This window comes from Lactuca serriola, chromosome 2 (genome assembly GCF_051521515.1).
Source record: "Lactuca serriola cultivar US96UC23 chromosome 2, Lser_US96UC23_V15, whole genome shotgun sequence".
Classification (NCBI taxonomy): Eukaryota; Viridiplantae; Streptophyta; class Magnoliopsida; order Asterales; family Asteraceae; genus Lactuca; species Lactuca serriola.
In genome coordinates, this window is record NC_136409.1 from 69,160,809 (window position 1) to 69,232,897 (window position 72,089).

At 36.2% G+C, this 72,089-nt stretch overlaps 4 protein-coding genes across 4 annotated transcripts; 2 read left to right on the forward strand and 2 right to left on the reverse strand.

Moving 5' to 3' along the window:
• The first annotated feature begins 10,800 nt into the window (after positions 1-10,800).
• On the forward strand, positions 10,801-14,632 carry LOC145086350 (putative disease resistance protein RGA3). Its single transcript, XM_079024100.1, has one exon. It carries the CDS (start codon positions 10,846-10,848, stop codon positions 14,467-14,469), a length of 3,624 nt encoding a protein of 1,207 aa, XP_078880226.1. The 5' UTR covers positions 10,801-10,845; the 3' UTR covers positions 14,470-14,632.
• Positions 14,633-15,177: 545 nt separating this feature from the next.
• LOC145086354 (gamma-tubulin complex component 2-like) lies at positions 15,178-17,442 on the reverse strand. The gene is made up of 6 exons (XM_079024103.1): positions 17,302-17,442; positions 17,077-17,184; positions 16,696-16,758; positions 16,346-16,420; positions 15,587-15,792; positions 15,178-15,465 (listed from the first exon to the last, which is right to left on the reverse strand). Exons 2-6 carry the CDS (start codon positions 17,119-17,121, stop codon positions 15,333-15,335), a joined length of 522 nt encoding a protein of 173 aa, XP_078880229.1. The 5' UTR covers positions 17,122-17,184; positions 17,302-17,442; the 3' UTR covers positions 15,178-15,332.
• A 10,179-nt stretch (positions 17,443-27,621) lies between these two features.
• On the forward strand, positions 27,622-31,662 carry LOC145086351 (putative disease resistance protein RGA3). Its single transcript, XM_079024101.1, has one exon. It carries the CDS (start codon positions 27,811-27,813, stop codon positions 31,024-31,026), a length of 3,216 nt encoding a protein of 1,071 aa, XP_078880227.1. The 5' UTR covers positions 27,622-27,810; the 3' UTR covers positions 31,027-31,662.
• An 803-nt stretch (positions 31,663-32,465) lies between these two features.
• LOC145086353 (Spc97 / Spc98 family of spindle pole body (SBP) component) lies at positions 32,466-39,167 on the reverse strand. Its single transcript, XM_079024102.1, has 21 exons — positions 38,960-39,167; positions 38,763-38,791; positions 38,610-38,655; positions 38,312-38,446; positions 38,060-38,191; positions 37,783-37,866; positions 37,567-37,665; positions 37,392-37,483; positions 37,167-37,239; positions 36,929-37,081; positions 36,541-36,660; positions 36,372-36,425; positions 36,199-36,282; positions 35,562-35,636; positions 35,315-35,464; positions 34,662-34,787; positions 34,457-34,564; positions 34,016-34,078; positions 33,675-33,749; positions 32,919-33,124; positions 32,466-32,804 (listed from the first exon to the last, which is right to left on the reverse strand). Exons 1-21 carry the CDS (start codon positions 39,038-39,040, stop codon positions 32,672-32,674), a joined length of 2,118 nt encoding a protein of 705 aa, XP_078880228.1. The 5' UTR covers positions 39,041-39,167; the 3' UTR covers positions 32,466-32,671.
• Between the last annotated feature and the right edge of the window lie 32,922 nt (positions 39,168-72,089).

The following is a 72,089-nucleotide window of genomic DNA, read 5'->3' on the forward strand; positions in this document are numbered from 1 at the left end:
CAACAAGCCTCGTTCCTCCTCCGGCATTTGCTGTTGTTCACAACTTATCCATGTTGCGCCTGCAACCTTATGTAGCAGGCGGTGAGGTTGTGATCCAAAATTATTTATTTCATTCATATGGCGTGCATCATCCTTTGTTTAATTTGGTGTTAGATAGAGATTTTTGGAGCGACTTGTTTGGGCATACACACGACGGATGGTTGGAGGCAGCGGTAAAATAATTTTTAATTTATTATTTTAAATTTTTTTGTTTTTTAGTTAATAACAAAAGTATCACAATTTTGTGCAGCATATCACCATTTGGTATAGACTACTGATAGAGAGACGTTTTGATAGCGCCCGATATAGAATAATGCCTCCAAATTTTTTTGTTTGCCATGTTCTGGAGGAAGGGTATGATTGGAGGGCGTTTATGGTTGGTATTGCTACATACCCCAACTTCATGGTTGCTTGGTGGGATGTCGATACGGTAAACTGAATTTTATTTTTTGAAAATTTTTTCATTATTGTCGTTATGTTTTTGTATTATGATATGTAAACATAAAAAAAATTATCCTTATACAGGTCCTAATGCTGATTCATTCATCCCCTAATCACTGGTTATTTGGGGAACTACGATCGGCATCAATGGAAGTCCATATTTATGACAGTCTCGGTAGAGCTGCTTATGAAAAATTCAACTATGATGGAACCTTTACCAAATTTGAAGCTCGGGTGGCAGATTATTTAGACAATATTTACTATTGGGCCCGGAGGAACATCCCAAGGATTCCATTGAATATGCAATTCATTTTCAAAACAAATGTTCTCCAACAAAGTAGTCATTTGGGATATTGCGGTGTTTTTGTTTGTATGTTTATGGAACAATTAGTTTCAGGGCAACTAATACGTGAACTTATTGACCCAAGGAACGCAGCTTTAGAGTTTCGCCAACGGATGACAAAAGTTTATTGGGGGTCGAGTCTTGGTCCTATGTAGTTGGATTATATATTTGTATATGTAATTGAATGTTGGATTTAATGACCTAGTAATAACTTCAGTACTTACAGCATAACAACGACACCACCATTTGTTTTAACGTTACAAGTACACTGCTCTAAACATAAAAACAAATACAACAATTTATTGACGTAACAACTTCAAAACTATCAAAACAATATTAAAAAGCTTACAACTTGTAAACAATAATTGCCAAAAACAACACCGAACTACAAACTAATGCTATCTTTAACTTCTTATTTTCTGATTGAAAGTGCTTATTATAGTTAGCTACCTTAGCTATTACCATAGATGATTGGTCCTTCTCTTCATCAACCCAACTGATAAACCCGCATTTTGGTCCCTGTAAATTTAAACATTGACAATAAGAATTGTTGTCATATAATCATGAGGGTGTAAATATGAATGAAGTTAAGAACATGATACCATATATGGGCAAGCGTAAAATAATCTTCATGAGTTTGTAGTTGTACCTGAAATCCTAATGATACGTTCACCTCCGCAATTACAGTATGCCATTCGGCTTATTTATTCTATCAAATATGAATTACTTTCACAAATAAATTTCATGGTGTGACTTTACACCCATTTATAGAAGAAATTTTATTACAGACACATATGTTTGACTATGAAATGAACTGGCTTGACTAGGAATTCAAAAGGTTGAACTATGAACTGCATACAAGTACATTTTATTGTCTTGTTAGCCAGTGATGTTTGACTATGAAATGAACTGGTTTGACTATGAATTTAAAAAGTTGAACTATGAACTGCAGACAAGTACATTGTCTTGTCTTGTCTTGTCGGTCAGTGATGTTTGACTATGAAATGAACTGGTTTGACTATGAATTTAAAAAGTTGAACTATGAAGTATGAACTGTAGAGAAATACCAAGTTGTATATAATTATAGTTGTATTCGTGTGATGATTGTAAAACACTTTCATTGCTTGTGAAAACGAGTACTTACACCGAAAGAAGCTTTTCTCATCTACCAATATTCTTGCATAATCTACAAAGAACAAATCCTAATATCTTCACAGCCATCAATAAAACGGATACCAACCACTTTCAATACTGTTTTGTGGCTTTAGGTTGCGTGGTATAACATATTTGTTTTATTGAGTTAATTAATATTTCTTGGTAATGTATCTCGTTTACTTTTTACTTATCACTAATATATGTTTGTTTTTTTATGCAGATTCGTACCTTCCTTAGGTGCATGATACCGTTAATATATGTGGGTTATTTACCCCTTCTTGGGAACTATCTGACAACAATGTACTTCGTAGTGGCTTTGGATGGAAACCATGAACCCCTACTCTTAGCAATTGGTTTAGGAACCTTAGAGTGTGAAGAATCATGGAGATGGTTCATGACGAAGTTAAAAGAATGTTTAGGTGAGGATACAAAGGTTCGTTTCATAAGCAACATATGTGATAAAATAGACTTTGATGTTTAGAGTGTCTACCCATATTCGTATCATGGATATTGTCCTAAAGATATAGCTCAAAAAATACATGATTCTGTCGGACATAATGATACAGAAGTCGAAACATTGTTTTGGAAGTCATGTAATGCATATAGTGTTCATGATTTTTACTTGTGTCTAGAAAGGTTGCAAAGTACATGTAGGAAACCACCTTTCTGCACCTTGCTTAGGAGTCCTATTTTCTGGCTTGACGAAATAGCAATTTCAAAATGGACACGAGCATTTTTCCCAAAAGTACGTTACAATGTTACATCCATTGATGTCCCTGAAATGTTGCAAATTATACCCACGTCCACACGTGAGTTTCCTATAACAACGATAATTGAGTTACTCAATACGTCAATACAATCAAAGTATGCTGAATGGGCTGAAGTGATGGGTAAGGGAGATTGTTATACTTAGTTTTTTCTTGTATTATTATTTTAAAATTAACAAATTTTGCAGGGAGGTTGTCTGGTGGGGTGACCCCTTATCTTGAGAATAAGGTTCAAAAATATGTCAACAAGTCTTATAATTGGGTGGCAAGACGTTTGTATGGGGATACATTTGAAGTCAATGACAATTTTGCCACCAGCAAAGTACAATTTGAACGTAGGGTATGTAGTTGTGGGAAATGGAAAAAAAGCAGTATACCATGTGGCTACACTATAGCATCTCTAAAAACCCGTACGTCTGAAGCCATTCACGAAATGGTTGATTATAAGTTCACTGCTTTCGTGTATCGAGTTGCATTTGTATCTGAGTCGGTGAATTCTATACCATCACATGTGCACTGGGAAATACCAAATGAAAGGGTGGTCATGTTACCTCCCAAAAAGAAGTAGTTATTCATGTACCCTGTTTGCATTTTATATCATATTATGTATTATTTATTTATGTATGACGTTGCATTTTATGTCATGTTATGTACTAGTTATGGGTTAATGTTTTAATGAATTGATTATGGGCATGTTATCTTAATTCATTTTTAATTGCGATTGAGGAAACAATATACATTAAAAGTAAGGGAGAATTCTTAACTACTCGCAAAACACACATACAATAACAAGCAACTTAACTAACGAAAAACAAATAACTTAACCGACATGCATATTAAAAGTGAGGGACATTCTTTAAAAGATTCCATGCATCTCCGTGGGTAAACTCTCTACCATCAGATTCGAAACAGTATAGTTCTAAAGCCACATGTATGAGAATGTCTTCATCCATATTCGCATGTTCATTATCCAGCTCGTTATAAATACGTTGAAAATGCTTGACCTTTATTTTCAAATCCAGAAACTTCACTTTGACATCTCTTCTTCTTTGATATTGAGTACGCCCCATTTGATGGTGAAACAAGTGACAGACACGAGACCAAAATGATCCAACGCGAACTACTGGCGGACCCGGTGGAAAATTGTCCTCTACAGTTACAATCCAAGCTTGAACCAAATCGACCTCCTCTTCGTTGCTCCATCTATGTGGTAAAGGTGAGTGCATATTTGCAAGGGGAAAAGTAATGTGATACAATTAAAATGGATATAAACAACTATTTATAGCAACTCCTTATTTTCCCGGTGCAATGGCATGTCAACTCAAGTAGCAGTGTATTGTGTTGTCATTCGATGCGATGACTTTTCAACTCGAACAATGATTTGTTGTGTTCTCAGTTAGTACACTGCGCTCTTCAGTTAAGTTGGACTATGAATTGCAGACAAATTAGAAGATTAGACTGCGATATTATGTATAAACTACTATAAATTGACATTAAGTTAAAAAAAAACAGCTTACTAAACGATGTTACAGTTATTCATATGTTATTTTTGAAATTTTACTCTCTTTGTTTCACTAAAAATGAGTTCTATACCATGGAGCAATAAGGAGTTCTTGGTTCTTACACGTGCATATATTCATGTGTACGAGACCAGCAAGTGGAACAATCCTATGTTTTGGACTCGTTTAACCAATATCTTCAATGCTGAAAACTGAATGACTACAACAAACGATCGTGACGAACTAGACATCTTATCAAGATGGTATGAAATGAAAACTAAAGTTCTATTATTCAACGATATTTATACCAAAATTGACGACACCCGTTTAAATGCTACTGAGGAGGTCATCTTGGAAGCTGCTAAGGAGGAATACAAGTCATTAAGTGATGGGTTGGAATTCCAGTTTGAAGCCCCTTGGAATATTTTGAAATATATCTCGTTTATTTAATATCTATTTCAATTTATTAGGTGTGTACTAGGCTATTTTCATGTATTACGTATGTATTGGATGCACCTCCTATGTTTATTTTTAATTAATAAATGCTCATTGCATTAGTTTTCATGATACATTACAATACATTACTAACAACAATTCCATGAACCATTACAAACATTACTAAAAACAATGAATTAAATTTAAACTATTAAACTAACAACCATTACATGAAACATTAAAGTTATAACATTACTACAAACAAAGCATTAAAATAAAAAACAAGTCCATGGGTTATTTTAACGGAAAATAGAGCGGTCTCCATGAAATACTGATTATTTTTAACAACCTTCCAAACTTCCTCATATTCGAAGTCTCTGCCTTCACGCTCACAGATGTAAAAATCTATAACAACTTCCAAGAACTCTTCTTTGTCTCGACAACGAAGTTTGGTACATTTCACATAATTACATGCTCGATTGAACCATGTGACTTCTTCCTTTACATCTATCCATTTACTAACAACATCTTATTGTTGTCGTTGTTGTCCTTCTCCCATCTCATGGTTGAACAAAGTTGTTGTGCGGATCCATTCATCACCTACTAGGAAATGGGGGGAGCAAGTAACGGTACACCCTCCTTAACATTTAGCCAGCTTCGTGTTAGAACCAACACCTCGTTTCTCTTCCATGGTCGTTCAGAATTAGAACCAGGTACTTTATTCAAAGAAGTTTCTGCATTCGATGACATTTCTAAATATGGGAGTTGGTTTCGTTTAGGTGATATGGGTGTTTGGTTTGTAGATCTTAAACATCTATTTATATTAATAAATACATGACTATGAATTACAACTTTGACTATGAAATGGTTGCATTTGGACTGTGATTTGCAGGTTACTACAGTGACTTATCATGTCAAACAGTCATTTATGTCTTGTCACTTCAGAGTTTGACTACAATTTGCAGGTTACTACAATGACTTGTCATTAATGTGTAGTCATTTCAAAGTTTGACTATGAATTACAACTCTGACTACGAAATGGTTGCATTTGGACTAGTATGTATAAATAGCACTTATAGCACCAGTTTATTATAATCTCGACTTTATTATGAGTTCCTCACAAAAATTCGAAGTTTGCTCATGCAACGAAGTAGATTGTTACTACTGTGATTCAGTCGACCCTTTTTTTACACCCTCTTCCACTGGCCCATATATGTCAGATGAAAATTTTGAAGAATTGAAGAAGGCTGAAGAACAACAAGAACAGGACAAAGAGTCATCCCGACTTCTCACTCAACGTGGTAATGATATTGCATCGGAATGAAAACAAGCTCAAGAATGGATAGACCTCAATAAAAACAAAATCAAAGAGCATGAAGAATGGATAAAAATATACTAAGAAGGCAATCAAAATGACTGAAAAATGGCTTGCTGAGAAGGACGAGTAGTTGATACACCTTAGGGTGCAAATGGATCGTTTGGAAGATAAAATGAGAATTAGGGATGATTATATAACAATCGAGAAAGAGAAGTACCCATTGCAGTTCCCTGAGTTTAAAAATTAGTTACAAAAATGTTGTAACATTATCATGATACACCTTAGGGTGAAAAAGGATCGTTTGTTGTTTTTTTTTTAATAACATCTTGTAATTGTTATATGCAAACTAAATATTATAATATAAAAGCTTCATTAATTGTTATAATCTGCAAACTAAACTAAAATATGAAAGAATAACAATGTCTGATAAGATTTAATACAAAATTTACAATACATAATAAGTTAACAAGTCTTCATTTCAAAGTTGTTTTATATCAAAATTTGCGTCATAGGTTTGTGAGCAACTCGCTGAACCACCAATATTAAATGTCATTTCTGCAGTAGAAATTTTCGTGCGATGTGCTCCACTATCGGACGCCCTTCCAGTACAATTGTTTCTCGTGTTTCCTAGTTGACCACATATAGAACACTCTTTTCTAATTGGACCATCGCCTTGGGATGGAATGCGGTCTGTGTTTCTTGGCCTGCCTGGCTGGCGTTTATCCATTATAGGTGGCTTAACAATCATCAAATCATCGGGGATATCCCATTCGGATGGCTTTGGCAAAGGGTTTATTGATTCCTCATATGTTTTCCTTAGTGTTTCGGTAAAGTAAGCATTTAATGCATACCTGGAGCAGTCTTGGTAATTTTTCACTGTTAAACATCTTATGACATGACCACGAGGTATCCCATCAAGTTGCCAATACCTACATGTACATGTCATTTGTTGGAAATCAACAATCACATTTTGTGCCCCCTTTTTGACCTCGCATTTCGTATTTGAGATCATGCGAACATCCCACTTACTAAAAGTTTTTTTAATTTCTTTTACAATATCATCAGCCCAAGGGGTGAGTGTTGTTGCTTCCGCTTAAAAAACAGACAAAATGAAGAAGTTAAGATCAATAACATTTAATAAAACATTAATATTAAAAATTAACTTAATACCTACAAAGTTACGTCTTTGAAACCACCATTGTTGCATTGTTGCACGAAAAAATCGATCAACATAAGTATCGGCACCTTACGTGCGTGTCTAGATAATGCATTTATAGACTCCGCACTGTTGGACGACATAAGATTGTATCGGTTCCCTCTAAAATGTGCCCTAGACCAATTTTCTGAATTTATACTTTTTAAGTACTCACATACTGGTTCTTTTGTCTTTTTCATAACTTCCATGGCAGCGTCAAAAGCATCAACTGTGTACGCCCTACAAGCCTCCCAAAAAATTCATTTAACTATGTTACTCTTCTCGAATCTAGATACTATGTTGAAATACAAATGGACACCACATATTCCATGATGAGCGTGAGGAAAAATGTTGGCAATGGATGTTGCTATAGATGGAGACCTATCAGATATAATTGTAAGCTCTTGCATATTGCCTATGCAATCACGTAGTTTTTGAAAAAAACCATGCCCAAGAATCTGTACACTCATTTTTGCATATACCATATGCAACTGGTAATATTTGGTTTTGTCTGTCCTTAGTAACTGCAAGTAACATGATACCTTTGAACTCGCCCTTTAGGTCGGCTCCATCTACTACAAGGGTCAGTTTACAAAAATTGACAAAAGCACGTACCTACAATACATTATATATCTATTCAAATACACCAAAATAAAAATGTAAAAAATAGTAAAATATTAAAATACTAATCGAACAACCAAGTCTGACGTACAAAAATCCAAAGCGATCATCACCATCTGTTTTAATATGTGTCACCGTACCCGGATTATGTTTGACCAAATTGTGAAAATAAGCTGAAAGTTTGGTAAAAGAATCCTCTTTCGTATCCCTTAACAACAACAATGCATATTGCTTCGCACGCCATGCCTGATGGTATGAGATATTGATATTCCATTAAGTATTCATATCATTAATAATATCTTTTCCCCGATAAACTCTACTATAATCTTCAGCCAAAACATCAGCAAGATATTCACGCAAAACATATTTGTTTGTTTATCGATGATTAGGTTGCAAAATTGTTGAAGAATATGTGTGTGCATTAACAAATTTATTCACTTGGAAAAGTCCATCAGAATTTTTGATTGCTTTTGCTCTTAGTAACCAAGAACAATTATTCGAAACACACACAGCCTCATACCTTGATTTAGTGGATCTACTTTCCTCATCTGAAAACCTTCTTGAAGACATTTTTTACCAATAGCCCGCGTTAAAAGTTCTTTGTTCGTAAATATACTCTCACATTCAATCTTTTGAAGATTGATGTATACCATCTGTGTTAGGATATCTTCATTAATACCAACTGGGCATGCTGGTAGAGGGGGCATACCGTAAAAAAGGTTATCAGGAAACTTAGCTTTAACTTCATCACCTAACTCATCTCCATCAGAATTGCTTTCTAAGTCGGTTATATCTAAACCTACATCAACAACATCAACATAATCCCCGTAAACATGCTTTTTTTTTCATCTTTTTGACGCATAATTTTTTTTCTTTTTACTTTTATCTACTACACGCCGATTCATAACTTTAGCTTCTTGTTTGGGAACATCAACACAACAACCACCCACGTCATTAAGATATGTACCAACATCATCATCACCAACATACTTGTAATTCTCAGGATCCACATTGTGAATAGGTGAATAACTAACATTAACATTTTTAGCAACACTTTGAAATTGAGGTACACTAGGAGTATTGAAAGTACCTATCGGATCGTTGCTCCCTTTATAGCTGCATAAATTACCAATCGGCTGGTTTCCACTCTGACCAGTCTCATTAACCTCATCTCCTTCATCAACCACCACAAACACTTTCACAGCCCTTCCTCCACTACATTTGATTACATTTATCAACATTCTAACATTCATGTCTTCAACTATAGCTATATAATAATTCAATTCAGGATGATGGAAACGAAGACTAATTCTATATTTGGCTAACAAACCAATTTTGTTTCTCACAAAAGATACAAAATCACTATAACTAATATACTCAGAAAATATCAAAGCGAATTCAGAAATACCTCCATGTGGACATACGTATTCCAGATTTGTTTCAATAACTTGCCATCTCCCACCGGTTACAAGACAAACCAAATATTCAATCATTTTTTTAGAGAGATTTTGAAGAAATTTCCTAAAGAAATAACAAGTAAACTGATATTTTTCTACAAAAGTTTATATATAATAAGCTTATTTTGTAGTCAAACCCATTGATTTCATAGTCAAAATTAAAAAAATTATATATATATATATATATATATATATATATATATATATATATATTCGCAGATGAAAGAGAGAGGAAATCGCAAATGGACACAATCCATCTGCGATTTTAGCATGCTAAACCCATATATATATATATATATATATATATATATATATATATATATATATATATATATATAGAGAGAGAGAGAGAGAGAGAGAGAGAGTTAAGATCAAATAAGAAGAAATTTTTTGATAGGAAGGTAAGAAGTTTTTTTCTACATATTTTGTTCGCGAACAAACAAAATGAATCATTAGATGATTCATTTGTAAGATGATTCACAAGAAAAAATTCTCAAAAAAATATCTCGATGATTAATTTATACAATGATTTTGTTGTTATTCACTAAAATTATCATAAAAATAAATTTTTTTCTTAATTTACTTAAAAATGAATCATGAAGATGTTTTTTTGGGAATTTTTTCTTGTGAATCATCTTACAAATGAATCATCTATTGATTCATTTACTTTGTTCGTCAAAAAAATATGTAGAAAAAAAACTTCTTGCCTTCCTACCAAAAAAAATTTCTTACCGGATCTATATATATATATATATATATATATATATATATATATATATATATACAAAGAAAAATTTAAAAAATACCCCACTTGTACATTCGCAGATGGACCATTCCCATCTGCGATTTTTGTGGCCAAATTTGCAATTTCAATTTTTTTTGTTATTTTCCACAAAATAATTAGTATATTTGGCTATTTTTTTCATTTTCTTTTATTTTAATGTTTAATATTTAATTTGTTTAATAATAACATTGTATGTTTAATAATAACATTGTAGTGACAATCTTTAGAATTTGTTTATTTTTTTTAAGGGTAAAATTTTGAATTTATAATTTCGTTTTAATATTTATAATCATCTATAATTTTCAATTAATTACAAAATAAATGTAATTTGTAGTTGATATGGTCCAAAACTCCTAAATTAACAAAAAGATAGCATTAAGATCGTCTATATTAATGTCATTAAAAAATTATTTTTTTAATTTGATAAAAAAAAAAAGTAACATCCAAACAATTTAAAAGGAAAAAAGACAAAAAATAAAAAATAAGAATAAGAATAAATAAAAATAAAAAATAAAAACATGATTTTAATTCATTTAATATTATATAATAATAACAAAAAAATATATATTAAAAAAAAACTTTACATTTGGGAATCACGGTACATAAAAAAATCCCCAATTACAAATATTATATTGATTTCTTTTAAGATAAAATTAATATTGAATATGTTGAAGCATCTTTTCTGTTTTCCATGTTGCGAGTTTTGAATTGTGTGACTTTATATTTCACGCTCTTCCATCGACTCTCTCTCGTATCTCAAACACACATACACACACCCTTGAAATTTGAAAATGGCCGACGCTTTAGTTAATGTTGCTGCCGAGGCGATCCTGAAAAAGTTAGCATCCATAGCTGTCAACGAAGTCGCCCTTGCTTGGGGTTACAAAGAGAAGTTGTACACACTTGAAGGGACCTTGAAAATGATTCGTGCCAAGTTACAGGATGCCGAGAATCAGAAAGGTCAAAAACATAGTGTGATGGAGTGGCTGAAACAGCTAAAAGATGTGGTTGCTGAAGCTGATGATGTGGTCGATGAGGTTCACTACGAAATGTTGAGGCGTGAGGTAAAGAAGCGAGATCGGGTGGCAATAAAGGTACCCTCTCTCCCAAGCTTGAAAAAGCTTTTCTTTCGTAGTGAAATGGGTCATAAAATCAAAAACATTAACGAAAAGTTGTCTCAAATCAATAAACAAGCAAACGAGTTGGGACTACAAAATGAACAGCCTGGCCCTGTTGTTCAATATCGCCCCTACCTGGAGACAGATCCAAATTTAGGCGAATTCAAAATTGTTGGGAGGGAGGATGATGAAGAACGCATCATACACCTTTTAACCGAGTCAAGAAAAGAAGAAAAACTTACGATTGTTCCTATTGTGGGAATGGGCGGGATGGGGAAGACCACTCTGGCTAAGTCCGTATACAATAATCCAAAAATCCAGCAACATTTTGATGTGAAAGCTTGGTTGTGTGTGTCGGTTAAGGTTGATATCAACACACTTCTCGTAAAGATCTATGAATCTGTTGCAGGAGAGAAACCTAAGTTGGAAACAATGGTCAATTTAGTTCGAGATCTTGAATTGAAGTTGGGTTCAAAAAGATATTTGCTAGTCCTGGATGATGTCTGGGATGAACAGAGATTATATTGGGAAGACTTTAGGAGTGTTATGATAAATGTGAAGTCCCAAATTGGAAGTAGCATTCTTGTTACTACCCGGAAACTTGACATCGGAACTAAGGCTATGGCGATGGATTCATGTCCTTTAAAAGGTCTTTCTAGTGATCATTGTTGGTACATCTTTAAAGAGAGAGCGTTTCTACCAGGTCAATCACCACTAACCGAATTGGAGGAGACAGGGCGTGATATTGTGAAAAAGTGTGGTGGTTTACCGTTGCTAGTAAAGGTAATAGGAGGCATGTTGCAAAATTACAATGACCCAGAAAAGTGGTTGTCCATCAAAAATAGCAAAGTCTGGGATCTAGAAGATGAAAGGGATAGAGTTGAAAAAAGCTTGCAACTAAGCTTTGATAATCTTCCTAATTCTATGGCTAAGCAATGCTTTGCATATTGTTCCATCTTTAAGACAGATACACTCATGAAAAAGGAAGAACTGATCCAACTTTGGATGGCTTTTGGGTTGGTTCAAGCAGATGAGGAAAAAGACAAGGAGGTGGATGATGTGGGAAATGATATTTTTCAAATTTTGGTTAGCAATTCATTGTTCCAAGATGTTGAAAGGGATGAGCTGTATGGTCACATCACTTGTAGCATGCATGATCTGGTGCATGATCTTTCATTATCACTTTCAAAACATGAAAGCTTATGTCTGGTGGATGCGACAAATGATGACATTGCATGTATCCCTCAGGTTAAACATCTCGCATTTTACCAAGAACAGAACTATAAATTGGCAGCGGAGGTTTCTATGTTCATTGAAAGGAAGATGGTGGCTAGAACTTTGCATACATTGTTCATCAAAGGTGAAGTTGGGAAGACGTTTTCATTTCAACGATTAAAGTGCATACGCATCCTAAAACTCAACAAAGATAGTATTGAGAAGTTAGACGATTCAATTGGAGAGTTGGTGCATCTTAGGTATCTTGATTTGTCAAAGACGTATATTAGTGTTCTTCCTAAATCTATTGGTAAACTATACCACTTGCAAACTCTGAAGTTGCACAATTGCTATCATGTCAACAAGTTTCCAAAAACCATGAGAAATTTGATAAGCCTGCGATATTTCATTTATGACGAAAACATTCCCACCAATATTGTGGGACAATGGACTCTTATCCGAAAATTGCCTTCCGTCAAAGTGCTTAGAAGGAAGGGACATGGTATTGAAGAGCTACGCCATTTGAATAACCTTACTGGAAAGCTCTGTATTGTCGATCTAGAAAATGTTAGGAGCAAAGAGGATGCTGTCAAGGCAGATTTATCGAGAAAGAAAAATTTATACGATATTGAGTTCAATTGGAGTGGGAATGATCAAGGCTCCAACAGAGTTGCTGACAAGGATGTATTGGAAGGCTTGCAGCCCCCTGGAGGTGTTAAGATATTGAGAATTATAAATTTTTGTGGTGATAATTTTCCAGATTGGGTAACGAAGATGGCAATCCATATCGAACGGAAATGGACTCCCCTTGACAAGCTGGTGGAGATCAGATTATATGGATGTAGCAGCTGCCTCTCTTTTCCAACCCTTGAGCACCTTCCACATCTTCGGGATCTTTGGTTGGGAGGTATGGACAGCTTGACATGCTTAAGGAGTTCCAGTGTTACCGGATCAAACAAGCCTTTGTCTCCATCGTTGAGATCGCTCTGGTTAATGGGTATGAAAAAGCTGGAAAAGTGGATAGATGGAGAACCCAACAGCTCAAAAATGATATCCCCTGTCCTTGAGAAGTTGGTCATTTGGAGGTGCCCAAATATGATTCTCTTAGATGAATGCCATCCCCATCCTCTTGTTTCTTTAATTATCCAGAACTGCACTGGTCTGGCGTCCATTAAGAGCATACAAGGCCTTACATCTCTTGAATCTTTATCTATCAAGAGGTGCCTGTCAATCACATTATCTGACTGTAGGAGCTGCCTCTGTCTTCCGACGCTTGAGAACCTGCCACATCTTCGGGATCTTGAGTTGGAGGATATAGACAGCTTGACATGCTTAAGTATTCCCGATGTTACTGGATCAAAAAAGCCTTTGTCTCCATCGTTAAGATCGCTGAAACTATCACGTATGTTCAGCCTGGAAAAGTGGATAGATGGAGCAACCAATAGCTCAACAATGATATCGCCTGTCCTCGAGAAGTTGGAGATTAATCATTGCCCAAAGATTATTCTCTTAGATGAGTGCCATCCCCATCCTCTTGTTTCCTTAGAAATTAGAGCCTGCACAGGTCTGGTGTCTATTAAGAGCATACAAGGCCTCACATCTCTCGAATCTTTAAAAATTGCCATGTGTCCTAGTCTTTCAGAAATAACCAATTTACCCAATCAGTGTCATTCTTTGAAGACTTTGCAAATTATCCATTGCGACAAACTGACTTCCTTGTCTCACAAAATGTTTGACTGTTTTGCCTTCTTAAATGAGTTGAGAGTTGGTCCGTTCTCAAAGGAGCTCGATTCTTTCCCAAGTCTCCAAGGCATCGAGAAGTTAAGTAACCACCTTCACTCGTTAGAATTGAGAGGTTGGGATCATTGGGAGTTGATACCTGAGGAAATACAACACCTCACCTCACTGTCTTGGTTACACATAGATGGATTTGGAATACAAGAATTGCCCATGTGGTTAGCCAGCATGTCATCTATCCGACATTTGAATTTCCATGAATGCAAGGGGCTAAATAAAGAAACAGTTAGACGGGGAGCACCACAGGAAGCAACTGATGTCACACTAAATAATAAACTATGTTAATTAATTAGGTATTTGAGTGTGTTGATTGTATCAGTCATTCCTTTCTCTTTCTTAATAATAAACTTTCTCCTCCCTTGTGATCCAAATTGTACCAAAACATTTGCCTTGTTCGAGTATAAGACACAAGAACAAAAGATGGGTAAAAGTCCAAACATTTTATAAAGTTGATACTTAATCTCCCAAAATTTTACAACTTTAGCTGTGCTTAATATTCTGTCATAATTCATCATTTATCTAATTCATTGCATGATGGCTCCCGTCCATTGTAACTGATTTCTACTATATAATTTTCTGTTACCCTGTCATGCGATCTTAATAAGGATTAAATGTCCATTTTATTTGTGTTATTAGCTTGGAAAAGTTTCTGCAAGTTGGTTAATGCAGGTTTTAATTTTAGTAGTTGTATTGGTCATAAAGCTAAAGCTAAAGTTGGTTAATGAAAGGGCTGATCCTATCAAGTGCTAAAAGTTAGAGGTGGCTGAGGATGACAGAAGTTATTAAAAGTTGTTGCCATATCAATCCAGAGTGTATTCTACGCGTTTAGATGGAAGTAAGTGAATAATACAAATTAACTTCAAATCCAATCTGAACCAACCAAATTATAAATCGGTTGGATCGCGTTTTACAATTTGGTTTTCAAGAGGCATGACATATACTTTCAATCAATAAAAACTCCATATCATTTTAATAACAAGAAACAAATTTTGTTTGGCTAAAATCAAATCCAGATGATCCATGTTTTACTACTATGAAATGAAATCTACACAAGTGGTTCATCATGCAAGCAAAAACATTCAGATTCCAAAACATATATATATACACAAAAAACCACTACAAACAACAACCAACAAGAAAAAAAAAATCTAGATGTGGTGATCCATACCAACACCAAGAATCAACTGTGCAAGATGAGTCAAATATGGTTCTGCCTGTGCCCTGCTGCTCAATATCGGCCTTAAACTCTCCAGCTCACTACTAAACTCCCTCTCAAATTTCCTGCCAAAAATCACTCCACTCCATCACACATACATACATACATACATACATACATACATACATATATGCATACATACATAGAAAGAAAAATAAAATATGAGGTATAGTTTTAAGATCTTACAGGACACATTCGATGACTGTAGACTCATCTGAGGGTGAATTTGGTTTTTTGGAAGACTTTATTAGCTTCAAAACCTTTACATTTTCCAAGGAAGATGAATCCAAATCATCAAAGGAACTGTTTGAATCAGGAGCTTCAATGGAGCTCATTAGCCACTGAGTTGCAGAAGCATACCGAAGGCATACGAGTTTCAGTTTCTCAAATTTCTGCATTCACCCCCAAAAACTTAATTATTATTATTATTAGAACAAATTCACAAACCTTCTATATTATACAACTCTATTTCTTTTTCACTTAATGGAGACATGACCTAGGGGTCCACTAAGTCATGTATGGGTAAAGTGACTGATCAGATAATGATGTCTGTCTGATCAAATGACCATTTTACCCTTACATTCCAAAAAAATCAGAATATTCATCACTTTTTAACATGAGAGAGTACTGTGTCCTCGTTAACCTCATTAAGTCAAAAAGAAACAGCCCCTTAATGTTGTAGCTTACATATCAATGTTTCTTTTTAACCTAACTTTTTACCAATTTGACTTCATTTACTTTTACTTCCATTTCCCTAAGTGTGTCATCGTTTTCTCAAATATTTTTTAAACAATAGTTATCCAGACAGCACTTTATACAGAAATAATGCTTAATGAAAATCATATTAAATTCACATGCTATTCTATTCCTCTATTTTTCCATATTGTATTTCGTAAAATTAGATGTGCAAATTTGAGAGCATTATGAATAGGGAATGATGAAAACCTTGAGGAGGATTGGAGAAAGAAGTGAACATTCCTTGAGACACTTCTCCATGAAAAAGTCATGATATTGAATTACCTATTTTCATACAAAGATTACAACCACACACAGGGAAAAAAATTAACAACTTACTTTCATTTATTTGTGAAATATAGCAATCTACTTTTATATTTTTCTTTTACAACATTGTAGTACAATTTTTTTTTCTTATTAGAGCATTATATTTTGAAAAATCAACCCAACTAAAGAAGTAAATATCGCTTTGTATTTGTATGACATTGCTATAATTGGGTAGTTTTTTCAAAGCACAATGTTGTAATAAAATAAATAAATAAATAAAAATCAACATATACCTCATCTATGCTCTTTGCATTTTCAAGTTTATTATGCATAACATGCCAATTTGGTTCAAGAACCTAAACAAGATAAAAGAATACGTTATTCAATTATAATAATATAATATCACTTCTACCTTTGTTGGTTGACAGAAGAATTACAAGACATAAATAACCACATTAACATTGGATTAACAAATAAATAGGAAAGAGAAATATATTTATATTTCTTCACCCATAATAACAACATACTTATAGCATGAAACTTACACAGTGTACTTTATTTTTTACATAACATACTTACCTTTTTACTGATAATAATTATATATTGTTATTATTGGTAAGGAAATGTAAGTAGATTGTTATTTTATAAACTTAAGAACATGGTTTTACTTTTACCTCAAAGGTTAGATAATGAAGAAGGCTATTTATAAATTTAAGCATATTCCTGCATAGTATTGATGATGTAGAGATTGCAGTTCCATGTATATCACGTGCACGTGCACCCTACAACAAGCAACAAGAAAAGTATAATCACACATAATATAAAGAGTAAAAAAGGAGATACTTTTATATTTCTTAATTTTTAATAAATATTTATATCAGGGATATTCAGTCTCATACTTGATGTAGTTGCCAAGCTGCACAAAGCTGTCTGTGAACGTGTTTGCAGTGAAACAGAAATCGAAAAATTAATTGATATTTTGTCAGAGCTTTTCTTGATATCACAAGAGATAATGGCCATTGAACCTGTAACAAAAATAACAACTTACTTTCATTTAATTGATAATTAGATAATTAGATAACTGAAAGTAGGTTGCTATTTCTTGAAATTAATGAAAGAAAATGTTAAAAAAGGTGTGAATGTTGATGATGATAATTACCTTGTAATTAACAGAGAAGGTTAACAGAGAATGTTAAAGAAGGTTTCCATACCAGTGATCAAGGGCTCTTCTTCTAAAACATCAGCCTCTGAAACTGACTCACCACCACCACCACCACCACCTGTTTGAAGATCTTTCAAAATGCTCAGTCTCTTTAACAAAGAACCTGTATCCTGAAAAAGAAAGGCATATAATACATTAATAAAATATTAATTAATTAATTATTTCTGAAAGTGGAGTGTTGTGATAGGAATAAATGAAACTAACCACAGAACATGTGACATCTTCATGCAAAGGATCTGCTGCAGCTGCTGTCGAACGCAGTGCAAGGTTGGGACATGAAAACTCCGTTATAAATTCATAACTTCTTCATCCGACGCCCGTTTTCGCCTATCTTTTTATCGTTTCACTACTAGCGATGAGATCTTCGATTCTCGTTTAGATTGTTTCGGCTAAAAATCGCTCGGTCTCAAATCGAGTATTCGGGCTGCATACTGCTAAGTCGAAACTTCGAAAAATCGTAACTTCCTCATACGAAGTCAGATTTAGGCGTTCTTTTTATGCACGCTCTCAGTTTAACGAACTCTACGACTTTCATTTAGATCCCTAAGGCTAAATATTGCTCTAACGTAAATTTCACTTTTTACATCATTCAGCGTTGCCGGTTCTGTCGCGAAACTTCGACAGGTCATAACTTCTTCGTTATAACTCGGATTTCGGCATTCTTTATATCTTCGGAATCTTTGTTTCGACCACTACATCTTTATGCAAAGATATCGGGCTTATCCCACACTTTAAATTTGACACTTATTTTATTATTAGCTCATTAAATTATAATAATTAAGAAAATAAACACCTAATTCACATAATACTCAAATATTTCATCGTTAATACTCCAAAAAGAGTTACAAGGGTTAACCTAGACTATTACATCAATGATAATGCCTAGCCTGGAAATACGGGCGTTACATCAGCTTACCTGTTACCTAAGAATACAAGTTATTTTGAAAACGGTCAATATATGGAATGTTGGTGAGTTCATAAGCAGGTTTGATATGAAAATGTTTTGTGTAGTTTGTAAGAAAACAACCCAGAAAATATGATATTTTCTAAAAAGACAATTGTTTATATAAAAGTGTGAAGATCCGTAAATATATGCGTGATGATTTCAAAATGTGTATAAATGAAAAGCTTTGTATTAAAAGTACCAGTGAAAAATGTTGATCTCCCCCGGAAAACCCGCTGTTTTCTGATAACAAACTTCATATAACTGTTAGAACTGTTATTCCATTATAACGAATGATTCTGATTTGCCTTGATTACTCAAATAGTATTGGATTTATTTATGTGAGTCGTTATAACCATGCATGATAATGACTAGTTCGTCTATCTTGGCATTCTGGTGAACGCCGGAATTGATCTTAAGATTTTGTCACCCTAGACTGGTCGAGTCTAACTATAGCGAACAACCGAGGTGTGGGGGAGTCACCCCCGTATAGATCTATACACAAACTCTCACTCTCCCTCCAAGAGACTTTGATTATAACTACAGACTACGACCGTCACTCGTTGGTGCCGCCCGTTATTACTCACTTAATCCCAAATGAATTTGATTACTATTGATTATCAACCTGTATTTGTTTACTTGAATTGATGGTAGGCCTAATAAACGAGGAGAAGAGGATTACAAGGTCCTACTAATCCCACGTATTATTTATGGCTATTAGGTATACGAAGGGCACGATGGTCGATTTTGCATTTGATTTATTTGGACCTTACTAGCAATGCTAATGGGCCACTAAGGCCCAATAGCACGTAAAAGCCATTGAGGGTCCCTTAAATTTGAAATTGGGTCATAGAAGGCCCAATAACATTTATTATTATCCTTTGGGCCCAAAAGTTATGTTAATGGGTCACAAAGGCCCAACAAGCATGATTGGGAACTTTCATGCCCAAAGATTTGAATACTTAATTGTTTTAGGTATTGCATAGTTATCGGAAAGATTGATTTTTAGATTCATAACGACACGAGGCCGGTCGTTATTTAGGATTATATGTGTATTCGTCTTTCTATTTTCGTGAGTTGTAATTTGGCGTTTTTGACTCAATATTTTAAAGATAAAATAATTGACTCAAAACTATTGTTTTGAACCCTTTCAGCCCTTCATTAGTAAAAATGACAATTTTAGTCATTTAAAAAAAAGACATTTTAAGCCCTTAAAACCATTTTCTTGACACTTTTGACCCATAGACTTGTTCAAGTGATATTTTTAGCTCAAAACTTATTCTTTGGCAGTTTCATCCCTTCCAGAAAGTGTTTTTCGGTTAAAGCCCAAACTTTTTGCAACTTTCACAATTTTAGCCTAAAATCCAAAAACTTTACATTTTTTATCCTTGTTTGGAAAAATATCATTTTAATCCCTTGAATTTATTTTGTTTACTCTTTTTACCCTTGTTTTTAGAATTTTACCATTTCAACCCCTTGAAAATTATATTTTTTGCAATTTTTGAGTTAATGGGCCGAAAAGCCCAAAATTTGGCCCCTTAAGCCATAAATTTTATTTCTAACCTTTAAAAGAGTATGATGTTCATAAAAACACTTATTTTTACTGTTTTGACTCTTTTAATCCTTGAGAAAACCGTGAATAGAAATTTTTCAACCCAACTTTTGTTTGTTTGACAAATATAGCCCAAAAATGAGTTTTATGTTGCAATATGTATATTTTAATCTTAGAGGGTAATTTTTCTTGACTTGTTTTAGTGTAGTATATCTTAGATCATGTTTATCTTCCTCTTAGAGCCATAGATCTCGAAATTTCTATTCTTTTTGTTACACATTTACCACATAAACACATGAAATCACACATACACATAGATCTACACATTTTACTTGTATTCTCCCCCATAAAACATATGAAAACCGAAAATAGAGGGGTATGAACTCACCTTTGCTTGTTGTTTTCGATTTGAATAAGAAATGAAAGAAAATGGTGAGATTTTTCGGCCTAGCAAGCTTCTTGGAAGATCTTTGGCTTAGATGGGTTCTAAGAAGCATGATTATGAACTTTCATGAGTTAGAAGGAGATTTGTAACAAATTTCAAGAAGCTAAACCATGGATCTACGCATTAACTTACCTAGAATGATGATTTTTATGGAAGAACCTCCTTGAAATGCCCTAGATCTCGAAAATTTTGATAGAGGGTAAGAAGATGTTCTTGAAGACTTAGAGAGAGTTTGAAAGAAGTTTGAAGGTGTGTGTGTGTGTGTGTTTTCCTCTTGCTCTTGGCCGAAGAAGAAAAAGAGAGGGGGAGAAGAGAGAGAGAGAGAGAGAGAGAGAGAGAGAGAGAGTTGCATGGATGTATGGGATTGAGTATTGTTTAGTGGTTAGTTTGAATGGATTACCTCCATGTATTAGTGAGGTCGCATGGCTTGGATAATTAGCCAATTTCCTTTTTTTTGTTTTCTTCTTGGGTCGAGAAAGAGAGAAGAAGGAAAGATTTTGGGCCCTTTTGTGCTTAAGTCCATATTAGGGGCACACTTTGATGATTTTCGGCCCAATTTTTTTTAGAGGTGATTCACGGCCCAATATAATTCAAAGAATGAGTTTTACGGCTCATTAGGTTAATTAGATTTGTTATGGCCCATTAGGGTATTTTACTTCATTCTAGGCTCATTATGGCCCAAAATGTTAAAATAAATGAAAGTGGGTCCAATTAGGGCCCATTTAAGGGTCCTAAGCCCAAAATAGTCAAATTGGAAGCTTATTGGTCCATTAGGCCCAATAAGGAAATCCTAGTCCATAATGGACTTAAACCGGGATTTCTAGGGTTTCCAATTCTTTGTTGACTATTTGAAGTGCTTGTATAGAGTGTTTGATGGAAATTTTGTTGTTATTGAATAAGTATCATACATGCTTTCATATTTTTGGTTCACAAATGTTATCATTGTTGTTGTTACAAAGCATCAAAATTCCTAGTTGTGACATTATCCCCTCGTTAGAGGGAATTTCATCCCGAAATTCTTTTTAAAGCTAGATTCGAGAATGCGAGAATAGGTGAAGGTACTTCTGCTTCATCTAGTCTTCGCGTTCCCAAGTGAATTCTGGCCCACGCTTTGCGTTCCACCGTACTTTCACAATCGGAATGCAACTTTGCTTAGTACGCTTCACCTCCCTGTCCATGATTTCGACTGGTTCTTCGACGAACAGGAGATTCTCTTTGATTTCAATTTCTTCAAGTGGAATGACGAGGGTTTCGTCGGATAAACACCTTTTCAAATTGGAAACATGGAACACGGGGTGTACACTGCTGAGCTCGGCAGGTAGCTGCAGTCTATAAGCCACTAGACTGATTCGGGAAAGGATCTCGAAGGGTCCAATGTATCGTGGGTTCAGTTTTCACCGTTTTCCAAAACGAATAACCCCTTTCCAGGGAGAGACCTTTAACAGCACCTGATCCCCGACTTGAAATTCCAAGGGCTTTCGCCGTTTATCAGCATAGCTCTTCTGTCGGTCTCGTGATGCTTGTAGTCGAGCTCTAATTTGAACTATTTTCTCCATTGTTTCGCGTATGATCGCTGGTCCCGTTAATCCATTGCTTGATGTATGTCTTCTTGGTTAGCTGAGTATCACCCACCTCAGCCCAACACAACGGTGATCTGCATCTATGCCCGTATTGTGCTTCGAAAGGAGCAACTTTGATGCTTTAGTGATAACTGTTGTTGTATGAAAATTCGATTAAAGGCAAGTGAGTATCCCATGACTTTCAAAAGTCTATCGCACACATGCGAAGCATGTCTTCAAGGGTTTGAATGTTTCGTTTGCTTTAACCATCCGTTTGTGGGTGGTAGGCAGTGCTCATGTCGAGTTGTATTCCCAGCGCTTTCTGAAGTGATTGCCAAAAGCATGAAGTAAACCTACTATCTCTATCTGAGATGATAGATGCTGGCACTCTGTGGAGTCTCACGATTTCCTTGATGTAGGTTCTCGTTAATTGTTCCATTTTGTATGACTCTTTGATTGGCAGGAAATGAGTGGATTTTGTCAACCTGTCGACTATTACCCATATGGTATCCAAACCATCTGTTGTCTTGGGTAGTTTGGTCACAAAGTCCATAGCAATCCTTTCCCATTTCCACTCGGGAATTACTGGTTGCTGTAGTAATCCCGAGGGTTGCTGATATTCCACATTTACCTTAGCACAAGTAAGGCATTTGCTAACATAGGTGGCAATCTCTGCCTTCATGTTGGGCCACCAATAATGTTGTTTGATATCCTAGCACATTTTATCTGAACCCGGATGGATGGAGTACCGTGTCTTGTGAGCTTCATTCATGACTACTTCTCTGAATCCCCCAAGTTTAGGGATCCAAATGTGGTTCATGAAATAATATGCTCCGTCCTCCTTCACTTCGAGATTCTTTTCCATTCCACATAATGCTTCGCTTGATTTGTTTTTTGTCTTCATGGCATCAGACTGAGCTGCTCTGATTTGCGAGGTCAGGTGGGATTGAATGGTTATGGAGAGAGTTTTCACACGACGATTTGAGTCTTCCTTCCTACTCAAGGCATCAGCTACCACGTTAGCCTTGCCTGGGTGGTACTTGATCTCGCACTCATAATCATTTAGCAGTTCAACCCATCTTCGTTGCCTCATGTTCAACTCCTTTTGATTTAAAATGTGTTGGAGACTCTTGTGGTCAGTGAAAATGGTGCACTTTGTACCATAAAGGTAGTGCCACCAGATTTTCAAGGCGAAGACCACAACTCCCAATTCGAGACATGAAAGCACGTAAAGGTAGCAACTTTACGTTGCGAATGCACTCTAGGGGCCTAGATCTACTATTTGGATCAAAGGAATAGCTCAATATCATTTAATTATGGGAATAACCATATGAACTTGGCGAGTCTGGGAGATGACTCGGCGAGTCGAGTAGCGTTTTGTTCGATTTAGTCTCGAGTGGACTCGGTGAGTCTGGGAGATGACTCGGCGAGTTGGTTTGGGGTTTTAGACACTGAGTCGCGTAGTGACTCGGTGAGTCTGATAGGAACTCGACAAGTCGAGTCGAGTGATCCTTGAATCTGTAAGGATTTAATGAAAAGGAAAGCTACACTTAGCTAATTGGTCAATATGGACTGTTTACCATTGACCATTGCCTTTGACTTTGACTAGGGATTTATAATACCTTCCAAGGGTATTTTGGTAATTTGAGTAGTTATTGAGTGGATTACTCATGGATACAGGCGGGGTGGTTGAAGCTTTATCTGGAGGAGTATTCAGTATCTTTCCGAGCAGCTAGCGAGGTGAGTTATCCTCACTGTATCAATAGGGTCTAAGGCACCAAGGCCGCCCCTTAGGTTATTACTATGATTTTAGTATTATATATGTGATTATGATCTGTTAGATTGGTACCAGGATAGACAGGATGTGATATGCTATTATGATTAGATAGATTGGTATGCTAGTGACCGGGTTAGGTCGGTAGTCCAGATATATAAGATTGCTATGATTGATGATTTGTGAAATAATGATATCTGATTTGTATGTTAGAATATGTTATCATGTGCACATAGTTATTTGTTTGGAGCTTGGGTTGAGGCGGTCCTGCTTTGTGCTGAAGGCCAACATACCCAATGAGCGGTTTGGATGGATTGTGGCCCTACATAACGGCCCAATCATACTGAAAGCTCGGAGTAGATCCAGATAGACTGTAGGCCTGGTAAGGCAGTCCAGTCAGGTTGAAGGCCCAGTATGCATGTTGTTATTATCTATTATTGATGTGGTATATCGGTGTGGTATTGGTATTTTGGGGTTAACTCACTAAGCTCTCGGGCTTACAGTTTCAGTTTATTGTTTTAGGTACATCTGGGGATCGTGGCAAGGCAAAGGCGTGACCATACCGCTCCTCATCCTTGTGATTTTGTTACTGGGACACTCTGATGAATAATGTTTTGAAAACAATTTATGAATCAAGTTATGTTTGGATGATTTTGTAAACCATGGATACTTTTGGGTTGATTTTGAATTGTTTAAACTTTTGGAAAAATTTTATGGATGTTACAATCCTCATTTATGCTCTTTGCATTCTTAAGTTTGTTATACAATAACATGCCAATTTGGTTCAAGAACCTAAAAGAACATAAAAGAATATTTTGTTCAATCATAATAATATAATATCACTTCTACCTTTGTTAGTTGACAAAAGAGAGATAAATAACCACAATAACATCAGATTAATAAATAAATAAATAGGAAATAGCAATATATTTATATTTCTTTACCCATAATAACAACATACTCATAACATGAAACTTACACAATATACTTTATTTTTTTACATAACATACTTACCTTTTTACTGATAATAATTATATATTGTTATTATTGGTAAGGAAATGTGAGTACATTGTTATTTAAAAAACTCACGAACATTGTTTTACTTTTACCTCAAATGTTAGATAATGAAGAAGGCTATTTATAAATTTAGGCATATTCCTACATAGTATTGATGATGTAGAGATTGTAGTTCCATGCATATCACATGCACATGCACCCTACAACAGCAAGAAAAGTATAATTACAAAAAATATAAATAGTAAAATTAAAAGGAGATATTTTTATTTTTTAATAAATATTTATATCAGGGATATTTAGTCTCATACTTGATGTAGTTGCCAAGCTGCACAAAGCTGCCTGTGAACATGTTTGCAATGTAATAGAAATCGAAAAATTAATTGATATTTTGTCAGAGCTTTTCTTGATGTCACAAGGGATAATGGCCATTGAACATGTAACAGAAATAACAACTTACTTTCATTAAATTGATAATTATATAATTATTCTATCTCGTACTTCAAACAAGTTTTAAATGCAAGAAATAGTAATGTGGTTTCATTTATTTTGTGTATAAAAGCATTGTACTTTTGAAAATGCTTTGTATTTGAATGACATTGCTATATATAAGTAGGTGGATTTTTCAAAATACAATGTTGTAATCAGAATAAATGATAGTAAGACGTTGTAATAAACAAATCAATGAGAGTGTGTTGTTATTTCTTGCACTTAATGAAAGAAAGAAAAGGTGTGTTTAATTACCCCTTAATTAACAGAAAATGTTTCCATACCGGTTATCACGGGCTCTTCTACAACATTGGGCTTTGAAATTGCCTCACCAACTGTTTGAACATCCTTGGGAATGCTCAATCTTTTTAACAAAGAACATATGTCCTGAAAAATGACTATAACATAATGCCCCATTATAAAATATTAATTATTCTCAAAGTAGAATGTTGTAAAAGGAGTAAATGAAAGTATATAACTGTCACAAACCACATAACATGTGACATCTTCATGCAAAGGACCTGCTGCAGATTTTGTTGAATGCAGTGCAAGGTCCAACTAGGGCTGGCAATTCTCGACACGACCCGCGACACGACACGAAATAAATGGGTTTGGGTTGAGTTTTTCAACCCTCTAACCCGCTAACCCGCCAACCCGTTTATTAAACGGGTCATATATGGGTTTCTCAAAAAATAAACGGGTTGACCCGCCAACCCGTTTATATTCTTAATAAAAAAAACTATTTTATTTTTAAATGTATTTATGTATCAAGTATTAATATTTAATAAGTATTATATAATATATACCATTGATTCATAGACCATTTGATTGTTTTGACATTTTGACTTGTGGTGGATGGTCTAAGGTCGTAAGTCGTGACCTATAAGGCTAAGTCTATAATATGTTTCTATGAATGTTTTTTAATTTTCATTTGGATGTTTAAGACTTAAATGTCTAAAATTTGTACCCATGAACCCGCCAAACTGTAAACCCGTATAAATAAATGGGTTGGCAGGTCATATATGAGTTTATGTTCCAAACCCGTCAACCAGTGACCTGTATATTTAAATGGGTCGTGTTTGGGTTGGCATATTTTGACCCGCCAACCCGAACACGACACGATTGTCAGGCCTAGGTCCAACAGAGATGGAAAATTAAAGTCAAATAAATAAAAATGTAAATTTGAAAAAAAAAATGCAGTGTACTTCCATTTATTTGTGTATTTATATTTATAACATCAAACTCTTGCAGAAAGATAGTCAGGAAATTGAGTATTTTTCACATAAGCATATATTTGTTTACAAATATGTCATTATTTATTTTTTCTTTTCCTTTTTTCAGAGAATTTAATTGGGTAGAAAGAGAAACAATAATTCTTATATATATATATATATATATATATATATATATATATATATATATATATATATATATATATATATATATATATATATATATATTTATTCCTAACTATACATATGGGATTGCCATGATTAGCAATCAATTTGTATACTTTTTTGATTTGTTAAATTAGATTTTAGAATGGTGTATTTCAATCTATAATTGATTACCCGATATGTTTTTTTCTTTTTTTGATAAAAATGTCAACGAAATTCCCGACCACCCTTCCGCCCGCCGCTAAAAGCAGGATACCTTAGTTTTACTTATTTGGTTTGACATGAAATGGTCATATCTATAAGTACTATTCGTATCGATTTCAAAATTTTGAATTAAAACTAGTGAAAAATACCAACCATAAGCACCAAATATTACATATGATTTGTTTTCTATGAAGCATATAATTACAAATATTATATTGAATTCTTTTAGATATAATTAATATTCATCATGTAATAGCATCTTTTCTCTTGAATCATTTTAAACAATGGGCCCTCCATATCAATTTATTGGGTTCTGAGTTTTTTTTTGTTTTTTTTTTGTTTTTTTTTTTTTAAATAGCAAATAAGTATATAAATGAAACGCAAACAAAGCAGTATTCTAAGTTTGAGGATGCAGAAACATAAAGTTCAGGAACATGAAAATTGAGGAAAAGAAATTACAAAGGACAAATACTCCAATCTACCTTGTTTATTCCATTCTTGCCCCTGGGTTAAAGGACAAATACTCCAATCTACACTGTTTATTCCATTCTTACCCCTGTGTTTATGCCATTCAAAAGTTTGAGTGATTATATTATATCAGTGATTCGGTTGGAGGGAACACCACTTTCTTAAAAGTTTATCATTTCTTGCTCGTCAAATATTCCACACTGTCCCGTAAAGTATCATATTGATGATCTGAATTGTGATTTATGTGACCTTATATTTCACCCTTTCTCTCTCTCTCTCTCTCTCTCTCTCTCTCTCTCTCTCTCTCACACACACACACACACATACACACACCATTGAAAATGGCCGACACTTTAGTTACTGTTGCTGCCGAGGCGATCCTGAAAAAGTTAGCATCCATAGCTGCCAACGAAGTCGCCCTTGCTTGGGGTTACAAAGAGAAGTTGTACACACTTGAAGGGACCTTGAAAATGATTCGTGCCAAGTTACAGGATGCCGAGAATCAGAAAGGTCAAAAACATAGTGTGAGGGAGTGGCTGAAACAGCTAAAAGATGTGGTTGCTGAAGCTGATGATGTGGTGGATGAGGTTCACTACGAAATGTTGAGGCGTGAGGTGAAGAATCGAGATCGGGTGGCATTAAAGGTACCCTCTCTCTCATGCTTTAAACAGCTTAAATTTCGTAGAGAAATGGGTCATAAAATCAAAAACATTAACGAAAAGTTGTCTCAAATCAATAAACAAGCAAACGAGTTGGGACTACAGAATGAACAGCCTGGCCCTGTTGTTCCAGATCGTCCCTACCGAGAGACAGATCCAAATTTAGGCGAATTCAAAGTTGTTGGGAGGGAGGATGATGAAAAGCGCATCATACACCTTTTAACCGAGTCAAGAAAAGAAGAAAAGCTTACGATTGTTCCCATTGTGGGAATGGCCGGGATAGGGAAGACCACTCTGGCTAAGTGCGTATACAATAATCCGAAAATCCAGCAACATTTTGATGTTAAAGCTTGGTTGTGTGTGTCAGTTAAGGTTGACATCAACACACTTCTTGCAAAGATTTATGAATCTCTTGCACGAGAGAAACCTAAGTCGGAAACTATGGTCAATTTAATTGAATGTCTTGAAGAGAAGTTGGGCTCAAAAAGGTATTTGCTAGTCCTGGATGACGTTTGGAACGAAGAGAGGTTATATTGGGAAGATTTTAGGAGTGTTATGATAAATGTGAAGTCACAAATTGGAAGTAGCATTCTTGTCACTACCAGGAAACTTGACATGGGAACTAAGACTATGGTGATGAATTCATGTTCTTTAAAAGGTCTTCTTAATGATTATTGTTGGAATATCTTTAAAGAGAGGGCCTTTCTAGCAGGACAATCACCACAACCTGAGTTGGAGGAGATAGGGTGTGATATTGCCAAAAAGTGTCGTGGTTTGCCTTTGCTATTAAATGTAATAGGAGGAATGTTGCAAAATTACAGTGACCCTGAGAAGTGGTTGGCCATCAAAAATAGCAAAGTTTGGGATCTAGAAGATGAAAGGGAGAGAGTTCAAAAGAGTTTGGAACTGAGCTTTGATAATCTCCCCAATTCTATGGCCAAGCAATGCTTCACATATTGTTCCATCTTTGAAAATGATACACTCATGGAAAGGGAAGAACTGGTTCAACTTTGGATGGCTTTAGGGTTGGTTCAAGCGGATGAGGAAAGAAACAAGGAGATGGAGGATGTGGGGAATGATATTGTTCAAATTTTGGTCAGCAATTCGTTGTTCCAAACTGTTCGAAGGGACGAGTATGGTAACATCAGTCGTTGTAGCATGCATGATCTGGTGCATGATCTTTCATTATCACTTTCGAAACATGAAAGCTTATGTCTGGTGGATAAGACAAATGATGAGATTGCATGTATCCCTCAGGTTAAACATCTTGCTTTTTACCAAGATGAGAACGAGGATGACGAATTCAAAGCCAAGGTTTCTATGTTCATTGAAAGGAATACAGTGGTTAGAACTTTGCATACATTGTTCATCAACGGTGAAATTGAGAAGTTTTCACTTCAACGATTAAAGTGCATACGCATCCTAAAACTCAAAGGATTTAGTATTGAGAAGTTAGACGATTCAATTGGAGGGTTGGTGCATCTCAGGTATCTGGATTTGTCATATTCGAAGATCCATGTTCTTCCAGAATCGATTGGTAAATTATACCACTTGCAAACTCTGAAGTTGCCTGGTGGGTTTGAGCAGTTTCCAGAAAGCATGAGAAATTTGATAAGCCTGCGATATTTCAAGTGTGACAAAAACATACCCACCAATATCGTGGGACAATTGATTTCTCTTCGAAAATTGCCTTCCTTCACGGTGCTTAGAAGGAAGGGACACGGTATTGAAGAGCTACGCCATTTGAATAACATTACTGGAAAGCTCTGTATTTCCAATTTAGAAAATGTTAGGAGCAAAGAGGATGCTGTCAAGGCAGATTTATCTAGAAAGAAAATTTTATACAATATTGAATTCTGTTGGAGTGAGGATGATGATGAAGGTGCCAACAGAAACGACAATGAAGTACTGGAAGGCTTGCAACCCCCTGCAGATCTGAAAATATTGACAATTACAAGATTTTCTGGTGATAATTTTCCAGAATGGGTAATGAAGATGGCAGTAAATATTGATGGGAAATGGATGCCCCTTGACAAGCTGGTGGAGATCACATTATCTGGATGTTGGAGCTGCCTCTCTCTTCCGACGCTTGAGCACCTACCACATCTTCGGGATCTTGTGTTGAGGAATATGGACAGCTTGACATGCTGGAGGAGTTCCGATGTTACTGGATCAACCAAGCCTTTGTCTCCATCATTGAGATCACTCCAACTAAAATATATGAAAAGACTGGAAAAGTGGATAGATGGAGCACCCAACAGCTCAAAAATGATATCGCCTGTCCTCCAGAAGTTGGAAATCAAGTATTGCCCAATGATTATTCTCATAGATGAATGTCATCCCCATCCTCTTGTTTCCTTAATGATTAGAGACTGCAGTGGTCTGGTGTCCATCAAGAGCATACAAGGCCTCACATCTCTTGAATCTTTATCTATCCAGAGCTGCCCTAGTCTTTTAGGAATAACCAATTTTTCTGGTGACAATTACCCGGCATCAGTAACGAAGATGGCAATCGATATAGAAGGGAAATGGGTGCCCCTTGACAAGCTCATGTCAATCAGATTATCTGACTGTTGTAGCTGCATCTCTCTTCCAACACTTGAGCACCTACCACATCTCCGGGATCTTGTGTTAGGGGAAATGGACGGCTTGACATACTTAAGGAGTTCCGATGTTACTGGATCAACAAAGCCTTTGTCTCCATCATTGAGATCGCTCCAACTATTTTCTATGAAAAGACTGGAAAAGTGGATAGATGGAGCACCCAACAGCTCAAAAATGATATCCCCTGTCCTCCAGAGCTTGGAGATTTATGATTGCCCAAAGATTATTCTCATAGATGAATGTTATCTCCATCCTCTTGTTTCCTTAATTATATCATATTGCACAGGTCTGTAGTCCATTAAGAGCATACAAGGCCTCACATCTCTTAAAAAATTATTTATCAAATATTGTCCTAGTCTTTCAGAAATAGCCAATTTGCCCAACCAGTGTCAATCTTTGAAGACTTTGCAAATTATCCATTGCAAGAAACTGACTGACTTGCCTCAGAAAATGTTCGACTGTTTTGCCTTCTTAAATGAGTTGGAACTTGGTCCGTTCTCGAAGGAGCTCGATTCTTTTCCAAGTCTCCAAGGCATTGAGAAGTTAAGGAACCACCTTTACTACTTGGAACTGAGAGGTTGGGATCATTGGGAGTCAATACCAGAAGAAATACAACACCTCACTTCACTGACTGTGTTAAAAATAATTAATTTCAAAATGCGAGAACTCCCCATGTGGTTAACCAACATGTCATTTATCCGACATTTGGAGTTCTATGATTGCAAGGGGCTAAATAAAGAAATGGTTAGACGGGGAGCACCGTGGGAAGTAACTAATGTCAGACTAAATGATGAGTGGTGTTAATTAATTAGTTATTTGAGTGTGTTGGTTGGTGTATATATATAGATTAGATATGTTGTATCAGTCAGATCATTCCTCCTCTTGGCTCTTGCTTAATATAATAAACTTTCTCCTCCCTTGTGATCCAAATATTATCAAACATTTGTCTTGTTCAAGTATAAGAGGCAAGTACAAAACACGGGTAAACTTGCTTAATAATAAAGTTATAAACTCTTCTAATTTTCTCCTCCCTTGCAATCCAAATTGTACCCAAACATTTGTCTTGTTCAAGCATAGAGACAAGTACAAAAGATGGGTAAAAGTCCAAATATTTTATAAATTTGATACTTACACTTTATACTTAATATCCCAAAATTCTTCTCACTTATAACATACAGCTACCATCTGACTTGTAATCCCAATTGATCAGCCAATTTTGCAAATTTTAGCTGTGCTTAATTTCCTTATGGCTCTCTTCCACTGTAACTGATTTGTACTATATAATTTGTTGTACTTACCCTGTCATGCAATCTTAACAATGATTAAATGTCCATTTTATTTGTGTTTTCAACATGGAAAGGTTTCTACAAGTTGGTTAATGCAGGTTTTACTTTTAGTAGTTGTATTGGTCATAAAGCTAAAGTTTAAGCTCTTGGCTTGTTAATCTAAAGAACTTGAGGGCTACAGAATAAAGTACAGAAGGGGCTGATCCTATCAAGTGCTAAAAGTTGGAGGTGGCTGAGGATAACAGAAGTTATTATTAAAAGTTGTTCCTATACCAATCAAGAATCATATTCTTCGCGTTTAGATGGAACCAAGTGAATCCAACTGATCTCGGTTTTCAAGACATGAATCCAAATAATACAAATTAAATTCAAATCCAATCTGAACCGTCCAAATTATAATTCGACTGGATTGGTTTTTACAATTCGGTTTTCAAGAGGCATGAAATATACTTTCAATCAATAAAAACTCCATATCATTTTAATAACAAGAAACAAATTGTGTTTGGCTAAAATCAAATCCAGATGATCCATGTTTTACTACTATGAAATGAAATCTACACAAGTGGTTCATCATGCAAGCAAAAACACTCAGATTCCAAAACATATATATACAAAAAAACCACTACAAACAACAACCAACAAGAAAAAAAAATCTAGATGTGGTGATCCATACCAACACCAAGAATCAACTGTGCAAGATGAGTCAAATATGGTTCTGCTTGCGCCCTGCTGCTCAATATCGGCCTTAAACTCTCCAGCTCACTACTAAACTCCCTCTCAAATTTCCTGCCAAAAAATCACTCCACTCCATCACACATACACATACACATACACATACATACATACATACATACATACAAAGAAAAAGATAAATACGGGGATATAGTTTTAAGATCTTACAGGACACATTCGATGACTGTAGACTCATCTGTGGGTGAATTTGGTTTTTTGGAAGACTTTCTTAGCTTCAAAACCTTTACATTTTCCAATGAAGATGAATCCAAATCATCAAAGGAACTGTTTGAATCAGGAGCTTCAATGGAGCTCATTAGCCACTGAGTTGCAGAAGCATATTGAAGGCATACAAGTTTCAGTTTCTCAAATTTCTGCATTCACCCCCAAAAACTTAATTATTATTATTATTAGAACAAATTCACAAACCTTCTATATTATACAACTCTATTTCTTTTTCACTTAATGGAGACATGACCTAGGTAGGGGCCCACTAAGTCATGTATGGGTAAAGTGACTGATCAGATAATGATGTCTGTCTGATCAAATGACCATTTTACCCTTACATTCCAAAAAAATCAGAATATTCATCAGTTTTTAACATCAGAGAGTACTTACCTCATTAAGTCAAAAAGAAACAGCCCCTTAATTAATGTTGTAGCTTACATATCAATGTTTCTTTTTAACCTAACTTTTTACCAATTTGACTTCATTTATTTTTACTTCCATTTCCCTTAGTGTGTCATCGTTTTCTCAAATATTTTTTAAACAATAGTTATCCAGACAGCACTTTATACAGAAATAATGCTTAATGAAAATCATATTAAATTCACATGCCATTCTATTCCTCTATTTTGCCATATTGTATTTCGTAAAATTAGATGTGCAAATTTGGGAGCATTATGAATAGGGAATGATGAAAACCTTGAGGAGGATTGGAGAAAGAAGTGAACATTCCTTGAGACACTTCTCCATGAAAAAGTCATGATATTGAATTACCTATTTTCGTATAAAGATTAGAAGCACACACATAAGAAAAAATTAACAACTTACTTTCATTTATTTGTGAAATATAGCAATCTACTTTTATATTTTTCTTTTACAGCATTGTAGTACAATTTTCTTCTTATTATTAGAACATTTTACTTTGAAAAATCAACCCAACTAAAGAAGTAAATAGTGCTTTGTATTTGTATGACATTGCCATAATTGGGTAGATTTTTCAAAGCACAACATTTTAATACAAAAAAGAAATAAACATATACCTCATCTATGCTCTTTGCATTCTCAAGTTTATTATGCATAACATGCCAATTTGGTTCAAGAACCTAAAACAAGATAAAAGAATACGTTATTCAATTATAATAATATAATATCACTTCCACCTTTGTTGGTTGACAAAAGAACTAAAGAGAGATAAATAACCACATTAACATCAGATTAATGAATAAATAGGAAATAGCAATATATTTATATTTCTTCACCCATAATATGATAATAACAACATACTCATAGCATGAAACTTGTAGAATGTACTTTACTTTTTACATAATATAATTACTTTTATACTGATCACAACTAATAGCAATAACATAAATTTTGTAAGCAGCTTACATACAAATTACAGGTTATATATTTTTATTATTGGTAAGGAAATGTAAGTAGATTGTTATTTTATAAACATAAGAACATGGTTTTACTTTTACCTCAAAGGTTAGATAATGTAGAAGGCTATTTATAAATTTAAGCATATTCCTGCATAGTATTGATGATGTAGAGATTGCAGTTCCATGCATATCACGTGCACGTGCACCCTACAACAACAACAAGAAAACTATAATTACAAAAACTATAAAAGGAGATATTTTTATTTTTAATAAATATTTATATCAGGGATATTCAGTCTCATACTTGATGTAGTTGCCAAGCTGCACAAAGCTGTCTGTGAACGTGTTTGCAATGAAACAGAAATCGAAAAATTAATTGGTATTTTGTCAGAGCTTTTCTTGATATCACAAGGGATAATGGCCATTGAACCTGTAGCAAAAATAACAACTTACTTTCATTTAATTGATAATTAGAAAAATAGAAAATTAGGTAATTAGTAAAGTAGTTTCATTTATGGGTTAATCTCATAAAAGACCTTATATTTTGTGTTTTTTCCAAATTAAACCTCATCTTTATTTTTTTCATGTAAAAGACCTTAAAAAATTTCTTTTTTTTTTTTCCAAAAAAACCCTCAACTGTCTTTTTTTTTCCCGAAAAAAACCCTCAACCTTCTAAATGTTTCCAAATAAATCCTCAACTTTTTTAGGTTTTCTTGATAAAAAGCTCACATTATACAACTTTTTTTAAAGAAAAATGACTAAAATGATTTGTATTTGAATGACATTGATATAACTAACTAAATGGATTTTTTCAAAGTAGAATGTTGTAATAGGAATAGATGATATTAAGATGTTATAAATAAATAATAAACGAATGAATGAAAGTAGGTTGCTATTTCTTGCATAAAATGAAAGAAAGAAAGAAAATGTTAAAGGAGTGTTGATAATGATAATTACCTTGTAATTAACAGAGAAGGTTTCCATACCAGTGATCAAGGGCTCTTCTTCTAAAACATCAGCCTCTGAAACTGACTCACCACCACCACCACCTCCACCTGTTTGAAGATCTTTCAGGATGCTCAGCCTTTTTAACAAAGAACCTGTGTCCTGAAAAAGGCATAATATTAAATAAAATATTAATTAATTAATTAATTATTTCTGAAAGTAGAATATTATGTTGTGATAGGAATAAATGAAAACTGACCACAGAACATGTGACATCTTCATGCAAAGGATCTGCTGCTGCTGCTGTCGAACGCAGTGCAAGGTCCAACAGAGACTGAAAATTAAACTCAAATAAATTATAAAGTTAATTTGCAAAAAAAAAAAAATAGCATTGTACTTTCATTTTCATTTATTTGTGTATTATATTTATAGCATCAAACTCTTTATTTTTCCATAAATCATCTGTTTACAAATGTCATTTATTTTCTCAGATATAAGTTAATGGGTAAAAAGAGAGTGAGAAACGATAATTCTTATATATGGATAACTTTTATCCCTAACTATACATATGGATGATACAAATAAGGGCAAATTACAGAAACAGCATTATATTTTGGGCAATTTTGCAGTTTAACTAACCATTTCTACTTTATTTTTTATCCAATCAAAAAAACCATTAAAGTTTCAGACATATTTCCAATTTAACCATTTTGACCTGATATAATAGGTCAAAAATGGTTGATTTGGAGATTTAGAATGGTTAGTTTGGGAAAATGTCTTAACTTTTAATGTTTTATTGGAAAGAAAAAAGTATCAGTGGTGTAATCACAATAATTGCCCGAAATATACTCTTGAGTTTTTTTTAGTCAGATAATATGAGGTAAATGGAGAAAGACCTGAAGCTTCTCAACAGAGATCTCATTTGGTGTTTTATCAAGTTCATCACGTGCAATATCCATAAAATGAACCAAGAAATCACCCTGTAACTCAAACAAATCAAATATCAAATTTAATTACAGATTACAATTCAAAAAATTTACACTACAAAAACCATCAATCAAAATTTAACCTGATCCAGAAGAAGATAATGCTTAATAGAACGCAGCTTTCCAATGAGGTCATACTGTCAACATTCAAAAGAATAACAGGTCACTAAATATTGTTAAAAGAACTAAAAAGCACAGCCATTAGAAATAAGATTTTAAAAAAATAATAATAATAATAACAATAAACCCCACCTTGTCCTTCATGAGATTTAGTAATTCGCCACTTGCAAAATCATAAGCAGATTTAATGCATTCAAGATAGTGATCATTCGACCCAAAGTTCATCAATTTTGAATTCTCCAATGCAGGCACCTATATTATTTATACACATGTATAAAACCCTCTAATAATAGCACTAATATGAGTAAATTACATTTTTCATCCCTGTGGTTAGTTAAATTTCAAAAATATGGTCCATTAGTTTGATTTTTTGAATTCTGGATCCCTAAAGCATTGACAAAACAACGTTTTAAGGACCAAAAGGTTAAAATCAAACTATTGGACCACACTTGTAAGAAACAACAAACCAAAGGGACGAAAAATGCAATTAATTGAAAGATACAGAAAAAAGAAACAAGACCTGAACAGTGTGGCCACATTCTCTCATGACATTCAAAGATTTCCCTGTTGTTAAAATGGTTTCAGCTGAATTTGCAAGGAAAGAAGGAATATCATCTTTCAGACTGTATCTTTGTCTCCAATACATAGCATCATAATCTTCAGTCAGACTCTCCTACAGCAGCAGGGGTAAAATCCTACTTTTTAGCATGTTTGTACTTTTTGGGAAAATCTGTAGGAGGGGTAAAAATAAATAGTACTTTTTGGAGAGATTTGTTTTCAGCAATGAAGAACTCATCATGAGGATCATCAATAACTCCTTCATACACCCACCTGCATATATGCAAATATATATATATGGACAATAATATTGAGTATGTTATGTGAAAATTGCAGAAAATAGCAACATACTTTCTATATTGGTAAAGGGGTAAAATAGTACTTTTTGGAGTATATATTATTGGGTGTTGTGACTTTATATATACCTTTCAAGTATGCCAAGATAAGCAGAATTTGCAGACTCTATCATCTTCTCAAGCAATGATCTCACCAAGTAGTTTCCAGCCATTATCTTGGCCTGTTTGAATTTTAAAAAAAATATATTAATAAATAAATAAATAGCATATAACATATTTTATTTTAGTTTATTGACATAATTACCTGACTTTGTAAAAGGTTAAGAACTGCTGATCCCACAAAATTACTTGCTGATGCCTTTCTTATTACTGTTGATAATGCTTGCATTGATCCCATCATTGGCTGCAAATATATTAAAAGGCAACAAATATTAATCATGAAACCAAAAAAGAAGATACTCATCTTAATTTGTAAATATATATATAAACAAAAAATTAAGTTTATAAGAAATGAAATTACCTGGCAATAGAACCATAATCCTTGTATTGAGAGTCTTCCTAGTCGAAATTGATGTTCAAGCTGTGCCACCATGGCTTGATAATCCTGAAAAAAATAATTATTTATTATTATATAGCAAAATAGCAAATTCATGGAACCTTGACACTAAATGACTAAAATGTGTTATATTGATATATTGGTCTTACATAGTCAATAATTCCTATTGAATAACATTATTTATAACTATATGCAGTAAAAACCATCATCTAATAGGCATCATTGAACATAAATAACTCACCAAAAGGAGGGCCCTTAGTGCAGCAGCAAAGGCATGATTAACTAATCCAGACTTGAACTGTGATCTTGATTCCACAAACTGATTGATAATCAAATAGCTCTTGCATAAAGGGAATATTCTTTTCGATGATTCCTGCATTTTCTTGCAATGTTTATTTCCCAAAAGTGAAAAGAGTTCCATGAAGTTATAGATACACACATATGTGAATCTGTGTATCAGTGTATGTATAACTGTATCTGTGAAGATTCTTACCTGAAGTGCCAAATCCATAGATCCATCAACATTGAAGATAAAAGAGTCATCATTCCCTCCAACTCTATTGATAGAAATATATCGTCCTTCAATCCCAACTAAAGCAGATAGAAGATCATCAATTACAATCAGTTCCTGCATGTGTTGAAACATTATCACAAAATCTTCAATTATCTTTACTTTAACATAATATTCTATAGTAATTTGTTTCTAGGTTTCAAAATTGACACTGGTTTGACATTATGAATGAAAAGGCCAAGAATTGCACTAAAAAGCATAAAAACATCTGTAGCTGTACCTGAACAGAAGCATTGTAGCAACCTATCGGCTTCTCAGATTCCAAACTGTACAAAGAAAGTGTATAAGGAGAAACAATTCGCTTTAATAACAGCAATTACACGCATAGAAACATGAATAAACTCAATATCAGTCCAGGGAAAAGGTGAAGTACCCTATATCCACTGAATGCCCCTTTGAGTCCTGCATCGAACAAGCATAAATTTATACACCAGTTTCCAACAAAACCAAATTTTGAACAAGATAAGCTACATTCACAAAAGGGTAGGCGGTTTGGTATTACATTATCGAGATAATTATGTCTCCGAGCATTCATACACATACGTAAATATATACAGAAAGAAGAGAAACCTGGTGAAATTGGCCGGTGAGGAAAGGTCTGTCGTAGTTCCATTGAGGGGTAGAAGGGCATGGAGACGATACTGCATCCATGGAGAATGGCGAAGCAAGCAGAGGAAAAAGACGCTATGAAAATTCGGGGATGGCGACGCAGCGATTCAGGATTCTAATTTTCAGATTTGGGGAAATGGGAGTGTGAGAGGAGAGACTGGACGTTTGAAAAAACTTACTCCTGTTTCTTTTTAAACAAAAAGTTACTAAAATGGTACCTGTGGTTTGTAAAAATTGAGAGTTCGATCCCTAGTTCTTTTTATTATTTCTTTTTTTGAATTCCAAACGGTTCATATATTTTGGTTTTGTTGCAATTGTAGTCCCTCTCAAACCTAAAATGATTATATTATCATTTCTAGTTTATTTTTGATTTTCTTATTATTTTTTTTTCATTTATTATTTAGAAAGAAAAAAAAAAAAAATGGGCCCTACAAACACCCCAGCCAACCCTTTTGAAACTGATACATATAACCTTAACTTTTTTTTCCATCACCGGAAAAAGAAGGAATAGCCCCTCCTACTTCCCTCCAATTTCTTTCACAAACCCATCCTCATCAAATATGTATCTTCTTCTCTGAACCATCACCATGACTACTTACGTTTGACCACCAGAAGTGTTTGGACCACAGGTTTGACCACAAGGTATGTGTTTTTTCGAGTAACTTTACAAAGGGATCTACATACCAGACCCATATATGAAATAAATAAGGGTTGAGGGATGAAATTTTACACACTACCTCTCTTCACCAGGCGTTTCAAATAATTAAGAGCAAAAAGCTTCAGTTAAACAAACCCCTTCCACTGAAGAAGAAATCATTGAGGAAATGCTTGATTTTAAAGGAGAGTTGTTTATGCTTGCAATACCACTGAAGAAATCAACCATTTATCATTTCTTTTGTAAATAGGTGAAGTCAAAGTTCTTGGAACGATAGGTGAGGGGGTCATCAAAGGACGGGTTTTGGGTAGCTTTTTCTGGCAACGTCATCAAAGATAGTAAATAACATATATTGGTTTCTCTTATTGATGGTAACAAATACCCGTTGTTATCGCATAACACAATATTTAAAATTGGAAGTTCGTTAGTGTTGGTCTTTTTAGGTTACAAAAAATATGTACATGCAGAATTTCACTTAACATTTAAGGGTACATGCAACCTAATGGATTTATGCCTTTTCTCAATTAATAGCAACATACTTATGAAACAAAAACTATAAATCCTATTAATCAAATTCATGAATAGAACCACAGACCTTATAGCTTGTCAGTTGCTCAAACTACTGTCGATCACTTCAACACTACCAACGAGGAATTTTATGTTCCTCAAATGAACATTCAATCGAACAATGTTTGGTTTAATCCCAACTTTGTCGATGTATCCTGAAGAATTGAAGATGCTCGTTCAATGCTTGAACGATTCAGCTCTTGCTCATGCTTTATCGTCTTCTTTTGCAATTCCAATGCACTGGTTATTACTTGCATGTTCAACAACTGTATACAACAAGAATATTGAAGTTGTTACGTTTCAGATGGAATCAAAAGGAAAAAAACGTTTACTAAAGAATCAGTTTGTACATATCCTTCAATTGCCATCTGAGGGTACGTTTGAAGTTCCTTCGTGTGATCATGTACTTTAAATGATGAATGAATGGGGTATATTCCTCCAATTTCTATTGTTAGCATCTTTAAGAAGTCTGCTATTCTCATCATCTGGAATTTCTTCTTTGGGGTTACTCTTCGATGTTTGATGGGAAGAAGTTCGGGTATTAATAAAGCTAAACTTCAATTTTATTCTATAATGGCTGGTTTATACTATGGTTTAAAAGTTTATTATGCCTCGCTGTTATGGGACGAATTCACAACCTATATAAAGCATTCGAAGAAGTCAACTGAGATTGCTAGTGCTCGCTTTTGGAGTTTAATTATGCATGACGCTTACAGTCAAGCAGTAATTTTGATTCTTAAAGGAGTTTAAGTTGCTTAATTTTCACATCTTTAAATTCCTAAGACTGCAGTAGATGATCCTATTGCATTTCCATCAGTTGGTCGAATTCCAAATGCAATGCTTCGACTAGTGTCTAAGTCATATCAATTGTTAATTCAATACAAAGCATCTTTGCATCCCGTTCCTTATGCTTCTACTCCTAAGAAGGTGACATTTCGAGTTAAATCAGACATAACTCAAGATCCAAATGTTGTTGTTGTTAAGAAGAAAGCACAATCCAAGCCTAAAGCACCTGTTATTAAAAAAAGTTTTTGAGAAAGTTGTCAAAGGAACGAAGAAGTCTAAGTCGAAGACTAAGGGTGTTCTAATTAAGGAGGATCCTAATGATGTGGAGCAACAAAAAAAGAAGCAAAAGGCTTTGGGCTTACTGAAAAGGTTTTCGAAGATAAGAGCTCAAACTATCAAAGAACAACTTATCACAACACAACCTAAAAAGAAGATTATTAATGAAGATGAGGTCAAAGTAGAGATGGATGATGAGGCAACTGATACTGAAGATCAAACACAACATGTTTCACCATGAAAGGATGCCTCTGTTAAACCAAATATCGAGGAGACAAGCAACCCAGATGTCACTGTACACACATCTAATATGGATACAAACATCGTAAATCGTGAAACAATTTTGACTTTATTTCCTGAGTCAACAATTGTTATTCTACCCGAAGGTCCTATTACTAAGTCCAATGTAGAGGAAGTTAGGTCTTCGAACATCCATGAGATCTTATCTAATAAGGAGTCAAATGTTAACATGGGTGAGAATCCTTCGACTTCTATTCCAGATTCTTCAATTGTTCTACCACTACCTTCATCACAACAACCAACTTTGATAATTCTTCATACAACAATTCCTCTTAATTCTCCTACTTTTAAAGGTATCTTGACACAACATATTGTTGCGTTATTCTCTTCTCAATCTATTGATCAGGATATCATGAATATTGAGGAAGATGAAAGGATTGAGTTTGCTGAATTGGATTCTGGTCCTGAAGAAGAAGATGTTGAAGATCATGCAATCATGTTTAGGAAGCAATAAAAGATTCTTACCTCTAAGTTGAACAACTGAATGACTCTTTTATTTTTACCACTTCTTATGTGAGTAAAGAAGATGTTGAGTTTCTTTTAAAGTCTCAAGAAATAAAGACAAAGACTCTTATCACCAATGTAGTTACACGGTTGGAGACTCATCTTACGAACAACATGACTTCTTACAAGTTTGATATTATGGAAATTTAAAATGTTTCTTGGGAGAGACATGATATATTTAAGAAGACGGTGACCTCTTCGAAGGAGTCCATTGTTTTAAAGATTCAAGAATTGGTTGATTTTGGTTACAAAGGAAGTCAAGAAGATTGGTAAATTTTATCTTGGAATTTAACACAATGTTGAGGTTCTTCTTGACGCTACAAGAACATTGGTTGAACATATCCGTGCTTTCAATAAGGATTATGTTGTGGGGTTGAACTAGAAGAAATAATCTGATGAGAATGTTTTCGGAAGCATTGAGAGCTCACTAATGAGTTTTCATGATAGATTATCGAAGATTGATGTTCAACCAACAACTTCGATTTATGAGGACCAAATTTCTAATGTTTTCTCTTTAGTTTTAACACTCGATTTAAGGTATTTTACATTTTGGCCCTTAAGATGAAAATTGTTTGCAATTTGGTTCTTTATGGCATTACATGAAAATTAGAGGTTGTGTGAGTACGTTGGGCGTACGTGGCCAGGGGTCAAACCCCAATTTTTAGGGTTTGGACCACATTTAAACAACCTTATGCGCCACGATTCTCTCATTACCAACCTCCATTGCCCCTTTAAACCTCATTGTGAAACCTTAACTCATTTAAAGAGATTTTATCCTTGTGTGTGTGTTTTGATGGGTATTTGGTGAATCTTGAAAAGGAATAACCTTGGTGAAGGAGCATGAATCAAGTTGGAGCTTGTAGATCTAGAGTTTACTCACATTCCTTAGCTTTATAGAGGTATAAAGTCTTGACCTTGTTTATTCTATGCTTAGATCTAGATCTAGTGGAGTCATATTTTGGTCCCATATATAAGGTCTAGTGAGGATTTGTCACTCCAAAAGTTTTGAGTTGCTCTTCTTGATGTTTCTGAAGTCCTTAGTCCATAAAGTTTGCATCTTGATGGTTGAAGATCAACCATGCATGGGTTAATGCTCATTTGGTAAAAGTATAATGCTAAATCCAGGGTTTGAGTCTCTTTGAGCTATGCAAAGGCATCAAGTTAGTAACTGTATCGTTTAAGACATTCCCCAATGTATGGATCTGAAAAATAGACATTTGAACTTAAAGCATTAAGTGTTTAATGAAGTATTGTCAAGCTAGGGCATACATCCCGCATACTCCAGCGTACGCAGCTAAGGCCCCGTAACTCTTTGGTCCCAGAGTTGTATGTTGGGCGTACCCAAGTAGTACGTTAAGCGTACACATTAGCGGCCATTTTGGGCTTTTTGGTTTTGGGCCACTTTTGGACTCTAGCTTTTGGGATCTTGTGGGCTAAAAGTCTTATTGAGTTGGATCATTATTAAGCCTTAAGCCTTTATGGATTTGGGCCATTTTTAGGCTTTAAGTGCCTTTAATTTTGGGCCACGATTAATTGGGGAAATTAAGGGAAATGGTAAAATGGTCTTTTACCCTAGGAGTCAGGGTTACTAAATTAAAGTCCCAATTATGGTTTATGACCTAATTATTAATTAAGGTTGTATTTGATTGGTTAGCGTGGGGATTCTCCGGTCCAGTAGTCCGAGCATCTATTTGATTATCAGCGGATCAAGGTGAGATTGCTCACTATACTATACGACACTAGGGATTGTATGTGCTTGTAGTCTGTATGACTCCTGTCGCATGCCTGTTTTCTATATGTATGTGAGGTGAAATAGACCCATACAGTTGAAAAATACCGATTGAGTTGAAATAGACTTAGGGGGTGAAATAGACCCGAGGGGTGAAATAGACCCGGTACAACCTTGTTGTTAGGCGTGTCAAATCCAAGAAATAATAGGGGTACAACAAATCCAAATACACTACTTTAATGCACTAAAAGTAGTACAAGGCAAGCAGGGTCGAACCACAAAGACACGGGATAAAAGTCTATACCTCTTTGCGCAAGGTACTTTGGTCACAAAAGGGGTTTTGTTTGCAAAAGTAAAATAATAAAATAACAATCTACTTTAAAAGCATGCGCAAAATGAAATAAACTTGTAAACAATTTGATTGAATGGTTCTAGTTCTAGTTCTCAATGTTGTTGTTCAACTTGATTATGACTTAATGTAATTCATGATTACTATTCTAAGTTGGTACTGAAAGATATTAACATGCTCTAATACCTCTTGCTTGTCAAATTATCTAACAAAACACGCTCTTTGACTAGACCTAGCTTTATTAATTCAACATAAACACGCTCTTAGATTGTATTAAAAAACTGCATTAAGTTTTGTACAAGCTTCCCAACAATGTTCCTTTCTTCTCATACACTCGGAAGTGTGAAAACATGTGACATATGTTTTACAATAAGAAAACTTATTGTTTGTTACAAATTATTAACTTTATAGAACGATTAGGTGCCCTAAAAGTTAATTAACTGCACAAAAATTCAATTCAAGAAAATGACCAATCAAACACAAATCAAATTCAAGGATTCTAGTTTAAGCAAAAACATAATCAATAGAATAGAATCACAAATCAAACATCAAATCATATGCTTCAAGTCAAGCAATCAACATGTTTTGAACAAGAATTAGAAACTAGGGTTTATTAGCCACACATGGCTAACAACAAATCTAACAAGAATAAAGATGAAATTGAAATGTTTATGCTTACTAAAATGAACTCAAAAGTGTTTGCAATGATTTGTTCTTCTCAAAAGCTCCAAGAAATCTCCCAAAATTGCCCAAGAGCGCCAGAAGTTCTCCAAAAACTGTCTCCCCATGAAATGGCGACGTCCCCCCTTGTTTTAATATAGCTCACGTGCTTTCCATAAGACCATGCGTTTTTAACATGGTCATGCCTTTTGCCTATGTGTTTTTGGAATGACAATTTGTTTTGACCATGTGTTTTTGGCATGGACCATGCCTTTTGCTAAAAGTCCAATAAGTGTTCACTGTTGGCTCCATCTTCAGTCTAACTTCACCATGAGTCATGTTGCTCAAATATAAGATCAGAAAGGACAAACATGACGCGTGTCGGTGTGACATGAACTGTGTTTCAAACGTAGTCATCTGCTATGATGATAATGCAACAATGACTCAGGTTATGTCTTCATGTTTTCTTCCATGGAATGCCCGGTACATCTTATTTTCATGCTCTAAAGCTCCATGCTCCATACTCCATAATGCTGCAAAATAAATCAAACAATAGTGAAATACCAGACATTCTTAATGAAATATGCCATTGCCCAAATAATTAACTAAATGCAAGAATTATGAAGTAGAATGTTGTGAAAGGATGAAAATAAACATGCAGAATAGGTACATAAAATGCACCTATCAAACCTCCCCAAGCTTAGACCTTTCTTGTCCTCAAGAAAGAACTAAATTAAGAATCACCCTAGAGAAGATGATAGATGACTAAAAAGAAACTAATATGAAAAGAACTGAAGGAATGAAAAGGACCTAAAGGGAATTATGAGTGAATGCATGCAATAAAAGAAAAACTAAAGAAAATAACATATGTACAAAAAGATTAACAAAGCTTCAAATATTTTTTTACATCAATGCAATAAACAAAACAAAGCAAACAAGATTCAATCCAATCAACCTCACTTTGTCATACATTCGAAAGTGTACCTGTCGTGCCTTGATATAACTTGGCATTAACCCCACAACAATATATAACATTTAAAACAAGATTTTTAGTCACTCCTTAACACAACTCAACAAAATCAAAAGTTACAACACTTGTTCACTTTTATAGATATTAGGTTAGCACATGGAACAAATTATGGTCTTACTCGTGTGAAAATATGTGATAAAAAACATGCTCAATCATTTTCATTTTACAAAGCAATAATGACCGGCTCCAGCTATTTGTTGACTAACAACAATCTTTTTCGAAAAAATATTTTCTAAAATTTCCCTAATATTTACCCATATTTATTACATGTTTCAAACCACTTACACCAGTCAAAGTAGTTTACAGTCAGTCTCGGTGTCATTAGTTCAAGTCCAAGTCCAAGGGGATCTTTTGGCAGCCAAGCATTTTTCCTAACTTGAGTATATACTGTAACTCCCGTAGATCCAAGAATAGTCAATTTAGAGATAATAAGGGTCGAAAACGACTTTTCGACAAAAGATTATCTAGAATAAATAATCTTAACCAAGTTGCAGAATATGTCTCAAGGATTCCTTACATATAAAGAACACTGAAATCCGAGTTATAACGAAGAAGTTATGACCAGTCGAAGTTTTTCGATAAAGCCGGCACGACACCGGGAAATGCAAAATAATGAATTTACGATAGAAGACTTTTTGGCCTTAGTAATCTAAACCACGGTTGCTTGTATACGTTAAAACGAGAGCGTCTATAAAAAGAACGCCCAAATCTGACTTCGTATGAGGAAGTTATGATTTTTCGAATTTTAGATCGAGCGGTTTTTGGCCTATGCGACCTAAATGAGAATTGAAGATCTCATTAATAGGAACTCAACGATAAAAAGACAGACGAAAATGGAGTCCGTACGAAGAAGTTACGAATTCTTCGCTGTTATTTAACAGTCTACTCTCCTCCTATAGTTAAATTTAAGATTGGTCAAGAATTAGCCAACGGAGTCTAAATGAAAGTTTTAGATCTTGTTTTTTCCCACGCGTGGATATAAATAACGTCGAAAACGGAGCTCGTATGCAAAAGTTATGAATTTTTGGAAATCAGTTGATTTTCACCCGGTGTGCGATGCCACATGTCAGCACCAGGCTGTGGCCGGCTGTAGCCACCCTGGCTCACGACGTGAATATCAAAAATTCACGATGTGAACCTTCCTCCAGCCCCTATAAATAAGTGGTGAGGCCTCCATTCATTCTCACACCTTCTTAATTCTTCCTCTCTCTCTCCAGAACCTTTCTCTAGCCCCTGAAACCCCCCGAAAAGCCTAGGAACCTCCCTAGCACAAGGTGGAAGCTCCAGAGCGCCCGACGACTCTAAGAAGAGGAGCCTTTCGGCTCGGGAACGCTGCTCCAGTGGAGCCCGATTTTGAGAAAAATTCGCTGTAAGTGAGCTACGCCTAACCTATCTTTAGTATAGCTTATGTTCTAATATAGTAATGTTGTTGGGAACTTATAATAAGTACTTGGGCTATTATTATGGGTTATATAAGTATTGTTTAATGCTTATATAATAGTAATAATAGCTAGAATATTAATTAGTCTTGATGAATATTAGACTAAACTCTAGTGGTAATGATACAGGTTTTGTCCGAGGGAATTTGTTTTAACAATAACGAAGTGTTGTCCAAGTGCCGAGTCACCACCTCATTAGGTGAGTGCATGGTCCATTTCATCTTACACGTAGATATTAAGTATTTTATATAAATTACGTGCTATATGTGCATATTATCTGTATGCTTGCTATCTATGTTGGATGAACGATTTTGTACACATTTTATATTATTTAAACTGTATATATATATATATATATATATATATATATATATATATATATATCTACATAATATGTTGGGTAAAACATGGGTAGATGAAATATGAGTTGGATGATGAGTTGAGAGGTTATATAGACCATGAGGTAAGGGTGAGAGGTGGACGATGTGAGAATCCTTGTTCCAGTGGAACACTAGCAGGCTCGGAACATGTAGGTGTTGTGAACGATGTGTTCACCGGTGTACTCTAAAAACCCATTGACATGTATTGCAAGTGGAATCTCGCAAACAACACTGTCAATAAACGAGATAACCTTAGCAGCTGTGCTCGAAGGGCGATACTGGCAGTTGCGCCTCATATAGAATGTTACAATTCTGGCAGCTGCGCCTAAGTGATAGAACTAGCAGTTGTGCTTGACAGCTGTGTCATTGACAACGATGGACTTCATACATATTCCTTAGGATAATTCTTAGGAATGAATGAATGAGAAACAGCTGATTCTTAGGGTAGACCCTTAAGAGTAAAGAAGATAATGGGGATGGTTAATTGGGTTAACTGTTTGATGATTAAATGTAATAATTATATTATTGTGGGTTGAGAACCCTATGTACTCACCAGGTTTCTCAACCTGACCCACTCATTTTATTTATATCACAGGTGTTGATATGAAGTCACATTACACTGAGATATTAAGGAGATATAAATCACTAGTGATAATGAATATGAGTTCTGTTTATGCTTATGTTTCTGTATTGACGATGACATCCCAAATGTTTTAAAATGCATAAAAATACTTTTTTCGAAAATTATTTGATAACGTATTTATCATTTTTACTGGGAACAAATTCCGCAACATTTTTATTATAAGAGGTACTCTAATTTTTATAAAGCATAAACAAAATCGGTCTTTTCTGGCCGTGAAAATGGGGATGTCACAGTTGGTATCAGAGCATTAGTTTAAGCGAACTAGGAATATGAATTTATTTCTAGACTTAAACTTAGAATGCTAAGTGATGATCGTGAGGAGTGTGTCTAAATAAAATTTAGGTAATACACTTGAATAGACACAAGAACTACCTTATTTAGGGTAAATTCCTAACATGCTTTTATGTGCTAAATGATTTATGATATGCGTTATACGATTGGATCTGTGGTCTGTTGCCAACCGGATCTGAAACTTTATGTGTTTAGGTTTCTAAACGTTTAATTACGATATTAGAACTGACATATAACTTTTCGAAATGATAGAGAGAATTATATGCCGATCACAAATAAAATCTTCTCTATCTAAATTCTCGTCACTCTACACCGGACATCTAAATTTGATGTATAGATTGACATGATGAACACTCAAAGCGGATTCGGAGATAGTAACCCGAAACCTAAGCTACAAGTGATTAAGCATGCACCAGAATTAGCAGTTGCACCTAAGCTAATCACGATGGCAGGAGTACAGGTAATGGTGCGAGCGATGTTGGATCAACATATGGGAGAAACAAGGCGCTTACTTCAAAAAAGTAAGGACAAACTTACGGTGCCAATACGCCAAACACCTACTCTTGAGGCAGCCATCAGGGTTAAGATTGGAAAGAAGAGAAAATTTGAGGGATTTTCAAGGTCCAACAGGAAAAACTTATTTTCACAGTCTGGAGAAGGAAAAGGTGAAGCAAAATGGTGTAACAGAAGATGCCCTAAGGAAGTGACTTGCTTTAAATGCGGCAAGATTGGTCATTTTGCCCATAAATGCTCAACCAAGGAGGAAGTTTGCGTTAAGTATAGTGGAGATGGACACTTCAAGCAAGATTATCCGCTAAGAGCAACAACACCAAATGTACCGTTGAAGCACTATGAAAGATGCGATGAAGATGTGACTTGCTACAAATGTGGAAGGACAGGGTATTACGCTGTCAAGTGCACGTCCAACAGGAGGGTGTGCTACGTATGTAACAAAGAAGGGCATTTATGTAGGGACTGTCCGAAGAAACATGAAGCAGCAAGAGCGAATGCACCTCCAAAGCCAAGGAGCATCCTTGACGAAGCAGCTGACAAGGTAATCAAAAGTGAGGATTGATATCCGGAGATCAAGTTATAAAGTAGCCATAGTATGGTAGGGGTAGCCTAATAGAGGCACAGTCTAGGATGAAATTGAACACCTATGCAATCGTTTCAAGAAATAATATAAAGCCTTCGTTTTGTTATATGGTGTGTTAAACCGTTATGTGATTTTCTTGTATGGTGACTTGGGGACTGCGAGACAATACTTGGGACGAGTATGAGTAGGTGTGAAAAGTAGTAGATGCATATACTACCGGAAGCACAGGACTCACGCTTGGATCAGGAAAAGTCACAAGGTTACCAAGAAGCTAGTAGTTGATACCGTTTTATTCAAATATGTCGTTACCATTGTTTCGGTAATGACTAAATGTAGCACCTGACTTAAGCCGTGGTTCAGAGAACCAAGTTTGATGTAGCACCTGACTTAAGCCGGAAGAATTAATCAACTTAAGCCGGAAGAATTAATCAAAGCGATCAGTAGAGGTATCGTGACGGCTGCTTGTAAGAAATGCTACCTTTTAAGATGAGATTAAAACATGAAGGAAAGTATAGACTATTCTAGATGTCACACCCCCAAACCAGAATGGCGGAAACATTCGGGGGTGGATGACTTCACGTAGTATCACAACCATTGAATATTGTAAAGAAAGTAACACAACCATCACATATATAATGAAAACGTATGTTGTTGCGTTATACATAATAGCAAAAGAATATTACAATGAGATGATAAATGTTCAATAATAAAACATCTTTAGTGTTTCCTTCTCCAAAAGCTGGTAGTTACCTGTATTACTGATTCCCTGAGAAATACAAGTGGTTTCGAAAAAGTGTCAACAATTAAGTTGGTGAGTTCATAAGTGTTTTGCATTGAAAAGTATGTCCTTTTTGATAGTAAATCGATGAACGAGGTTTTCAGAAAATCCAATATTTTCTATAGATGATTTGAAAAGTTTCCCGTGTTGGAGTGCATTAGTGTTTTCCATGCTTGAATAATAGTGATAACATTTGTATTAACAATAAAATGGAAAACTGAAATGCATGTATGAATCTCGTAAATCTAACTTGTTTTTATACTTTTATGTGAGTTTTATAACCATGCTAATGACATTGTTGGCCTGTAACAACGTTCTTCAGGCGTTGGAACTGTTATGACATTTGTCACCCCAGGCCCGCCGGCCTAGCTGTAGCTAACAGCTTAGGTGTGGGATTGTCAATCCCGTATAGATCTATACACAAGTATCACGCTCCCCCTACAAGAGATTATGGTATATAATACAGGACTTAATAATGCATACTCGAACGTACGTGAAGCTGTCTCACATTACTAGGTATAAACAGATTTACGATGATAAAAGACTGTACTTCTTTTGAAAGCATTTCATTTGTCGAGATGTATATGTAAAATGTATGAATCACTTGAATACTATGCTCATTATAGTTTGTCAAAAGTATGTTCCCATTTGGTAATAACAACTTGGTGATATAATATCCCTTTAAAACATAAAGTTATTTTTGTATCAACACTCTATAAGAACGATATTATAAAAATAATACTTTGATTTGTAATGTACTTGTATTTCCCCCCCTAAAATGTGAAAAGAATTGAAAAGTAGGGGTATGAACTCACTCGTTTCGAAGAGAGAGGCTAGGGTTGAGCAGAACTTCGTCCGCGGATGGTTGCGTCGTCGGGCTCTTCGGGAATCTCTGCAGCGTAAATCTTTCGTCGGGGCTCGAGTGCGGAAACCGAGGTCGTCGGGATAGCTTCTTGTGCTTGGAAGTGTGTGAGAGTAACTGGGGATTTGAGAAAGGTGTGCAAAGACTCGAGCTCATGCCATCTATTTATAGTGCTGGAAGAGTGAGTACGCGGGGCGTAATTTTGGAGTACGCTGGGCGTACTCACGTACGCGGCGCGTACGTCGTTACGCTGGGCGTAATATGGCGTCATGGCTTACGACTCCTGGCTAGTTAAGAGTAGCTTGGGCGGGCCGATGGGACTCGACTCTGGGTCTAGTACGCGGGGCGTACTCCCAGAGTACGCGGGGCGTAATCCCTGCTTCCGACTTCTAAATTCCGTAACTTTTGCGTACGAGCTCCGTTTTTCGCGTTCTTTATATCCACGCGTAGGTGAGATTATGCTCTACAACTTTCCTTTAGACTCCGTCGGCTAGTTTTGACTTTATTTTTTTAATGATATATTTTTAATAGGCCGGGCCTCCTAAAGTTCGTTAAAAATTCATAGGTCCTTTATTCGACGTCGGTTTTCGTTTGTCTTTTTATTGTTTTATTACTACTGAGGAGATCTTCAACTTTCGTTTAGGTTGCGTTAGCTAAATAACACTCGATCTTCAATCCGAGTTTTTAGCCCTCTACTACTGTTACGAAACTTTGAAAATTCGTAACTTCTTCATACGAGGTCCAATTTGGGCGATCCTTTTATGTACGTTCACCTTTCAACGAGATCTACGACTTTTGTTTAGATACTTAAGGCTTAAAAATGCATTTTATTGAGATTCTACTTTTTACGTCAAAAAAATGTTTTAACGTCGCGTCGTAAATATACGAGTGGTTATAATTTCTTCAATGTAACCCGGTTTTGAGCGTTCTTTATGTTTTTGGAAACCTTGGCATGATATCTAATATTCGATGCATCCCAACTTAGATACTTGAACACTTTATTTTCGAGGTTAATTTCGTTGTTTTTAGCTTTCGAGTGTTTATAATGCTTTTTGGGAAAAATAGGGTTGTCACACTAGAAGACTTTAAGAGACTTGAATCTAAGCATTGCAACATACGATGATAGGTCATTAGAATGACACAGCGTTCCATTATAGTAATAAAAGAACATATCTCAAGTTCGTATCCAGTGAGGATCGAGATTGTTACTTGAAGGTCATAATTTAGAGACTACCGTGAGATAAGGAGCAAGTGCAGATCGAGCACCGCCTGCCGTCAAAGAGACCAAGAGTTAGATACTCATTCGTATAAACAAGGAAGTTATGATTCTTACCTAGGATGAAGAGATAACGTATGTAGTAATCATGTGAGCCCTGTTTCATTGATGATTCCGGGACGTAATCATCCTTAGGGTGAGATAATTGTAACGCCCGTAGATCTAGGGCTAGTCAATTTAGAGATAATAGGGGTGAAAACTGACTTTTCGACAAAAGATTATTTAGAATAAATAATCTTATCCAAGTTTTAGAATATCTCTCAAGGATTCCTTACATATAAAGAACGCCAAAATCCGAGTTATAACGAAGAAGTTATGACCAGTCGAAGTTTTTCAACAAAGCCGACACGGCACCGAGAAACGTAAAATAATGAATTTAAAATAGAAGAATTTTTGGCCTTAGTAATCTAAACCAAAGTTGTAGTATACGTTAAACCGATAGCGTCTATAAAAAGAACGCCCAAATCTGACTTCGTATGAGGAAGTTACGATTTTTCGAAGTTCTGCTTAGCAGTGTACGACCCAAAACTCGAATTTTAGATCGAGCGGTTTTTGGCCTATGCGACCTAAATGAGAATTTAAGATCTCAGTAATAGGAACTCAACGATAAACAGACAGACGAAAACGGAGTCCGTATGAAGGAGTTATGAATTCTTCACTGTCATTTAACAGTCTAATCTCCTCCTACAGTTAAATTTAAGATCGGTCGAGAATTAGCCGACGGATTCTAAATCGAAGTTTTAGATCTTGTTTTTACCCACACGTGGATATAAAGAACGTTGAAAACGAAGCTCGTATGCAAAAGTTATGAATTTTTGAAAATCGACTGATTTCCACTCTATGTGCGATGCCACATGTCAGCACCAGGCTGTGGCTGGTTGTAGCCACCCTGGCTCACGACGTGAATATCAAAATTTCACGACGTAAACCTTCCTCCAGCCCCTATAAATAAGTGGTGAGGCATCCATTCATTCTCACACCTTCCTACTTCTTCCTCTCTCTTTAGAACCTTTCTCCAGCCCCGAAACCCCCCGAAAAGCCGAGGGAATCTCCCTAGCACGAGGCGGAAGCCCCGGAACGCCCGACGGCTCCGAGAAGAAGATCCTTTCGGCTTGGGAACGCTGCTCCAGCGGATCCCGGTTTTGAGAAAAATCCACTGTAAGTGAGCTACGCCTAACCTATCTTTAGTATAGCTTATGTTCTAATATAGTAATGTTGTTGGGAACTTATAATAAGTACTTGGGCTATTATTAAGGGTTATATAAGTGTTTTTTAATGCTTATATAATAGTAATAATAGCTAGACTATTAATTAGTCTCGGTGAATATTAGACTAAACTCTAGTGGTAATGATACTAGGTTTTGTCCAAGGGAATTTGTTTTAACAATAACGAAGTGTTGTCCGAGTGCCGAGTCACCACCTTATCAGGTGAGTGCATGGTCCCTTTCATCTTGCACATAGATATGAAGTATTTTATATAAATAATGTGCTATGTGTGCATATTATCTATATACTTGCTATCTATGCTGGATGAACGATTTTATACACGTTTTATATGATTTAAACGATATATGTATTTATATCTACATAATATGTTGGGTAAAATATGTGTTGATGAAATATGAGTTGGATGATGAGTTGAGAGATGATATAGACCATGAGGTAAGGGCGAGAGGTGGACGATGTGAGAAGCCTTGTTCCCAAATGTTGGCCCTGTCATCTAGTAGAGTATGGGTGACAACCACCGACTATTCTAGACAGTCCAGTGGAACACTAGTAGGCTCGCAACCTGTAGGTGTTGTGAACGATGTGTTCACCGGTGTACTCTAAAAACCCATTGACATGTATTGCGAGTGGACTCTCTCAAACGATACTGTCAATAAACAAGATAACCCTAGCAGCTGTGCTCGAAGGACGATACTGGCAGCTGCTCCTCATATAGAATGTCACAATTATGGCAGTTGCGCCTAAGTTATAGAACTAGCAGTTGTGCTTGACAGTTGTGTCATTGACAATGATGGACTTCATACCTATTCCTTAGGATAATCCTTAGGAATGAATGAATGAGAAATAGCTGATTCTTAGGGTAGACCCTTAATAGTAAAGAAGATAATGGGGATGGGTAATTGGGTTAACTGTTTGATGATTAAACATAATAATTATATTATTGTGGGTTGAGAACCCTATGTACTCACCAAGTTTCTCAACCTGACCCACTCAGTTTATTTATATCATAGGTGTTGATATGAAGTCACATTATACTGAGATATTAAGGAGATATAAATCACTAGTGATAATGAATTTGAGTTCTGTTTATGCTTATGTTTCTGTATTGATGATGACATCCCAAATGTTTTAAAGTGAATAAAAATACTTTTCTTTGGAAATTATTTGATAACGTATTTATCATGTTTTACTGGGAACAAATTCCGCAACATTTTTATTATAATAGGGGTACAACAAATCCAAATACACTACTTTAATGCACTAAAAAGTAGTACAAGGCAAGCAAGGTCGAACCACAAAGACACGGGATAAAAGTCTATACCTCTTTGCGCAAGGTACTTTGGTCACAAAGGGGGTTTTGTTTGCAAAAGTAACATAATAAAATAACAATATACTTTAAAAGCATGCGCAAAATGAAATAAACTTGTAAACAATTTGATTGAATGGTTCTAGTTCTAGTTCTCAATGTTGTTGTTCAACTTGATTATGACTTGATGTAATTCATGATTACTATTCTAAGTTGGTACTAAAAGATATTAACATGCTTTAATACCTCTCGCTTGTCAAATTATCTAACCAAAACACGCTCTTTGACTAGACCTAGCTTTATTAATTCAACATAAACATGCTCTTAGATTGTATTAAAAAACTACATTAAGTTTTGTACAAGCTTCCCAACAATGTTCCTTTCTTCTCATATGCTCGGAAGTGTGAAAACATGTGACATGTTTTACAATAAGAAAACTTATTGTTTGTTACAAATTATTAACTTTATAGAACGATTAGGTGCCCTAAAAGTTAATTAACTGCACAAAAATTCAATTCATGAAAATGACCAATCAAACACAAATCAAATTCAAGGATTCTAGTTTAAGCAAAAACATAATCACTAGAATAGAATCACAAATCAAACATCAAATCATATGCTTCAAGTCAAGCAATCAACATGTTTTGAACAAGAATTAGAAACTAGGGTTTATTAGCCACACATGGCTAACAACAAATCTAACAAGAATAAAGATGAAATTGAAATGTTTATGCTTACTAAAATGAACTCAAAAGTGTTTGCAATGATTTGTTCTTCTCAAAAACTCCAAGAAATCTCCCAAAATTGCCCAAGAGCACCAGAAGTTCTCCAAAAACTGTCTCCCCATGAAATGGCGACGTCCCCCTTGTTTTAATATAGCTCACATGCTTTCCATAAGACCACGCGTTTTTAGCATGGTCATGCCTTTTGCCATGTGTTTTTCGAATGACAATTTGTTTTGACCATGTGTTTTTGGCATGGCCCATGCCTTTTGCTAAAAGTCCAATAAGTGTTCACTGTTGGCTCCATCTTCAGTCTAGCTTCACCATGAGTCATGTTGCTCAAATATAAGATCAGAAAAGAAAAACATGACGTGTGTCAGTGTGACATGAACCGTGTTTCAAACGTAGTCATCTGATATGATGATAATGCAACAATGACTCATGTTATGTCTTCATGTTTTCTTCCATGGCATGCCCGATACATCTTATTTTCATGCTCTAAAGCTGTGACAACCCGAAACCTTTATCTCGTGCACTTATTCAATTCAATCAATGTTAAGCTTGTTTTGTTGACTTTTTGTGTTGTTTAAGGATTCATTTAAGTGTTCTAAGCTTGAGTATGACCAAGGTTGAGGTTGGGAATGAGTCAACAAGTCGTATACTGAGAAAACCGGGCCATACACACCTCTAGGAGGAGTGTACAGCCGTACACATGGGTGTGCGGCCGCACACTCACTTGTACCCACCCCTATATAAAGGATAGACCCCTTCCTTTCATTCCTTTAACACCTGGGCACACACACAAAACTATTCTCTCAAGCTTCTTTAACCTTGAACCCTCCAAAGCTTCAAGAATGTAAGTACTTCATCCTCTAACTTGCAAAACCATGAAAGACCATTCTATCTAAGCCTTAAGTGTGAAATAATTGACATGTTCTTCATCTCCTTTAAGGAGTGCGGCCGCACACCCTTAAAACACCCTCCAAAGTGAGAGTTTAACTTCCATATTCGAGATAGACATGCCCTACCCTGGTTTCACCTTGGAATGGAGAATTTGGACGTCATCTTGTGGGGTGTACAACCGCACACACCCTTGTGCGGCAGCACACTCCTTGTGTGCGGTAGCACACACCCGTGTGCAACCACACACACACCCTAGGACCACAAACCCACTTCTAGGACCCTTATCTTGGACTACAATCGAGTATATACCTAGAACACTTCGTGGATGCAAGTATGGACCTTGAAAACACCACAAAGGCACCTCTTATCATGAGTGTACGACCGCACACACCTTGGGCCACACACCCATGGCCGCCCACACCTTTAAGGTGGCCATACACTCCCGTTACTCAATCCTACAAGGTTCTATCACTTGATGCAAGTAGTTCCAAGTCCATAGAGTGATTCTCTATCGTTTCTAGTGGTGAAATACATTCATTTGACTTCTATGTGTGTCATTACATGTTATTAGGGTCAAGTTGAGTCCGAGGTTTCACTTGACACTCGACCTCCCGTACCAATCTTTCGTTCAACCCCTTGCTCAAGGTGAGTTCATACCCCTACATTTTCCATGTTTTAATGTTTTCAAGGGGGATACAAGCCAAACCATAAGTGCTTTTGTAAATTAATACAAAGAGCTTTTAACAATTATAAAACTCATGCAATTCTCATACTTTAACCCTATTGTGCTGTGTTGAGCATAAGGGAAGTTTATAACTTATTACTAAATTGCATAGTTCACTAGAATCAATACTCTCTACACTATACATGCAAACTATAATCGGTATAGTTTGGGATTTTCGAAACATAACAAGTACATAAACTTTCACTACTAAACATATGCACTATGATAGATATTTTACAATCTACACCACTACATGAACATGGCATCCATAACTATAATTGTCACTACATATGGATTTCACTGCGGTATAACGCTACCACACTACATTAAAACTAGATTGTACGATATTGTGAGACACTACTTCAACATTGTACCCTTAGGTGTACAGGGATAAATCCTATCTTAGTATAACCAGAGTCTCCTGGAGAAAAAGTGTGAGATTTGTGAATAGATCTATTCGGGACTGACAACCCCACACCTGAACTGCTAGCTACAGTTAGGCAGGCATGCCTGAGGTGAACAAATGTCATTTAACTCAACGCCTGAAGAATGTTGGAAAGGTCTCTAGTCATATCAAGTATGGTTATACGACTCACAATATGTATAAATCACCTTGGGTTTACAAGTTGGCACTCTTCAACAGTTTTATTCATACTAAATAAAAACTGATCCATACTACAACTGGAGAAATTCGTGGGATTTCACTACATGGTTTTTAAACACACTACGTATACTGGCTATAGCTAGGGTTTTCAAACTGAATCGATTATACAATGGTTTCACGTAAAAAATACTTAAACGTCATGATTAGCATTAGCTGGTCACATGAAGTAATATTTTCACATATCACTACAGTTTACAGTAACGAACCTACATGGTTTCATACAGAATTGATAACGCTACATTCTAACTAAAGAAAATATCGGATTTTCTTGAATTCACGCGAACGATTTTACAAATTCATCAACAAGTTTCACTCTAAAATACCGTTTATGAACTCACCAGCTTTATGCTGATATTTTCAAACTGCTTGTATCCTCAGGAAATCAGTAGAGGTACCTGCTGGATTTTTGAGAAGCTGGAGCAATAAGAGTCTTACGTTTATAATTTTACATACTATTTGATGTGATTCAAACAAGTTTCAGACAAAGTTCCAAACTGATGTAATTATTTTCATTTAAATATTCACTGTAATGGTTGTGTTGCTATGACTGTTATTATTCATTGGTTGTGATACTATACATGACGTCCTCCACCCCAGAACGTTTCCACAATTCTGGTTTTGGGGTGTGACAAAAGCTCCATGCTCCATACTCCATAATGCTGCAAAAATAAATCAAAAAATAGTGAAGTACCAGACATTCTTAATGAAATATGCAATTGCCCAAATAATTAACTAAATGCAAGAATTATGAAGTAGAATGCTATGAAAGGACGGAAATAAACATGCAAAATAGGTGCATAAAATGCATCTATCACTTGTGTTGGCATATGAGTTGAAATAGACTCAGGGGTGAAATAGACGCGGTACAGCCCTAAGTTGACGTATATGTATGGTATGCGGTATTTTAGGGAGCTCACTAAGCTTTGTGCTTACGGTTTTTAGTTTGTGTTTCAGTTACTTCCGGTTCGAAAGGGAAGAGCTCAGGATGATCGCATTGCACACACAATGATTTCTGCTCTATTTGACTCTGATGTACTTTTTTGATGATTGTCGATATATCTGATTTCCTTTATGGTTTTAGTAAACATGTTTGTTTGATGATTTATTTTATACAAAACAAAATTTTTGGTTGTGAGTTTTTAGGACGTTACATTAGTAGAGTCTTGTTTTAAAACTCATCTTGCTCTAATTCTATATCTTGTTCTTTGATTGCCCATAAATGCTCCATGTCCATCGATGCTCGTGTCACAATGGGGAGGGGGTGGTTCATCAAAGGGTTGTAGGCTTTTACAATGGACACAAATGCACTATATTATAACAAAACTCATTTCACCTTTTTAGTTTAATTTTTTTAGACCAGGTTTTCTATTGAAAAAAAAAACAAGTATACAATTGTTTATGATTTTTCGTCCTCTTTCCATAGAGATCCATATTGATATATAATTTTTTTTTTCAAAAAAGTCACTTCATTTCCTTGTTTTTTGAAAAGCGAAAGTCTATTTTTATTGAAAACATTAATAGATATATCAAAAATCATATTTTTTGATACTCTTTAAACATAGATTTATATTGATGTTAAATAAAAAATCGAAATTTCAGTTCAGGTTCATATTGTGAATATTCATATTTTTGGCACTCTTTAAAATAGATTCATATTAATGTAAAAAAATCGAAATTTCATTGCAGATTCACATTGTGAATCTATTCTCATATTCACAGTTTGAATAATAGTAAGTCAGATTCACATTGTGAATTCTGAAAACTAATTTATATACAGTTCAGATTCATAATGTGAATAAATCCATTTGTCAATTTTACAAAACCAATTTATGAATAATCAAAATGTTAAAATATTATAAAATTAAATAGAAATATATTGCAATTTATATGTTAATTTCACTAAATTACTTTGTGAATGATTAAAGAGTTGAAATAGTAAGTTAGATTCACATTGTGAATGTTTAAATTGAAATATTTCATAGTGTGGATCTGACTTGATTATGGTTATTTTTTTAATTGATGTTGATATTTCTTAATAGAGGATAAAAAATTGAGATTTTTGGTATAATTAGTTTTTTCTCGATTTTTTCTGACCAAACAGGCACCCACAAACACTTCACGGTTTTACAACAACACCTATCTATTCAAGACACGAAACCACAGCTCCTAACCACCAACTAGGTGGTTGAGGATGCTAGAACAAGCGGAAACAACGAGGATAGGGCCACCGACGGCAGCAACCGACGTACACGACGTCAACTCACCGAGAAGAGCGAAGGAGTGGATGCCTTACCCGAGGCTTCTCGGTTGCTCACGACCACACAACAACGATCATGGTCCATTCGTCGGCCTCCGACGGTCATCCGAGCTGCTCACAGCATCTCCGGTAGCGGAACTATGGCGGCGGCGTTCATCGGCGAAGCATCGGCAGATGAAGGTGTTCCAAAGGTAGTGGTGGCTGGGGAAATGACACTATAGGGTTAGCCTTCCTGATGCTAAAATGTTGAAGTGGGAAGGAAAGGGAGGTCCGAGTGTAAACCCGTGTCCTTTTCAAACTTTTGCATATTTTACAAGTCTGGTTCCTCCCATAAGATCTTTTTCAAACTAAGCCTACAATTTACAAAATAGCCCCCAACATCCAAGATTCATAACAATTCAAGTCCCAGAAGTTACCATTTAACCCTCAACATTCCAAAATCCTTTCAATCTAAGTCCAATAATTACCAAACACTCCCTGACTTCTGAAAATATTTACAAAACCAATTTGGAACTTACACTTTAACCCCCGAAAGTCTAAATTATATCATTTGGCTCCCCGAAACCAACACCTCACTAAATATTATGGATTTTAGGGCTACTATAAAACAATATAAAATGTAATTTTACATCTTGGGGTTCCAGGTTTATTATTTAATTACTCTATTTCAAATGCAGTGTTACAATATTGGCTTAATAAGAAAAAAATCAAATCAAAATTCAAAGTACAAGGGATAAATGCAATAAATAATGATGTACTTTCATTGTGTTTGTCTAATATAACATCTTACTTTCAATTCTATTTCTGAGTTTCTTTTTAATTAAATGTATTTCTTATTTTAACATTGACATTGAAAGTATAATGTTATAATGTAAGAAATAGTGTGTGTATAGGTGTATGTAATGGTGTGTGTGTGAGAGAGAGAGAGATAGAAGGAGAGAGAGATTGTGTGTATTTGAGTGTGTGCAAGTGTGTATGTGATTATGAGTTTGTTAATTTTTGGTGGTGTAATGTGTAATTAGTGTTTCATCTTATTTGTTTTTGTGCATACAGCCAACCACTGAACTTCTTCAAATGGATTTCAGAAGTATCACTATATTTAAAAGTTAGATTTCGATATTAAAACGAAAGAGAAATCTTAATTTGTTAAAATAACAAACATATTTTATCATGTATCACAATAAATTAAGTATGTTGATCATTCGTTTTCTTTATAATTGTGTAACATCCATAAATTTCAAGCCAAATTAAAACTTTTTAATACATTTTAAAACCATAAAGTTATTATAGTTTGTTTTCAAAATAGTTTAGACATCAGAGTATCCCCATAATCGATTCATAAAACCAGAAAATATGAGGAGTTGTACGATCACGCCTTTGCCTTCCTGCGATCATCTGATGTACCTGAAACAATCTGTAAGCCCGAGAGCTTAGTGAGTTACCCCAAAATACCAACACCATACCAACATAACCATATCATATAACCAATACATAACTGCATGCATCATGAACCTTCAACATGACTAGATCGCCTCGTAGGGCCTACAACCTATTTGGACCGCTTCCGAACCTTCGGCATGACTAGACCGCCTCGCAGGGCCTACAGTCTATCCGGACCGCTCGCAGGGTATGCTGGCCTATAGCACAAAGCAGGACCGTCTTAACCCAACCCCCAATCAAGCAAACATGTGAACATAATTATCATACACTAACATATATATATATAACAATCAAATCGATCTAATATATCATATAGCACATCAACATCCTATAACCAGGACACCGACCTAACCAGGTCACTAAGCATAAACATAACCTCATCCTAACTATCAGGATTCAGATCGAACAGATCAACAAGCATAGTGTCATCCTATCTACCAAGAGGCAGAACTAACAGATCATTATATCTATTAAACAGTAGGCATAATGAGCCTTCAGCCTGACTGGACTGCCTCACAGGCCTTCAGCCTATCTGGACCGCCTTGGGTACGTTGGCCTTCAGCATAAAGCAGGACCGCCTCAACCCAAACATACACATACATATGCCAACATACTCATAACACATAATCAATCAATAACAAGCACATATCATACATATCATAACAACATACTATAACCAAGATGTAATCAATAAACGTATCATGCCATAACCAAATACAATCCATAAGGGCCGACCTTGGTGCCTTAGACCCTACTGATATAGTGAGGATGACTCACCTGGCTCTGCTGAAGTCCCGCGAATGAAACTCCAAGTGCTGGTTGATAGATTCCCAAACTGCCAACATCAAACAACACCCAATTAATAATTGGGTTCCAAGCCCAAAGTCCAATTCACACTACAAAACCTAATAGTCAAGTAATGGGCCAAAGCCCAACACATGGCCTAATTTTCCAAATTGGGCCCAAAACTTTACATGGTCTTTCTTTAAGGCCCATCCCATTATTCCAATCCAATTTCCATGATCCAATATCACATAATCATGAAGGCCCAATTATGGCCCATCTATGGCCCAACTTTCCAAGTTAGGCTCAAGTCCTTACATGGGCCTTACCCTAAAGCCCATCTATTACTTTGGTCCATTAACTTGCTCTTGGATGGCCCACTAATAGTTTAATTGCAAAAGCCCAACAGGAAGGCCCAACTCAAAGCCCGAGTGAGATTAGGGCTTTCACATGAAATGATAATTAGGGTTAAGTGTTTCTTACTTAACCCATTAAGGACTTGATTTACTAAGGACTTAATCCATTAAGTCCAATATTGCTTTTAGGTTCAATGATTATTATTTAATATTTCAAGTTATTAAATAATCTCGTGCGTGTCCCAATAAATTCTCAAAATTAGGGTCTTATGCCGTTAGGGTTTTCCAACCCCATACTAGCCCATTAGTCTATTGGTTGGGCTTTTAGGTCACATTGGGCCTTATTGGGCCCATTAGGGTTCCATTGGGCCACTAGGGTTTCTTTGGGCCCATTAGAGTTTCATTGATCCCACATTGTCCAAACATCCCCTAACCGAGGTCCAAACGCAATCAAAGCACACTGCCATCCGACACGGCGGCCGGTGGCGGCAACCACCACCCTATAGTGGTGGTGACGGATTTTCTTTTCCATTATTCCATTTTGTTACGATTTACAACACCATCCAATTAACACACACTCACACATACTAATAAACACATACTAAGTACACACAAACAGCCGCACTGTGGTGGTAGGTGGTGGTAAACGGCAATAGCCTCCATAGCTGGCGACCATGGTGGTTCCCATACAATTTTTGACCTACAGAAGACACGCACATATACACATTTACACGACTTCTGTTGTGAAATAACCCAGCCACCCACCTGGCGGCGATGGTAGCATAAGGAATCCGGTAGCAGCGGCGGTTGATGGGTCCTAACAGCCGCGAAGAAGAAAGTGGATGGAGCCATAGCAGCGGCGAAACGTCGGAACAAAGATGGAGAAGGGAAGAAAAGCACGGCAGGGAAGTGGCAGTGGTGGAATGCTTGAACTCGTCCGACAGAGATGTCGCTCATTCAACCTATCACAGCCCCGTCGTCCCAACATCTTCGAATCGTTGGACTCCCTCTCGTCGGCAGCAAACGTGGTAGGAGTCTAGTGGTCGCTATCACCGGCGGTCAACAGCTCCCGGGGCTCAAAACGTCTAGCAGCTTCGCTGTGGCGGTACCCGGTGGTTATGGTGGTCGAATGGCGATGGAACAGTGGCAGTAACCGCCCAAGCTGACAGATGGTGCGATCATTGGTGGTTCTCGATCTCTCTGCTGATGGTGATGAGGAGTGACGTAAGGAGGCAGTGCGGCGGCTGGAAGAGGGAGGCAGGATGGAGGGTGACGGCTACTCGTATCTTTAGGGTTAGGGTTTGAGAAAGGATTGCAATGGGTTATATACCCGACTCCTAAACTCCAGCCCATAATAACAACAATGACCCTCCCTTCTATATTTTCTTTCAAAATAACCCTAATATTTACCCTTTTCACCCCTCTTGCCGAAAACCCTTACAAATCAGATCCAAAACTTACCAATCAGTCCCTCCTCAACAAAATATTCTCATATAAGGTCCATAATTTACTCCTTAGTCCCTGCTTCCATAAATCCTTACAAATTAAGTCTCAAAATTACACTTTAACCCTCGGAAATCAAAATTATATCATTTGGCCTTCCGAAACCAACACCCCACTAATTATTATTTAATTTATGGACAATAATAATAAAATTACTTCTCGGGGTTCTGGTTTTCATTAAATTATTTTATTTTAAACGGGATCTTATAACTCTCCCCCACTTAAATTTGATTTCGTCCTCGAAATCGTTTCTTATCATCCCTTACATGCCAGACAACTTGAACTACTTTGCTACAACCCCGAGCATAACCCTAGTCTTTCCAAGACAACCATAACCAACCCTCGCCGGGTTCTAAACCTGAAGATAAATGAATCCGTTGCAATATGATCACATTTACTCAACCCGAAATCTAAAGTTTCGAGATGGTCTGGCTCCCTGACAGATCGCCCACACTAAATTATTGCCATATTCATTGCACTTATCTCCTAACTGGCTACCTAACTTTTGAAACCTGAGCTTCCTACTAGAAGACCGAGTCATAAACCTAATTTTCCTACAATACACTTATACTTGACAGAACACTCATCCGAAATACCAGACTCCTTCCCGGTTTCTGAACCAACGAGCAATCTTATAGTCGCTCCATGCGATTCCCAAAGGAAACTCGACTAGCAATAACTGCCCTATCTATATCGAAACTGCGATTCTAACAACCTCCTAATCTAACCGATTGGATCCATGCACCAAATCCCATCGTTACCAAATCCACGGCTAAAAGCGATTGCTACATGACCAATGGTGAGCTTACATCACAAGCAACCTTAAGCAATCCATTGCTTCCTTGGTCTCATAGCCATAGTGACGTTCCTACTGTCTTATCACTGGCTTAACCAGGTCTAAACCCTCTGGGGAAACCCATAAACCAATTCGTGGGTTTCCATATCCTCACTGCTACACCCGAATTGGTGGTTACTACTGTCCCTTCCGTGTCTTAGCAACGCGCTCATACTATCTACCAATCCTAGCGAATGTTGTGGCTACACCCATGGACTTACATCACTCTAGCACTCTTTTCTAACCTTGTGAATGTCACGGCTACCCCCGCAGTCTTACAACACTTTCCATACTATTGATTGCTAGTGAATGCTACGGCTACCCCTGTGGTCTTACAACACTTCCCATACTAACTGATCGTTAGTGAATGCTACGGCTACCCACGCAGTCTTACAACACTTTCGCTCTAACACAACTGCAGTCTGATACCTCACCCTTAATCTATCAATCCAATTACCCTCAGAGTCTAACATACACTCGACTGAACACTCGAACTGAATTCAATTCATACTGGAACCCCAAACTAATTTCCCAAATTCAGCTATCAAGCACTGAGAAGACGCGATTTGTCACACCCCGAAAACCTAAGGCGGAAACATTTCCGGGCGGACTCCACGTTGAATATCAAATCCAATGCACATAGTAAGTAAAGTAAACAACCATTACATTACATATCAAAGTTTACATTGTTCAAAAGTAAAGTTGTACATTTGTAATACATAGTATATATGAACAAAATGAGACGAGTCTTCTGTACGCTCCGTCTTCTCCAAAAAGGATCGCTAGGTACTTGTCTAATGTTGACCTGAGAATACAAGCAGTTTGAAAATCAGCATAAAGCTGGTGAGTTCATAAGATGTTTGTTTTGTGAAAATGTACGAGTTTCCTTTGGTTTACCGAGAAGTTTGTTATCCAAGAAAATCCCATATTTTCTTAAAAGTAATGTTTGATTAATTGTTAGGTTACACGGTTCTGGTTATGTTTAACTATGATCCTAGGAAAATCCTATATTTTCCTAATTGTATGTTACCAGTTGTGAATGATATAAAGTTAGCTAGTTTATTACACTTTTCTAGTTATGTAACGTTCTCCAGGAAAGTCCCATACTTTCCTAAAAGTAATTTTAGTTATTGAAATTTGATGTAATGATTGATTTCCATTCGTACCTATTCTATTAACTAGATATTCTGATATCCTAATGGTGTTATCCTGAAGTGTACTTAGATACATATCTTCGTATTCGTGTTTCTATTCTTAAACATATTCATATACTTATTCGCATTCGTATTCGTATTCCTATTCGTATTCATATTCGTTTCCCTAATCCTACTCATATTACTATTCATATTCATTATGTTCCTAGTTATAGTTTCGTGTTCGTTCTGTTTCCAATTGTACTTTTGTATTCGTTCTATTCCTAATTATAGTTTCGTATTCGTTATGTTCCTAGTTATAGTTTCGTGTTCGTTCTGTTTCTAATTGTACTTTTGTATTCGTTCTATTCCTAATTATAGTTTCGTATTCGTTATGTTCCTAGTTATAGTTTCGTGTTCGTTCTGTTTCTAATTGTACTTTCGTATTCGTTCTAAATGATGATTAGTATGACTTATTCGTAGATTATGAAACATAATTTAGATTGTGACATTTTATCAAGAATCTATGATTAATTTGAAAGCTAACTTCATAATTCGAACTATTTGATAAACACAGTTATTGATATTAAAACATACAGAATGAAATCAATTGAACAGAAAATGATAAGTTGGAGTACAAGACTTCCTTGTACTTTTGCTTGTATTCCCCCCTGAAAACAGTGAAAACAGTTGAAAAAGGGTAGGGGTATGAACTCACCGGTTTGAGAAACGCGACGTTCCAGATGCTAAGTGTCGATTCAAGGTTTGATAACACGCGAGGTTCCTATGTAATACGAAATGATATACAAATATATATCTAATTAGATTTATAAACTCTAATTAGATATGATATTACACTCTATGAGCGAAAACACCTCAAAACGGGTGTTTGGAGTGACCCGGGTGACATCTACGGACGAGAATTGAAGCGAGGGACTTGGGATTTGAGTTTACTCCCCAAGAGTAAACTCCCTAATGAAGTTTACGGCCTAAACACCCATTCCCCATGAGTTTACGACCGTAAACTCATGGTGGGGTGGTTTATGGTGCTTAAAGGGTCACAAATGGCTATTGACACTTGGAAATGCTTGGAATAAATTTACCTAAGGCTTGGAATTAATTTAAAACATCAAATACAACACTTAAGGGAGTTTACGGCCTTGGCATGGAGCCTATGGCCGTAAACTCTCATACCCCCATGAATAAGTGTTCTTAAGGTCTCAAAGTTAATCACATGTGATTCTAAAAATTCCTACAAGCCTTGAAATGATTTTTGGGCACAATTGACATCCTTTTTGGAGTTTATGGCCTTGGAGCACCTTCTATGGCCGTAAACTCTCAAATGAAGAGTTTTGATGTGTTTAAGGTCCTTAAACTATTTTTGGTGGGTCCTATGATTTATTCCAAGGCTTTTGGTGGTGTTGGATGGCTTTCTAACACCTTGAAAATGAGTTTACACCCATGTTTAAGGAGTTTACGGCCCAAGCACATGCCTTGGCTGTAAACTCACACAAACCCCTCAAAATTCACGTCTAAGGTGTTCTAAGTCCATTTCCAATATTCTAAATGTCATGTCTAAGTCTTGATTGAGTCATGGAAGGGTTTAAGGGCTTAAAATCCCCTTAAATATGGGTTTACGGCCTAAGCACCATTCTGGGCCGTAAACTCATATATAAGCCTCTAAATCATTAATAAATCTCGAATTTGAAGGTCCAATATGATACAAAATGAGTATAGGAAGGTACCTTGGAGATTAGAAGCCTTAAACTTGAGATTTGGACCCTTAAACTTGGATTTAGGAGAGAGGTTAGAGAGAGAGTAGTGAGAGAAAGAAAAAGCTTCAAATGATAGCTTGAAAATGTTTAAATAGGTCCTAAGTTCGGGACACGGTGGAATTCTACCTGATACCGACGTTAAACGGGGCTTTTGGTCGCACCCGATTAAGTTGCCGTTACCCGATATGGTTGATTCTAGAAATGTTCCGATCGTTAATACTGGGCGTTAGAATGAGTTCTAAGGGTATTAGGACATTCATTAAGTCATAAAATAAAATCCACATTAATGACTTAATTAATTGACGGAAATCGGAAACGAAATCAGAAACGGCGATTGGATGATCGAAACGAGTCGTGAAAAGGGGTACAAGCAATGAAACGAAATTTCGGGTTGTTACACGATTCATATGCAGGGTAGTTTTACCAAACTCCCAACTCATACAACTCTCAAACCTAACTAGCACTTGGGTTGTCGTCGTTCCTGATAACGATGCGAAACTTATCCCATTTTCAAACCGCTCCTACTTCTGAATCTCGGGATAATTCTCCCCCATTTAGATTCGACTAAGTCTTCACAATACAATAAAGTTGAAGAATTCCCAATCCCTCTTACTTTCCATCGATCGATCTGATAACTAGACCTTTTCAACTAGTACTCATTTACTAGCCAACCCCGAATGATCACACGCTTCTAATAACTAGATGAACACTTCCTGAATCCCAGGGAAACCATCAGTCTCTAAAGCTTGAATGATCCCACACTCAAATATTGAATACCTAAAGATAGGTGCTCCAACTAATATCTCAGGAATGAGCCTCTTCCCTTGGCGCTATCATCCACCAATCAATAACGGTTACTAAAACCACAGAATCCGGACAATGCTGAATAACCATCCTGTGGGACCTTGTCCATAGACCTCCCACATAATACCCTTCTTCCCAAAGTGTTCCAGTAATTCTCCCACTCTCGGGCTCTAGAAATCATATCATTCAGGGTTTCGCACCCTGAATCACTCACCAGCTCAGTCGTCCACAACTGAGCTGCAGTAGCTGAAACAACCTTTTTCCCTGAACCGGGCTACAACTACTCCCAAGACATAGTCTACAATCCCGAAAGTGCAATAGATCACACAATCAATCCTCACCGTCCGATACAAGAGATACAAGGAGAATCAGATCTCACAAGATACTTATGCCACATCGACCCACCCGTGCTCACCAACGCTGAACTAATGTTGCCAATCCCGACGACCAACTGACCCCGAGCTGGAATACCACCTGATCCTGGGGTCACAAGCCTGCTCAATCCTTCGAGCTCGTAAACTGATAGGGCACAATCCTTGCCTAAAAAACGACATTCCAATCCTATCAATTAACCCTTCTACTTCCAGCTGCATAACTCCAACTGAACATGATCATTACTCCTTTCCAAATTCCTCGCGACTCGCATTCCGACCTCGAGCAAAACCCTCGAAGCCTCAAATCTAAAAACTCATGTGCTAGACTCTCCCGCTCAATCCACAGAATGTAATGAGTACAGAATATATCCATGGTCCCAAGTTGTAACGCTCTGAAAATTCCAACCAATTTAAACTTTTCAAAAACTACCCAATTTCATTAAGTTATTACAAAAAGATTTTCAATACATTCATTATCAGAGTATTCCCAGAACCATATCATAAAACATAAACATGAGGAGCGATACGATCACGCCTTTGCCTTGCCACGGTCTCCTGAAGTACCTGAAACATTTAAACCACAACTGTAAGCCCGAAAGCTTAGTGAGATACCCCCAAAATACCAACCACATATACCATACACATAACATGTCATATCATAACAGAACACAGAATAGCCATGCACTTCGGGTCTACTGTGTGACTGGTTCGACGCATCGCCCTACAGTCCACCTGGTCCACCCTCCGAGTCTAGCCATATATATCGAGTCTACAGTGTGATTGGTCTGCCTGTACCGGGCCTTCAATCCACCTGGTCCACTCTCCGAGGTTATAGTATGATTGGTCCGCCTGCACCGGGCCTTCAGTCGGCCTGGTCCACTCTCCGAGCCTCGGCACGTCTGGTCCGCCCTCTCGGGGCCTTCAGCCTATCCGGACCGCTCGATGGGCCTTCGGGACAACCAGTCCGCCCTAGGTATTTTGGCTTACAACACAAAGATGGACCCGCCTCAACCCAACCCCAATCCGACAACCATGTGCACATAAACATGTAATCATATAACAATCCACCTCCAATCAAACCGATCTAGCAGATCACAAAACATAACATGATCCTAACAAGGATACTGACCTAACCGGTCATTAGCATAGCATCATCCTATATACCAGGATACCGACCTAACCAGGTCTCTAACATATACCATCCTAACTGCCAGGATGCAACATAGCAAAGCAATAACATAACAACAATACCCGGATTAAAATCCAATAAAGGGCCGACCTTGGTGCCTTAGACCCTGTTGATATAGTGAAGATAACTCACCTCGCAATTGCTGACTGAAAAGATAAGATCACGCTGCTCCAACCTCCGACACGAACTCCACCACTGATAATACCAAAAGACTGAACTCAATAAATACCAATAATTACCAAGATACCCCTGGAAGTCAACTGGCCAACACTTGGTCAAAGTCAAAGTCCTCAGTCAAAGTCAACCTTCCTGACTGACTCTACTCGCCGAGTCAACCCTCTGACTCGTCGAGTCCCTATACTCAGAATCTCCCAATCCACGACTCAACTCGCCAAGTCACCCCAAGACTCGCCGAGTCCAACCAACTCTGAGTCACTCCCTGCTCAACTCATCGAGTCGTCCCTCGACTCACCGATTCACCTCTCAACCAAAAAGGTTAGGACCTTACGACCAGACTCGCCGAGTCCAAGAACAAACTCGCCAAGTCCAAGGCAATCTTCAACAGACTCGCCGAGTTGTTCTTCCAACTCGTCGAGTTCCTGCCTATCTTCATCCAACTCGCCGAATACATCCATGTGACTCGCTGAGTACCTCTAGTTCTTAATCCATACAGTGGCTTTCTAAGCCATGCAGGGACTCCCAACCATAGATCTACTCTCCTACAACCCATCCATCACATAAAGTGGCAAACTTTACGTGAATCCAAAGAGATCTAAGCATAAAACACTCTTGGGCTAGGGTTTGGGATAAGATGGCTTCACTAATAACTCAAGGACAGGAGCTTTATCCACTTCTGGATCATCTTTATTCCAGATCTGAGGTAGCAACCTTAGATCCCACCTCTTACCCGAAATAACTCTAAATAAGCTCCCAAAAACTCCACAATGATAGATCTAGAAGCTCAAAAGTTCCGGCAACGAATTATTACCTCAAAAGGAAGCTCCAACTGAAGAATGAACCAAATCTCTGCAAAGCCCCTTGCTCCAACCTTCTTAATCTTCAAAGATCTCTTCACCAAGCACTTATCAAGGTTCCAAATGCTCTCCAATGCTCTCACAAACGGATTTAGGGTTTCTGGACTTTAAAAGGGGATAAGGGGACTGAGGAGAGGGCATTAAGTCCTTTACATAGGGTGCAACCCCGAAGATTAGCGGTTTTCTCTCTTCAGCACCAACTCTCCGAGTCCAGCCGCCGACACACTGTGTTGGCCACTTTACATGTGACCAAAATCGCGACTCTACTGACCGAGTCCACCCATGGACTCGCCGAGTTGACTATCCTTATTTACACTTTGAACCCTGAACTTGTACTCCTGAACTCGGGATGTTACAATTCTCCCCCACTTAAATTAGTCTTCATCCTCGAAGCCTGCGGCAACACCATTCCAGAAACTACTCTTGCAATGCACCTCCTGG

What these genes read in the sequence shown, in the direction of transcription:
- LOC145086350 (XM_079024100.1), top strand. Translation starts at nt 10,846, where the DNA reads ATGGCCGACGCTTTAGTTAATGTTGCTGCCGAGGCGATCCTGAAAAAG.
- LOC145086351 (XM_079024101.1), top strand. Translation starts at nt 27,811, where the DNA reads ATGGCCGACACTTTAGTTACTGTTGCTGCCGAGGCGATCCTGAAAAAG.
- LOC145086354 (XM_079024103.1), bottom strand. Translation starts at nt 17,121, where the DNA reads ATGCTTAAATTTATAAATAGCCTTCTTCATTATCTAACCTTTGAG. An exon ending in TTTCTCCAATCCTCCTCAAG is followed by an intron (nt 15,793 to 16,345) that starts GTTTTCATCATT and finishes GGGTGAATGCAG; the next exon opens with AAATTTGAGAAACTGAAACT. An exon ending in ACAGTCATCGAATGTGTCCT is followed by an intron (nt 15,466 to 15,586) that starts GTAAGATCTTAA and finishes GATTTTTGGCAG; the next exon opens with GAAATTTGAGAGGGAGTTTA.
- LOC145086353 (XM_079024102.1), bottom strand. Translation starts at nt 39,040, where the DNA reads ATGGATGCAGTATCGTCTCCATGCCCTTCTACCCCTCAATGGAACTAC. An exon ending in TTAACCTTTTACAAAGTCAG is followed by an intron (nt 37,484 to 37,566) that starts GTAATTATGTCA and finishes AAATTCAAACAG; the next exon opens with GCCAAGATAATGGCTGGAAA. An exon ending in CAGCTTGGCAACTACATCAA is followed by an intron (nt 34,565 to 34,661) that starts GTATGAGACTGA and finishes TTGTTGTTGTAG; the next exon opens with GGTGCACGTGCACGTGATAT.